Genomic DNA, 72,089 nt, shown 5'->3' with positions numbered 1-72,089 from the left:
AGATAACACGTGAACAATGCTTCCATGGTAGATGATCTTGTTTTCACGCCTTCATGGATATTCCCAATAATTAATTCTGGAGGGTGATTTTTGAGCCATCTTAAATCTGGTTGAAATGGGTGCATGGTACTGGGTGGATCCATTTGTTGTGAATTTGCAGTGTTGGTTCGAATTTCATCAATTAAATTGTCTTGAAATTGATTACCAACATCACATGCAATTTGATCATTAATTGGATCACCAACTTGTACTGCATCTCCATTCCCACGTGAGGCATCACTCCCAAAATTATTATTTAAAGAATTTCCAATTTCTTCTGGGTGAGGGATGGGATTTTCTAGAGAATTAATTTCCAACTCATCCATTCCCTGCAAAACATCATCTTCACACGTATCATTAGTATCACAAAAATCAATATGAACTTGTTACCATTTTGTGCAATTTCTTCGTCCAGAGCGCCATTTTTGATTTGTGATTTTTCATCAAATACCACGTGTATGGATTCTTCAACCACCATTGATCTTTTATTCAGAACTCTGTACGCCTTGCTGGTAGCTGAATATCCTAGAAAAATTCCTTCATCTGCACGCTCATCAAAAGCTTTTAGATGCAATTTATCATTAATATGAATAAAACATTTGCATCCAAAAATATGAAAATAACCAATATTTGGTTTTCTCCCTTTATATAGCTCATATGGCGTCTTCTTGTGCTGCTTATGGATCATGCTTCGATTTTGCGTGTAACAAGCAGTGTTGATAGCTTCCGCCCAATATCGTTTCGGGAGACCGGCAGCACTAATCATCACTCGTGCGGCTTCTTTGAGCGTCCGGTTTCTTCTTTCGGCAACACCGTTTTGTTGCGGTGTTCTTGCGGCAGATAAATGATGAGAAATTCCATGTGAATTGCAAAAAGCTTGTATAACTCCATTCACGAACTCGGTTCCGCGATCCGTTCGTATTTTTTATATTTGCAATTCTTTCTCATTTTGTAGTTGCTTCAACAGCTTCGGTAGAACTTGCTCAACTTCATTTTTCTTCTTGATAAACACGGTCCAAGTGTACCTGGAAAAATCATCAACAACAACGAGAGTATATTTCTTACCACTTACACTTATTGGATCAACAAGTCCAAATAAGTCCATATGTAGTAAGCTTAGCGGTCTTGACGTTGACTCGTGTGTCTTTGATTTGAATGATGATTTGATTTGCTTTCCGCGTTGGCATGCATCACACACTTGGTCCTTCTTGAAGATAATATTTGGCAAGCCTTCTACTAGATTCTTCTTTGCAAGCTGATTGATGGTCTTGAAGTTTAAGTGGTTGAGCTTTCTGTGTCATTCCCAATTAGCTTCATTCGAATTTCTGGCCATTAAGCACACTGAATCTTTGCTTGTGCTCCAATCCACAATATACATGTTCTTTCGCCGTTTTCCAGATAAAATAATCTCATTTGTGAGCTCATTTTTGATTAGGCAATTATCTTTAGAAAATTCTACAAGATAGCCTTTATCACAAAATTGACTAGTGCTCAACAAATTAAATTTTAATCCTTCAACGAAAGAAACATCTTCAATCTTCAAACCATTTTTCTTGATCGTGCCAACTCCTTTTGTAATTCCATAATTTTGATTTCCTCCGAATATAACTTTTGGTCCATCGATTTCTTTGAAATTAACTAGATATGATTTATTTCTAGTCATGTGGCGAGAGCAACCACTATCGATGTACCAAACATCCTGCAAAAAAGATTAATTACCTTTAGGTACCCATATTTGCTTGGGTCCTTTACTGTTAGTGATTTTTGGTAACCAAACCCACCTTGATCTTATTGAATTAAGATGAGGCGATTTGTAACCATTAGAGACACGATAATCATAACTCACTTTAGAAAATATTTTTGGCGCCGGGTTTTGAAAATTATTTTTATATTTTGGCACCTGGGAAGAGAATGGTTGCTTTGGTCTATAAAAAATATTACATCTATTGCACAACCAATCTTTTTGAGTGGGATAAAATTTCCCAACTTTATTTCTAGAAAAGCTTCCCTCTTTTCTATGAAATCTTTTTGCACTTGACTCTTTGGCATATCTTTGCTTGTAGAATTTTTGTTGCTTTGCCATAGTATAAACTTGTTTCGGCCTTTCAACATTCAACTTTGCGTTTGATTGATAGCCAAGTCCTTGTCTCATTGTGCTATTCTGACTTTTAACAAATTTTACCACTTGAACTTTATTATTTAAAGTAGTAGTAGAATTAGTCAGATTTTGAGGGGTTTGAGAACATGTGGAGTCATAACCGATTCCGGTTCTATCTCCTGATGGCTTTTGCATGCTCACCATTTTATCTATAATTTTAGACGAATTAGTGAACGTAGCAATGGTAGCTCTAAGATTATGTTCTCTAACCTCTCTTGCTTTACACTCTTCTTGAAGATGAATATTTTCATTCTCCAATTTACTCACTTCAAGTAAAGCATCTTGCAATTTTTTATTCATTTCTTCTTTTTCAAGAATTAGAATATTATTGCGCTCCTTGAGTTGAGGATGAGTGAGCATAATCTCTTGACATTCTCGCATTAGATTATCAATAGATTCACGAGAAAAATAGGAATTAACAGAATTGAAAGAATTAGAACTTACCTCTTCTTCCTCTGCTTCAAGAGCCATAAGACAATCTTCACTTGTACTCAACTCAGTTGACTTGCATATTAGCGCCGTATCATCATCCGAATATGAGCTTTCATCGCTTGATGATGAATCCTCCGAATCATCATTTTCGTTTGGTTCGTTGCTAACGAGAGCTTTTCTTTTGTCGCGCTTGAACCTTTTGCTTTCGGATTTGTTCGGTGTAGATTCAACATTTTTGCCTTGATACTTGCTAACGATCGGATACGGACAATTTATTTTAAAATGTCCGGGTTTGCGGCAATTGTAGCATAAATCCTTATTTTCTTCGACTTTTTCTTCTTGTGTTATGCGAGAGATGAATTTTCCACGAGCAGAATTTTTGTTGTCTCCTTTTCGCATAAACCTTCTAAACTTTTTGACAAAAAGAGCAAACTGTTCGTCAGTCATAAAATCAACATTATTTTCTACTGACCTGGAGGTTGACGGTTGTTCGGCCATTAGAGCAGCATTTCGAGCTTCATGAACATCATCATCTTTGGCCTTCATTTCGAACTCATATGCTTTTAGATCACTAAATAATTTGTCTGTTGACAACATTCTTAGATCTCGGTGATCGCGCATAGCCGTAACCTTCATATCCCATGCAGATGGTAAGCCTCGTAGGATTTTGAGATTAATTTCTTTTTGGCTAATATTTTTGCCAAGATCACTAATCTCTCCAAGAACTTTGATCATTCGAGCTTCCATGTCTGCAACACTTTCATTTGAGAGCATTTTGAAATCTTCAAACTTCTTCATGGCGATTGTGAGCTTATTGTCCTTTTCTTGTTCATCTCCTTCGCCAATCTTGATGAGAGTTTCCCATATTTCTTTTGCAGTAGCACACTTTTGGATCTTCGGAAATATTGTATTATCAACGGCTTTGAATAGAATATCCTTGGCAATATTGTCAAGATTATTCCGCGTTCTATCGTCCGATGTCCATTCCGGTTTTGGCTTTTGTACGTACTGTGGAGCATCCGGGGATATAACAATCGCCGTATTGATTTTTAATATTTCGATAGGGCCAGTGGAAATAACTTCCCACATTTCATCGTGTAAAGCCGATAAGTGTACCTGCATACGAACTTTCCAATCATCAAATTTATCAAGAGAGAATAATAGATTTTGAGCTAAATCTTTCTTCATCATCATCACGAGATATATGAAAGATTAATCCAATTCACACACTTTGTAGAATGGATCAGCCTAGCAGTCAAAAACAGTTAACCCAGTTGGGCAACGTGTTTTAATACCAAAGGTTGGTACAAACTGACTCAAATAGGCTACAGGCTCTGATACCAATTGTTGGTCCCAAAAGAGGTAGGGTGAAAGTCTAGAGGGGGGGGGGGGTGAATAGACTTTCAAACTTTTTCGCACAGCACAACAATTGCTAAGACAGAGATAAACCAAAACTCTTAACTAGATTGTTAGAGTATGGTGCACAGCAGAAATAAATAAACATAAAGTGTGTGTGAGATTGTGTGAGCAGTATATATTCGTGAGAGCGAATATGTAAAGAGCAGTATGTAAAGAAAGCAGTAAAGAACACAAGACAATTATAGTGGTTCGCGAGGTGGTGTAATCCTCCTACTCCACTTGCTCTTTTCTCCAAGAGCCAATTCACTATATCTACCACTCCTTGGTTCCAAGATACAATGAATTTTCGTGATCTAGTGCTTTGATCACAAAGCCCGCACTAATCACGCCCAGTGACACCACACTGCTGCTTCGGGTTTCACGTCGCCGCGCTACTATCCCAGGATTTCACGACTCCTCGTTACTTTCCCCCCGTCTTCCACACTCCGGTAGAAACGTATCCCGTGATCTGGTGCTTTGATCACCAAGCCCACACCAATCACGCCCAGTGCCTCCAACACTGCTGCTTCGGATCTCACAGCTCCGTGTGACAATCCAGGATTTCACAGCTCCGTGCTACTTTCCTCCCTTCTCTTGTTTTGCTCCAAAACAAGTGTTGTCTTGCTTCCAACTTCTGAGACTCTGTAGATGATCTTCAATGATGCGCAGGTCTCTTTGATGAAGATAAACACTCTGGAATGATTTCTCTTGACAGCTCTGAGTGTTTTCTCTCTTTGAATATATCAAGTAAAGCACTTGATATTTATGCTCTGTTTTGCTCTGTTTAAGAACTCTCAGAATATTTCTCTTTTGAAGCTCTCTGAGTTCTTTTCTCACACTTGAAGATTATAGCTCTTAGAATTTTAGCTCTCTGCTCGTATATTTTTCTCTGCTCTGTGCTTCTTCAAGTCTTCATATCTTCATCATTTTATAGCTAGTAATGAGAATCTGTCCGTTGGAAAGAGACGCTCTCATTTTTGAAATCTTGTATCTTTTGTCAGAGATCTTATCTTATCTTCTGCAAAAATGTCAGAAGGAGATAAGCTAGCCGTTTGATGGAGTTTCATCTCCATGTAAATGAGCTCCCAAACTTCATCTGATATTCCTCTGTTTTAACGTTGAGTGAAAATATCTGGGTCTCAGTTTTGGTGTAGAATGGCTTCTCTGATCAGCTCTGAAGTGGTCCTTGTATCTTTGGGATTCAAAAATAATCTTTATTTTAATCCCATACTAGTTAGACTAGTATTTTCCTTGTGAGAATATTTTTCACTGTAAGTTCTGCTTCATCTTCTTCACTCTCACGTCTGGGTGTTCTCAGACTTCAAACTGGCTTTGAACTTCCACCCAATTTGAATTTCTTCTTTGTAATTGACACCCAATTTCAATTGGCTTGTAATTGGCACCCAATTTGAATTTCTCCATTGTAATTGGCTCCCAATTGACTTTGATTTGCAATTGGCTCCCAATTGACTTTGACTTGCAATTGGCTCCCAATTGACTTTGACTTGCAATTGGCTCCCAACTGCTCCTGGTGCTTTCAATTGCTTCCCAATTTGAATTGTTGACTTTGACTTTGAAATTGGCTCCCAGACTTCTCCTGGTATTGAATTTCATCTCAATTCAATTTGATCTCCATGTCTTCTTTGAAATTGATCTCCATGTCTTCTTTGAATCGGTCCCCAACTTTGAAATTGCATCCCATACTATAACCTCAATTGGCTCCCAATTTCAATTCTACATTGGTTGGCTCCCAATTTCAATATGTCTTCTTTGAATCGGTCCCCAACTTTGAAATTGCATCCCATACTATAACCTCAATATGTCTTCTTTGAATCGGTCCCCAACTTTGAAATTGCATCCCATACTATAACCTCAATTGGCTCCCAATTTCAATTCTACATTGGCTGGCTCCCAATTTCAATTGATTTCAATTTCTCTGAAACTGGCTCCCAATTTCAATTGCATCTCAATTGCCACCCAATTTCCTCTTGTAATTGGCGCCCAAAGCTTAAACTAGCGCCCAACTCCATCAGATTAATTTAATTTGACTTCTCAAATTTTACCTTGTAAAATTGTTGATGGTGAGTTTCAAACTTGCACCATTTCGTATAATATATCAAGCATCATCCACTTCGTCCGTATAGCTTTTTGATTAAATCTCCAATCACATTTGATGTACTTCTTTCTTTCCATAGATGCTTGATCTCCAAGTCAATTTCATGCATTCTTCCAATATTAATTTTCTTCACGAAAATTCTTCTGGGATATCTTCTTTGAGTAGTAGCGACGTGAATATTGTATCATTCATCTTCTTCTTCAATTTGTCATTTTCTCTAGACAAATTCTTGATTTTTGGCTTTATATCTTCTTCTTCTATTTTCATCCATTTTCCTCTGTTTTTCTCTTTTCATAATTAAATAATTTCCCGATCACGGTCTAAGACTCTACTAGACCTAGAAATAAAATTGGGGGATCTACAAATACAAATTTGGCATATCAAAACCATTACACTTTATTCCTAACACGGTTTACTAGCATGTATCCTATGGTCACGTTTTAAGCCATCCATATCTCATCACACAGCACACTTTGATGGCGCCACAGGACCAATCGCATGCCCATACATGAGGGTCAGCGCATATAGCTCTGACACGGCCCCGCAGCACCCTGCCCCGTATCGCAACACGGAGGGGTCGATCGCAACCGACCGATGAACCGCAGCTCATCATAATGTTTGATCGCAACCAAACAGTGGACCGCAGCCCAAGAGTAGTCATCTGACCGCAGCCAGGAATATGAACCGCAGCTTATGTAAAACGTTTGATCGCAACCAAACGGTGGACCGCAGCCCGAGAGTGTACATCTGACCGCAGCCAGCTTCTGAACCGCAGCTCAGTAATAACCAATTTGATCGCAACCAAATTGGGGTATCATGCACACATAACACATAGCAAGCACATGCAACCCACATTAACACATTGGGAAGGGGAGAAAACGTATAATGAAACCTATGCGTGGTCTTCCACAAACTAGGAATAATCCTAAGGGGTTCATACTTCCTTTACCTAAGCCAACGGGATACCAATTCAACTAGCATGCGATATAAAAGACTCATTTATCCTACGAACGGTACCCGAAACATCAAACTAGACTTAGGCACGATAGACGGAGTCCGTTGGGACACCACGGGGGTCGGGGGAACATCAAACGGGGAAGCCGAAATCCCAAAGTGGGGTAAAATCCAGCGGGTAGTCGGTGGGTGAGGGGTCACCCGCCGGCGTCGTGATTCCGGGCAGCGGGTGCCCAGCGGAACACAATCAAGAACACAATTTCTCTTTAAACATCAAGAACAATCAAGAATGGCACATAATCATCAAGAAGCTAGGTTCCATCTAGAATCACACAATCATCAAGAATTCCTTTTCATCAACAAGATTATCATGATCGCTCATGGAATCATAACACCAATCGTCAAGAACAATATAACGAATCATCAATACACAAGAATATGAGGAAATCCTAAGTGGGGAATCATAGCTATGAAAATAGGTTTTGTTGAGACATGGGTTACCTCTTAGCCTTAATTAATTCCTTGGCTATGAAGGGTCTTTCTTTAAGCTTTCTTCTTTCTTGATTTCTCCTAAGGGGATTCTTGGAACTCCTTGTGTGGTGAGAGTTTATTGTGGTGTAGGATTTAGGTGCCTCCTATGATCCTATATATATATATATATATATATATATATATATATATATATATATATATATATATATATATATATATATTCCTAAGAGTCATAATTGGGGTCTAAATACTGTGGGCTTGCTAATTCCATTCCTTATAGGACTAAGGACTTGTTTTAGGGATAAGGGTCCATGGTCCATAGTGGACCATATTAATTAATTAAAGAGAATCCTAATCATAATCTGAATAGTAAAAGGCCTACTTCCTTTATTCCTAATAGATAACTAGGTCTGGGATTCCTAATTAGAATCTGAATAGTAAAAGGTTTACTTTCTTTATTCCTAATAGGCTTAAGACTCTAATTTAGGCAAGGGTCCACGGTTCATGGTGGACCTTATTAATTAATTAAAGGGAAACCTAACCGAATTAAATCATATTTAATTATTATTAACGGGATTAATTAAATAATTAATCCGGGATTGAAGGCCGTAACACGGGGTGTTACACTCTCCCCCCCTTACGAGAAGCTTCGCCCCCAAAGCTTAGAAATCATTGCTGGGGTAACGAGTCAAAAGTAGTACGGTGGTCCTATAGAGAAAGTATTCTACGGGGAAACTGTCTAATTGTATATCTATGTGTGCTGGGTTTTTGGGAACGATTAGGTTTAAAGGGCTAAGAGAGTGGGTTTCAAACCTGAGGACAAAGTGAACTTAGGAATTAGGATCAAAGTTTTCAAGGTTGCAACTTACGGTGTGAGGTTGCCACCTTGTATGGAATCGTTAAAATAGGGAATCAAGAATGTGGTTTGAAGGGTAGAAAGGGTTTTGAAATAAGGAGGGGGCCGATTTTCCAAGGGAGGGAAAGGAATTCGGCTAGGATGGGTTAAGGGTTCTCGATCTTAAGTGACTATTCTGGTTTGATGCTTTGATCACGTCGTATTGATGAACTGATGATCATTCTTCCTTGGTGTTGGCACTTGCTTGACTTTAAGATCCTTGTTAGACCTTGCTTCCTAGGCTGAAGTTTCATCCTTTTCTCCTATCTTGTGGGCATCTCCCGTGATGATTTAACACTTACTTCTTTAATGCGTCCAAGGTCTTGACCAAGTTTGGTCAACCAAGCCAATCTCTTAGGGCACACTTCCCAAATTCTTCCCAAAGTCTCTTGGGAGTCGATAAACTTTGGGTTGACTTTCTCTTCTTATTGAATTTCATCTCCTCTTTAGTGAATGAAATTCTTAGTAAGACTTCATGTCTTCCCCGAGGTTCGGCTTGTTGTGCCCTTTTGTGTTACTTTTAATGATGAAGGTGCCCTTGCATGTTCCTTTTCTTCTTGAAGCGCAGTTGGTTTCCTAATCTCGTTGCGGAATGACTCGGTGACTATACGAGTCATCTCATTTCCTTGTGGGTCCTTAATAACCCTTGAGGCCTTGGCACAAATTTGCTCTTTTACTTTTTGCCTAGCACCACGGACTACGTCATTCTTGATTTCATACAACTTGTAAGGAGCCCTCTGATTTGCTTGAATGATATCCATGGTTTGAAGGGGTCCTGGTCCATCCTTAGCATTTTGGCTTTTAAGGCCTTTGTGAGTCCCTAGCACGAGTTCCCAACTCGCCTCCTTGGTTTGCACAATCCTTCACGCCAATCATCCCTAGTCGGTTGCATTGTAGAGTCCAACTTCAACTCCACGTGTAATGCAATTGGTTGTGGTTTTCTGACGGTGTTTCACGTGTCAAGGTCTTTTACCGAGGACACCATGTTTGGGCAACCCATGGTTCTTTACCCAAGACTCGCGTTCATCAACCGAGGCACACAAGCGCGCCACGAATCAATAAAACGAGGAGTTAAGAAATCAGCACATTGTACCAGTGGGCGCGAGGTGGGCGGTTGTCCGCCTGCCAAGCTCCTGTCAGGGACCCGTCAAGGTCCCGCCAAGGTCCCGTCAAGGACCCGTTAGGGTCCCATCAAGGTCCTGTTGGGGACCCCTGGGAAGGTGACTAGGAAGAGTGAATTCCTTCGGGAAAAATCCCAAGAATGCACAAGTCCCGACAAGCCCCATGCCCATGTGCACAACAAAGAGGTTCGAATACATAGGATGACCCATCGTACAGCGTTATTGATCCTTAAGCACGAGTTCTAGATGAGTCAAGACTCTCGTATGTTCTTTCCACTCAGTAGGTTGGGTCCAATTTCCAATTAGCAACCTCGTCATCTTCACTGGGTAGTTGGTTATAAGCCGACTTTGTCTTTTCCTTGCTTGATTAATGATAAGCCTTCTTGGTTTTTCTTGGAGTTCGGCTTGTCGTTCACTCTTTATTCAATCCTTTGGTGACCAAGTGCTTGTTGATGCATTTCTCTTTCTTGGAATGCATTTGATTGACTAACCTCGACGTCGCATGGTGTTTTGGCGATTTTATGTGTCACATGCACTTCTTACGGTGCTTTAAAACCATCAAGGTCCTTGTTCCAAGGTAAGACCTTTATTGCAGGGAGGCTTTAGTTGTATGATACTTTCCATGCGTCTGTTGCCTCTTCTTACCATGTCGAGTCCTTTTCGACAATTCGCACTAAAGGTTGAGGAAGGATGTTGTTTATGCGTTACTTCATATCCTTGCATTTAATTGGCGTTTCCAGTCCCTTTTTACAGGTGGTCCCCCACTTCTGTTACTCCTTCCTTTGGGTTTATTCCTGAATTTCCCGTTGTAGAAGTTGGATTTGATAGAGGTCGGCAGCACTGGTGTAGGCTTCGTTAGGGGTTCGGGGTTTGCTTACAATTAGGGCCTTCTGGGTTTCGTAGTTTGTGGTCTGTCACAGACTTCTTTATCTTGGTTGTCTCTGTAGGATCTAATCCAGGCGCGAAACGAGCCAGCTGGAGGAATTGTTTGTGGTATTCCCTGACAATGGTCATCCCTTGTTTTTAGGTGGAGACTTTCCTCGTACATGGTTGCCCTTACGGGTGCGGGGTGGAATCGTCCCCGTAGCCGTGCCCCTAGGCATTCCAAGTTGAACCCCCGGTTGTTGCCCATAAGTGGGTTCTTCGTGGATTTATCAAAGATCAGCCTCGTGTCTTGAAGTAGAATGAGGTTATCTCTACGCTGCGTTCCTCTAGGCATTCCACTAGCCCGAGGATTTTGTTGAAGGTTCGGATCCATTCTTCTAGGAGTGTGGGATCCTTGGCTAACTTCTTGTTGGCGCCATGCTGCTGGTTTTCAGGGCCAATATTTATTGTAACGATGCGTTGATGTGTTGCACCCTTACCTTGGTGTGGTAAGCGAATGGGAGTTCTTTAAATTAGTGAGGGATAAAGTGAGGGGAGGTTATGTGATGGTAGGCAGGTTTCGCAATCTCACCGCGCGTCCTAAGATTCCTGAGTCCTATGTTCCTAAATACCTAGAGTTCAAGCCTAATTTCCTAAAGTCCGGTCTTAAGAGTCTTATCCTAGGGTCAAACTTAGGCTCTGATACCAACTGTAACACCCCGAAATTTTTAAACTTTTAAAGACTTATATAACAAAGGTATTCTCTTATTAAATCCCAAACAGAGCATTACTAAACATAAGAGTATGGGGTGCTATGCCACACCTGAGCTGGAGAACTCAGATGCACAGGCTAACTAACTAAATTCCTTAATAATGTCAATACATAAGCATGGCACACAGGCCGAAAGGAAAACTATCTACAATACGCTTCGAATCTCTAGCGCGCTCCAGTGTCTACTCATCAGTGCCTGAAAGCCAAATATATCTGTTCAGCGAGAGATGCCGGTAACCCACTCCAACGCGTTGAAATACAATACATATAGGCATATATATAGATATAAGAAACCCATTTTGAAGCATGAAGATATATCCTAAGAGACTCTAGCCTTTAAAACGGGGAATAGACTCGACAGATAGGGATAAGCACAGTCAATAGTTATATAATTCACAAGCATAGAGAGACAGACTCGACAGATAGAGATAAGCACAGCCAATAGTCATAACCAAGCATATACGGTTTACTAGCATGTATCCTATGGTCACGTTTTCATAACATTCGTAATGTCAAGCCATTCATATCTCATCACACAGCACACTTTGATGGCGCCACAGGAACAATCGCATGCCCATACATGAGGGTCAGCGCATATAGCTCTGACACGGCCCCGCAGCACCCTGCCCCGTATCGCAACACGGAGGGGTCGATCGCAACCGACCGATGAACCGCAGCTCATCATAATGTTTGATTGCAACCAAACAGTGGACCGCAGCCCAAGAGTAGTCATCTGACCGCAGCCAGGAATATGAACCGCAGCTCATGTAAAACGTTTGATCGCAACCAAACGGTGGACCGCAGCCCGAGAGTGTAAATCTGACCGCAGCTAGCTTCTGAACCGCAGCTCAGGAATAACCAATTTGATCGCAACCAAATTGGGGTATCATGCACATATAACATATAGCAAGCACATGCAACCCACATTAACACATTGGCAAGGGGAGAAAACGTATAATGAAACCTATGCGTGGTCTTCCACAAACTAGGAATAATCCTAAGGGGTTCATACTTCCTTTACCTAGGCCAACGGGATACCAATTCAACTAGCATGCGATATATAAGACTCATTTATCCTACGAACGGTACCCGAAACATCAAACTAGACTTAGGCACGATAGACGGAGTCCGTTGGGACACCACGGGGGTCGGGGGAACATCAAACGGGGAAGCCGAAATCCCAAAGTGGGGTAAAATCCAGCGGGTAGCCGGTGGGTGAGGGGTCACCCGCCGGCTGCCCGCCGGCGTCATGATTCCGGGCAGCGGGTGCCCAGCGGGCAGTCGCCTGCCCGCCGGCTGCCCGCTGCCGGCGACTTCAAAGCTGGCCGCGGGTAGGTGGTGGGTCCCCTACCCCCACTGACTCTTTCATCACAAAAACGCCCCGGGAACTTTAGTGGAACCCGGAACCATGCTTAGGCACTTTCAAACGCAGTTGATAACAACACGTAGACAATTAACGGATCAAAAGCAAGAAACATACGGCACATATCCTATCATGCTTTTCTAAACATAATTAATACCCGAACATGCGAATTCCCACCCAATACATCAAGAATAACACCATACGAATTTCACGATACGGCCTAGGGCTCTAGACACATCCAATTTAACAAGAACACAATTTCTCTTAAAACATCAAGAACAATCAAGAATGGCACATAATCATCAAGAAGCTAGGTTCCATCAAGAATCACACAATCATCAAGAATTCCTTTTCATCAACAAGATTATCAAGATCGCTCATGGAATCATAACACTAATCGTCAAGAAAAATATAACGAATCATCAATACACAAGAATATGGGGAAATCCTAAGAGGGGAATCATAGCTATGAAAATAGGTTTTGTTGAGACATGGGTTACCTCTTAGCCTTAATTAATTCCTTGGCTATGAAGGGTCTTTCTTTAAGCTTTCTTCTTTCTTGATTTCTCCTAAGGGGATTCTTGGAACTCCTTGTGTGGTGAGAGTTTATTGTGGTGTAGGATTTAGGTGCCTCCTATGATCCTATATATATATATATATATATATATATATATATATATATATATATATATATATATATATATATATATATATATATATATATATATTCCTAAGAGTCATAATTGGGGTCTAAATACTGTGGGCTTGCTAATTCCATTCCTTATAGGACTAAGGACTTGTTTTAGGGATAAGGGTCCATGGTCCATAGCGGACCATATTAATTAATTAAAGAGAATCCTAATAATAATCTGAATAGTAAAAGGCCTACTTCCTTTATTCCTAATAGATAACTAGGTCTGGGATTCCTAATTAGAATCTGAATAGTAAAAGGTTTACTTTCTTTATTCCTAATAGGCTTAAGAATCTAATTTAGGCAAGGGTCCACAGTTCATGGTGGACCTTATTAATTAATTAAAGGGAAACCTAACCGAATTAAATCATATTTAATTATTATTAACGGGATTAATTAAATAATTAATCCGGGATTGAAGGCCGTAACACGGAGTGTTACAACTGTTTTGTGAGTATCCAAGAAATACTCCCTCATCAGTCTTGGGCTCGAACTTTCCTCTTTGTTCCCGGTCAATTAGAGCATAACATTTGGTTCCAAACACGTGAAAGTACTTCCAGTTATTTGGCTTCTTTCCTTTCCATATCTCGTATTGCGTCTGAGAGGTACCGGGTCTCAGATAGACTCTATTAACTGTATGACAGGCAATCTGCACTGCTTCTGCCCAGAAACGTTGTGGCAGATGTGAGGCATGTAGCATTACTCTTGCCATTTCTTGCAAGGTTCGATTCTTCCTTTCCACAACCCCATTATGTTGTGCTGTTCGTGGAGCGGAGAATTCATGAGCTATCCCATTTTCTGAACAGAATTCTAAATATAAGGTGTTCTCAAACTCCTTTCTATGATCACTTCTCAACCTTTGGATTTTTACAATGGGCTCGTCCTTTTCTTTTTGTACTCTTATGCACCGAGTTTTGAAAGCATTAAACAACTCAGATTTTTCTCTTAGAAAATATACCCAACTGAACCGTGAGAAATCGTCCACACACACAGAGATGTATTTCTTTCCTCCAATACTTTCAATCTGAGTTGGTCCCATAAGGTCTATATGAACCATTTCTAGACATCTCTCAGTAGTAATCATCTTTACTGCTTTGTGGGGAGCCCGGATTTGTTTTCCAATAGCACATGCACCACAAACTCCTTCCTGTTGTACTTTAAGGGTTGGTATCCCTCGAACAGCATCAAGTTTGATCACTTTGTCCATATCTCTGAAATTTATGTATCCCAAACGTCGATGCCACAGTTTTGATTCATCTGCTTTTGACATAAAATAGGTAGTTTCATTTATTAAAACATAGCAATTGTCAGAAGAGTGAGTTCCTTCCATTACCACTTGATCCGCCTTATCGCGAACTCTACAGCAGTCTCGGTTGAAACACACATTCCAATTCTGATCACACAGCTGACTGATGCTAATAAGATTTGCTTTCAGACCACTGACCAAGAGAACGTCATCCAGATGTTGCAGCCCCGACACATTTAAAGTACCTTTACCAACTATCTTTCCCTTTTGTCCGTCCCCATACGTCACTGATCCACTGCTAGGTTGAATAGCCATGAGACACTTGGCATTCCCATTCATATGTCTAGAACAGCCACTGTCAAAGTACCATCTTGCTTCAGTCATAGAGGCGGTCAGTACAATTGTGGGATAGCAGATTACTTCTGATTTTCTGACCCAAACTTGCCTTGTGAAAGGAGAGATAGACTTGTTCTGATATTTTTCCTTCCTCTAATCTCTGTAGAAGAACTAGCATTCAGGTCTGGTGTGCTCTTTTTTTTAACAGTAGTGACAAATAGGTACATACTGTCTGACTTTAACATACTTAGTCTTAAACTTTGAGTGCTGAGACTGAAATTTGACTCTGCTAGGTTCAGCCTCAGTAATCAGAGTGGACATGCTTCCTTTCTGATAGAACTGAGTTGATCTTGATGATTGGCCTCGTTCATGACAGAGAACTGAACCACCACTAGATGCACATTCTTTGATAAAAACAGGAGCTGACATTAAGGACTGTCCTCGTTCAAATCCAAGTCCCTTTTTATCATTAAGATTTCGACCAGAATCTAGAATTTTGTTTAAGGTTGACATGGTATCCATCATCTTGATAGTTTTCTTCAGATCCTCCAGTTCTTTTATCAGCTTTCCCTCTCGAGATCTGATCTGAGCAATAAGGTCTTCTTTTGTAACTAAATCAGTGTTTAGTTTCTTCAGTAGTTCATCTCTGTGTTTCAGATCTTCGTTCAGATTCTTGTTGATTTTCACTAGTTGTTCCCAACTGTCAACCAATTTAGCAAATTTCATCTCTAGCTGAACATGTCTCTCTTCAAAATCATCTGATGATAAGTAGGATTCTCCATTAGTTTCATCTTCTTCTGAGTGATCCTCTGTTGCTGTGAAGAAGGCTACGAAGTTTCCAACGTTTTCATCAGACGGGTCATCTGTTGCTTCCTCTTCATCATCACTTAGGGTAGACACAGACATAGAAATGATTTTCACTAAAGACAAGGAGCATTAAAAGACTTATACCATCTTGTCAGAGAACAAGGACAAAAGCCATAATGCTTTTGGCTCCAATGGCTATACAGTACAAGTGCATTTAATGCCCAATGCCCACTGAGTAATACACACTGGTTATTAGGTTTAAAATTTTCATCTCCCTCCAACGGATGGATCTTTCCACCTATAAATACCTCTCTTCACCATTGAATAAGGTGTTGGTTAACTCACTCTCTCAATCTAAAGAAAAGCTCTTCAAAGCAGTTCCATCTTCTTAGCTTTTCATAACCAGTGTTTGTTGTGAAGTTTATCAAAGGCATATCCATCCTCATAATTCACAACCTGAAGCTGTCTTGTTCTTTTCTCAAGTGAATATCTACCAAGACATCAAGACAAGCTTCAATCTGTTGGAGAAGCATCAAATCTCTTTTCCAACATCTCAGCTCAGAAAGTAGTTGATAGAGGCGGAGTAAACTCTAGGAGTTGAAAAACTTTTCAAGTGGCTGTCCGGCTTAGTGATCAAGGAAGCCAGCTTGAAGTAATTTGTACTAAGAGTGATAGTGCAGACCCTTTCACGAGTTGTGAAAGAAGAGTGGAGTAGGCACAGTTGGCCGAACCACTATAAAAATCTCTCTGTCTCTCTCTCTCTTTACTTATCGCTTTTACTCTCGTGCTCTGCATATCATATCATATCGACCAAACGCATTATCTTTATCAACACGAAAGAGTGCAAAGAAAATTTAACTTAAAACAATATTTCCGCTGCACATACCTCCGAAAGGAGAATAATCGAAAAAGAATCGATTAGAGTCTATTCACCCCCCTCTAGACTCTCTCTGACCCTACTGGGACCAACACATTCATCCAAATCTCATTAAAAAAAAAAAAAAACAAGAAAAAAAAAAACAAACAAACAAACAAATTAAACAAACAAAATAAAAATAAAAAAGCCAAATTTCTTCTTGAAAACTGGGCATGTTTGGAGAGCAAATTTCTACATTTATAGGTATAATTTTTATCATATGAAAATAATTGAGGATATTGATTGAAGATTTATTTGTATTATTCGGTGATTTTTTTTTTATTCTGCAAAACACTGCATTATATTTGTACATCTTCATTCTAATGAGGGTTTTACAGACCATCTCCATTCTACCATGTTGACAATATTAGAAACCTAAAGAGTTTTTAGTAAGGAATTTCAGTTTCCATAAAAGTTTTATTAATTTTGTGTTAGCATATTTTGACAAAACAAATCTAGATTATTTAGAAAGTTTGCCTAAATTAAAGTTGTTTTTTTGCGTTGAGAAGTTGGCAAGATCAAAACATACCTTCCTAAATCCTTTTTGATTAGGAATAAAACCTTACTGTGATTGAATATATAACCTGAATCCTATACCTTTTAGGATTAAATTCCAAACAATACAACTATTTATGCAGATTTACATACTATTTCCTAGACAGCAACCTTTGTTCTCATCGAAATTCCAATTCATATATCTTCCTTGTCTTCACCAACATTCTTTTTGTCGCCGTATACAAACAATTTTTGTGTCTCAATGGATTCTGAATTTTATCTCAATAATGACATGCTTTCTGAGATTTTGTCTCTAACAACCTTGGAAACGCTAGATAGATGCAAGCTTGTTAGCAAGGAGATAAAAGAGTTAATTGAAGACTCGCGGTTCTTGAAAAATTACATTCGAAAGACCGAGAATATCATTGGATATTTTGTTCAAACGCTCCAATTTGGTTCGCGAGTTTCTACATTTGTGTCCATTGACCCAACCTTGAGGGTTCCAAATATATCTATGAAGTACTTCGGGGATGACCTAAGGATCTTGGCATCTTCCAACCAAGGAATTTTGTGTTGTGAAAAGTCAAGGGATTATTTTGTTTGTAAGCCAAGTACTAAACAATGTGTTGTGTTGCCTAGCCCCAAGGGACAAAGAATGCCCTTCGAACTAGTTGCTTTGATAATTCTTAAATCAAATCCCCTTCAGTACAAAATAATCAGATACCCACCCACGTGCCCGTCATTGGTAAGTTTCTTTATTTTTTACAATATTATTACAACCATAACTTAGCATTTTCGCGCGTTATATTATACTTCTTGCAATATATAATTCTAGTAATGGTAAATTAATGTTTTTATAATTTTTTAATTCTCAGGCTACTTGGAAAAAAAAGTCACAAATGTGAGATTTTCGATTCAAAAATTTGGTCATGGAGACAGTTAGAAAACCTCGTAACGGAACAATTCATGTTTTTTAACAATCAACCATCTGTTTGTATAGGAGACGAGCCTATTGGCTCATGAACCGCAACACAATTTTGGCTTTCGATTCAGCAACCGAAACTCACTCAGAATTCCAAGGACCAATAGTCGAAGACAACAGAATCTACGATCATGAAAGAATTGTTGAGTACAATGGGGAAGTTAGGATTTGTACACAAGTACAAATCAGATGAATTGTGGGTTTGGGGACTAGAAGACAGAAAAAATCACAAGTGGGAGATAAAGAGAGTTGTGGGAATCGATAGTTAGAAGAATAGGTTGGTAGGGTGTAATCTTGCAGACATGGCATTGATGATGGGGTATAGAGATCAAGTGTACGTAGAGAGTGGTTTATTTTCCCTTATAGATATTTTCCCGTTCCGGTCGAATTGGGAGCTCGTGGATCTGGAGGATGGATGCATGTTAAATTGCTTGGAAGAGATGATGACCGGTTAGCTTTATCTCATTAATGCATAATTTTCTACAGTTTGTATAGTTACATAATTCATGCTTTTGGAGGGCAAAGACACATTCCATTGCAAGATATGAGTTAATGTAATAATAAGTTAATGTATTATTAATGCATAATAAGCTCATGTAAGATATGAGTATTTTCAAAACAAAATCCCAATCAAAGTGGACCAAAAAACGACCATTCCTATCCTCTTTCTGTAGTATCAAACACGGGAGAAGCAAAAAACAAAAAATCTAGTGCTCAATTGTTGCAGTTGACAAGGCAGAGAGATAGTAATGGTGAAAGCTTGACCAGCAGATTGTATCAGTGATTTGTATTACTTGTCTAGATTAGCGTTAACATATAAATTAACCTATACAGGCATACATTTTCAAAAAAAAAAAAACCTATACAGTCATACATATAAGAGAAAAGGGTCAAATAAACCCCTGAACATTATACAAGAAGGCAATTAGACCCCTCAATTTTTAAAAGTAGCAATTAAACACATTAACTTTTAATTTTTGTGCATTTAGACCCAAAAACATGATATTTACCTGTAAATGCAGGTAATCTCTTATGTGACATCATTTGAGCTTGCCACGTATGCAAACTTTAAAAAAAAAACATTTATTAAAATTAAAAATCAAAATAAATAATAATAATAATAATAATAATAATAATAATATAATAATAATAATAATAATAATAATAATAATAATAATAATAATAATAAGTAAATTGTTGGTCCAAGTAGGGTCAAAAGAGAGTCTAGAGGGGGGTGAATAGACTCTAATCGATTTACCAAAGCGACTCCTTTCGGAGCAATGCACAGCGGAAATAGTGTTTTGTTTTAGATATTCTTTGCACACTTTCGTTATAGTGAAAACTTAGCGTTTGGTCGATATGATATGCAATGCACGAAAGTAATATAGCTGAATGTAAAGAGAAATGGAGAGAGATTTTTATAGTGGTTCAGCTGTTAACAAAGCCTACTCCACTCTTCTTTCACAACTCGTGAAAGAGTTTGCACTATCACTCCTAGTACAAACTACTTCAAGCTGGCTTCCTTGATCACCAAGTCGGGCAGCCACTTGAAAGGTTTTTCAACTCCTCGAGTTTACTCCGCCTTTATCAACTTCTTCCTAAGTTGAGTTGTTGGAAGGATAATCTGATGTTTCTCCAACGGGTTGAAGTTTGGATGGATCTTCACTTGAGAAATTACAAGACTGCTTCAAGTTGTGAAGTATGGAGATGAATATGTCTTTGAAAAACTTCACAATATCTTTGGTTATGAAAAGCTTTTAGGATATGAGACTGCTTGAAGAGCTTTTCTTTGGATAGCAAGAGTATATTAACCAGCACCTTCTTCAATGGAGAAGAGAGGTATTTATAGGTGGAAAAATTCATCCGTTGGAGGGAGATGAAAATTTCAAACCTAATAACCAGTGAATATTATCCATTGGGTATTTAATGCACTTGTACTGTATAGCCGTTAGAGCCAAAAGTATTATGGCTTTTGTCCTTGATCTCTGACAAAATGGTACAAGTCTTTTAATGCTCCTTGTCTTTTGTGAAGATCATTCCTAGGACACTTTTTGTCCGAATGATTTGCCCATCTGAATCATAGACAACATTCCCATTGCTTCACTTAATGAGTGTTGTCTTTTACAAGTCTGTCTTTGACTTGCTTGGTCGAAAGATTGACTTATATTTCATCCTTTCTTCTTAGACGAAGGTTCCTTTTGTAAAAGCAGTCTATCCGAGACTTACTTAATCATTCTTTCGTCTAGAAGCATCTTTCGATCACCTTGTTATCTTCAAGTCTTCATGTAGATATATTATGCTAGTTTCGGGCAGGATTTATACACCTCATAGGTTTGTTATACGAGACTTATCTAAGAAATAAAAAATAGGGGTCTACAATCTAAGACAGTTTGGTATCATCAAAATCTAAATACACTTGTTCCTAACATAAATAAATATTTTCTTGCCACGAATGCCCACCGCCCTGTGTCGTTCGCCGCCGCCGATTTGCTGGCCGGCAGCCAGAGAAGAAGAAGGCAGCCATGGCCATGGCTGCCTTCAACCTCTCTCTCTCTCTTTTTTTAATCTTTCCCTTCTTCGTCTCCAGATCTGGAGACGAAGAAGGAACCAAGAATATGGCAACCATGGCTGCCTTCAAGCTTCCACATCTTTAAAAAAAAAAAAAAAAAAAAATCATTCCCTTCTTCGTCTCCAGATCTGGAGACGAAGAAGGGACCCTTCTTCATCTCTAGATTTGGAGACGAAGAAGGAGGAAGAAGGCGGCCATGGAAGTTGGCCATGGCTGCCATTAACTGGGGGAAGGGTTTTTCTTTCTTTTTCTTTTGTTTTTTTTTTTAAATTTTTTTTATTTGTTTAAAAATATTAAATATTATTTTATTAATAAAAATGACACGTATGATGCCACATAAGAGGTTACCTACATTTACAAGTAAACATCCGATTTTTGGGTTTAAATGCACGAAAGTCAAAAGTTGATGTGTTTAATTGCTACTTTTAAAAGTTAAGGGGCCTAATTGACTCCTTGTAAAATGTTCATGGGTTTATTTGACCATTTTCCCTACATATAATAATAATAACAATAATAAAATAAAACAAGGGGAGTAGCCCGCTGCTCCCCTTTTGTTTTCCCACTTTCCCACATCGGTGGGAAAAGTGAGAATGGAGCCTTGAGGGCTCCTATATTGCTTGACCATTCATTGCGGGCAGCATTTTGAGGAGCCAAAAAGGCTAAGAGCCTTAAAACTCCAAAATGGCAGATTCGTCATTTACCAAACAAGGTCAGAGTCGATGTATTCTTTGACAAGTTGGCCAGGAGAATTGATATAAGCATCCTTAAACTTCATGGATTTGGCATGTTGAGCCCTTAGTTAAGATGTTCTGCATACATTAATGTGACCTGTATTACTTAGAAAACTGATATTACAAAACCTTGGTTTTAAAATCAGATATACCTAGAAACCCTTAGTCTCTTAGAACACTATAGCAAGCTGCCAAGCCCTATGCAAGCAAGTAGAAACAAGCTAATTAAGACATTAAACCAAAATGATATTATATAGCAGAAAATGTTTCCTCTTAATTGCTACCTTAAAGGGGGCAAAGAAATTATATCACACAAAGATCAGTTCTAGAAATTAATTGCTACTTTAAAGGGGGCAAACAAACTTGACACACAAAGATCAGTTCTAGAAATTAATTGTTACCTGAAATGGGGAAAACAAATTAGATCAACTGCAGAACATTTTAAAAAATTAAATTAAAACTTACAAACTGTGAAAGCGCTAGCAGAAAATGTCCCCTCACCAAGGTTGCTACATGATGAATACAACTGTAATTCATGAGGATAATGGCATGGAGGAAAGTAATTTTTTTAGTCATCATCTGACACAATATTGGTACAAGATCACCAAACTGTTTTGTGGATAGCATATACTCTAGAACCTGAATTTATGAACTCAAAACCCCAAGGGAAGAAAAAATAGCAACTTCTATTCTTTCTAGTTATAGGCTAAAAGAACCACATGGATGGATAGAAGATTTAAACAAGAAAGCATATGAAAACATAAACCAAATAAGAATACAAGAAAAATTAAAATTAGCTTAAAGATAAAAATTACATGCATACCACAAAGACCCTGTTATTTACCTTAGCTTCTCAGCATACAATTCCACAGTATTCTCCTCAAATATGAATCTCTTTTGCACAAATGATGTGAGTTCCCTACACCTTCCTTTCTCGCCTACAGCTACAGTGACAAATACAACCCAAGACATCAATACTACATAATGAATCTGCATAACCTCCCAGACTCAAACCCGTGACATGGCTCTGATACAACTTGTTAGATCAAACGCTTACCGTTACGCCAAAAGCTATAGCTTCCAGCAAAGGCGCATCCTTATATACCGCCACCACATTTTCGAAGGGCAGGGTGGTCTCCGCCCAACAAATCCCTTTTAGAAAGCTTTGAGATGTATGCACATTGGACTGTGTACCTCAATGCTCATTTAAGTATTACCACATCCACACTTTCAAATACAAATAAATGAATATCATTGGAGTGTGGCCTGATCATCAATGACATTTATGACCTTTAAAAACATCACAAGTACCAATTACACAATACAATTCAGTCCATAGGTCAAACTATTCAAAAAGAAAAATAGAAGACAGAAAATAGTTCTAAAATCTTGGCAATAGTGCAAAAACAACAGTAATCAGCATTATAAAATTTGAAACATTAAAATAGCAGGAAAACTACGACTTCTACACGTTCATGTGCGCAAATAGTTACCAATCAGACTTCATGCTCTGAATATATAGAAATTCATTTCAAACAACAAAAAAAAAAGAAATGGACGTTTAGAGAGACAAATCACCAAGAACATTCTGAGTGCGAGTGGCTCTTATGATGATCTCGGTTCTCATCGGAATGACTCTGACCTCCGATGTAACAAAAACTATGAACATAAACTCGCGAAAATTAACAATATATATTACATATCGCAAATGCTGACCTGTGCCCTAGGGTTTTCTCTTCTGAGTAGCCATATTGGGAGGAGGAAAACAACAAACTCCGACAAGATCCTACCCGCAAAATGAGCTCTACCGGGGATTGAGATTTTGGAGTTGAAACTGTTGACCTGTGTCCTAGGGTTTTCTTTGATGCCACAGCATTAGCTTCGATGCAAGTGAGAAGATCTAACTGACAACGTTCACTTAATACTGTAGACCTGCTCTTTTGTAGTTTTGTATTAAGGACTCATCTATTCAAATAATGTGTGTAGTTTTAGGCTGTGTTTGGAAACCCAAAAACTATTTCTGAAAAAATTATTTCTGAAAATTATTTTTCGAGTTTTTAGTGTTTGGCAACATTTGGAAAATTCAGTTAACGGAAAACATTTTCCGTTGACTGGGTTGGCGGAAGTCATTTTTCGCCATTGCTGTTTCATTTTTTTAAAGGTTTCTATGGTTTCTGAAAACCATAGCTATGGTTCCGGCGGAAACCAGTTCCGCCGGAAACCAAACGGATACCCGAACTTTCTTTCTTTTTTTTAGTTTCAAACATATAAAATGTATTTTTATATTCTAAATAAAATAATTAAAATATTTAATTATACAATTCTACTCATTTTCCAGAAAATGAACCAAACACACCAAAACAGTTTTCCAAATGCAACCAAACACTGGAAAAGGAAAATATTTTCCAAAAAATGACTCATTTTCCAGAAATCATTTTCCAAAAGTCATTATCCTGCTTTCCAAACGGACCCTTAATATATTATATAGTAATTAAAATTAAAATATATTTTTTTGAAAGCAAAAACGATTCATTAAGAGCTCACAAGAGCAGCAATACAAGAGGGCGGGTAAGAAAACCACGACCCTAGGACAGACGAGGAATCAGTCGCCCGTGCAAGCACATGAGCCACGTGATTCGCTGACCTCTTGACATGGTGAACCTGCACGTTCCCTATGTCACTAGCAACCTGAATACATTGCTTTACAATCGACCCTACGTATGAAAAATCAGAATGCCGGGAATTAAAAGCAGTACAGAAGATCAAACAATCAGTTTCTACTATTATGTTATTAAAACTAAAACTCCGTAGCCAGCTTAGCGCTTTTTCGACCGCATGCGCCTCTGCTAGTAAAGGGTCACGAATGCACCCTAGTCTTCCGCTTTGAGCTGCAATGAAGCGTCCTTCGTGGCTGCGAACAACTGCACCAAAGCCTCCCCCCCCCCCCCCCCCATCACCGAAGAGAGCGGCATCCACGTTGCACTTCATCCAATCGTGTGGTGGTGGTGACCAGAGGGTGGTGGATGAAGATGGTAGTACCATACTCCTAGGCGTCTTCCTTGTAGATTTCCAGAGAGTTTGTAGTGCCTGCAATTGGTTGGTTGGAGCCACTGATGATTTCGTCTCGTCTCTCTACACTTTGTCATTACAGGTGTTCCACATTATCCAGAAGATAGCTGCTAGGCGTACCGCCTGATCCACGGTTGCAGTTCCCAGAGTTGAATCCATGAAATCCAGTAGAGTCCTACCGCATAGGACGTCATCGTCCTCCCAAATCCGCATGTCCACAACACACTCGCACAGCAAATGCTCCATCGTCTCCGTCGGAAAGTCACATAACGGACAACCCCCTCCGACCCATACTCGACGTAGCTTTAAAGTTTCTTTGACTGGTAAGATGCCCCGAGCGCATCTCCACAGGAGGTTTTTCGCCTTGGGCGGCACTGGCAGACTCCATAGTCGGCTCCACGCCGTGAACCTTCCAACAGGACCGCCAGGTGCTTCTGGGTGCATGAGTAATTGATAGCCATGTCGGACCGTGTACATGCCGCGAGCATCGCCAAGCCACCGCCAGGAATTTGGAAGGGAAGGTGACAAGGGTGTGGCCATAATTCTAGGTACATCACTGTCCAAAAATAAATCACATAACACATCTTCATCCCTTTCGCCTTGCGGCGTTAACAGGCCAGCCATCGTCGCCTCCTTTAGTTGCTCGACGCAGGGCGTGTTCAGGGATGGGGAGAATGGGTCAGCTAACCACGGGCAACCCCAGATCTTGGACACTAAACCGTCACCAATCCGACGAGCAGCTCCGAACTTTAGGAGAGATTGCTCCGCCATAATGCTCCGCCACAAGTAGCTCGGATTGCCCCCAAGTTGTGCTTCCAGGAAAGTGCCGTGTGGATAATACTTCGCTTTTAGTAGTCGGCCAACCAATGAATCGGGATAGATCATTAGTCGCCAACCTTGCTTTGCCAAGAGGGCCACATTAAACTCGTGGAGTCATTTGAAACCCAGGCCGCCATGCTTCTTCGGTAAACAAAGGCGAGTCCAGCTTAACCAATGAATTCCTCTTCTACCCGATCCGCCACCTCCCCACCAGTATCGATTGAACAACTTTTCAATAGTTGAACAAACACGCTCAGGCAATAGGAAGACTGGCATGGTAAATATGGGTAGAGCCTGAGCAATGCTTTTTAGTAAAACCTTTTTTCCTGCCCTTGATAGAAGCTTCTGTTACCATCCACCGATTCTCTCCCGCACTCGTTGTTCAATGTAATGAAAAGTAGCCGACTTATTACGGCCTAACACCGAAGGTAGGCGCAAATTGCAATCCAAATCGTTGGTCGCACGGACCCCCACACACCCCACCACTAGAGCCCTTGTATTTGTGGTGGTATTTGAACTAAAAACAGCATTAGACTTCTCATAATTAATTACCTGCCCCGAGGTTGCACTGTAGGTGTCTAGACAATCTTTGATCTTTTATGCTTCGGTGTGAGTAGCTCTAAAAAAGAGCATGTTGTCGTCCGCGAAAAACAGGTGCGAAATGGATGGTGCCCCCCCTCGCGACCCTGACACCGTGGATGTCACCACGGCCCTCGGCCTGTTACAACAGAATAGATAGGCCTTCAGCACAGAGAATAAACAAGTAAGGGGACAATGGGTCCCCTTGCCGAATGCCTCGAGTGGGACAGGTCGTCTCCACGGTCTCACCGTTTACCTGGATGTGATAAATCACGGATGTAACACCCATCATAAGTAAAGTAGTCCAGTCACGATCAAAACCCAACGCCGTCAGCATGCCCTCCAAAATTCCCACTCCATCCAATCATAGGCTTTGGCCATGTCGAGTTTCAGAGCAGTCCATCCCGTCACCCCGCTAGTCTTTCTTCTCAGGTAATGGCTTACCTCCCCGGCTACGATGATGTTATCTGTCAACAATCTGTTGGGTACAAATGCGCTTTGAGAAGCCAAAACAACACTGTGGAGCACTTCTTTTAACCGGTTTGCCAACATTTTGGCGAGCACTTTGTACACTACATTGTAGAGAGCAATCGGACGAAGATCAGAAACCTTCTCGGGGATATTCTTCTTGGGGATCAGAACGATATTGGAATCGTTGAGGCCATGTGGTAGCCTTCGATTCACAATGCAATGCATAATAAACATTGACAAATCATGGCCAACAACAGGCCAAAAGTGATGATAAAAAGTAGGCGACATACCGTCAAGACCCAAGGCTTTCTCCGGGGCCATCGAGAATAATGCCAGCTTGACTTCGGCCACAGTGAACGGCAGCGCTAAGGTAGTGTTCATCTCGACCGTTACCCGACTTGTGACCCGATGAAATATATCCAAATTGATGCCCGTGGACTGGAAGATATCCCTGTAATACCGCATTAACTCAGAGTTCATCTCCGTTCCCTCTAACCAATGACCGTCATGACCATTCACCCGTAATAAAAGATTACTCCGACGACGAGCCGACGCTGCCTTGTGGAAATACTTAGTGTTGAGATATCCGTGTTGTAACTAGAGCTGCTTCGACCGTTGCTTCCAGAATAGTTCTTCTTGCTGTAGTAGTGACATCAACTCACCCTCGCCTGTTATGTAGTCGATAACATCCTGCTGATCACAGGAGTCCCTAAGGGCTTCCAGTTTCCTGCGAAGTTGTTTCACCTGGGAACCAAAACGTCTGAAATACTCCTCTCCCCAACGTCCCAAATGCCGACCACACTCATTGATGTGTTGCTGAAAGTCCATCCCAATAAACTAACTCCACACCTGATCGACCACCTTGTGACAACCCTCTTCATGCAACCAAGCAGACTCGAATCTGAATTTCCTCTTAGCAGCTCGGATAGTCCTTGATTCCAAGTTGATATAGATGGCAGTATGGTCTGAAGACAACGTCAGAAAGTTACGAACCACTGCAGCCTCATAAATGTCCAACCAACATGTAGTCGCCACAGCCCTGTCAAGCCGCTCCTCTACCCACGCTGTCGTGCCGCGTCCCCTCTCCCAGGTGAAGCGATTGCCTGACATGCCTAAGTCGAGAAGCTGACAATCAGTTAGAGCGTCATTAAAGCCTTCGATGAGTGACATAGGCTACGGGTGCGGTCCACGTTTCTCCGATAGGCAAGCAACATCGTTAAAATCGCCGATGGTTACCCAAGGAAGATCGGAATGATCCTTGAGCTCGCGGAGGAGATTCCAAGACAACTGCCTTTTTCTTTAATCCGGGTTCCCATAAAAGCAAGTGAGACGCCAATCTGGTTTTCCCGGTAAGGAGACAATAACATCAATGTGACTAGAAGAATAACTGAGCAAAGAGGCCATCGTCGAATTGAATCTCTCCAAAGAAGTGCTAAACCGCCACACATACTTGTGCGTTCTACACACAGTAAACCCTCGTAACCCAACCTTAATCTGATTCGTTCAACTTGTAACGTAGTAGCTTTCGTTTTCATGAGGAAAACGAAACTGGTTGTTGTCTGGACACTAAGCCCAGTAATTCTTGAACTGTCCGGTCACTACCCAACCCCCGGCAGTTCCATCTCAAAACACTCATTGCGTAGGGCAAGCCTGGACTACCAGACCCACCAGAGACATGTTTTTTGGGTTCTCAGCCATGATCACATCATCCACCGCACTTCCCTCCCTACGCCTCTTCAAATCACCCTGCAGACCGCTGGTCTCTTCGATAGCCACCACATTCTGAGCCGCGGTTACCGGGCTGGAAACATGCGACACTGTCACGGTTTGAGGGAGTTCCAGCAGCAGCCACTTCGCCCCGACTGGCCTGACCTGAGCCGAGCCCTTGCCCGCATCCAAGCCCCGTAGAGATATGCCTTCGGCCCGACCCCCTCATCATAAACTTTCTTGCAAAACATATCGAAGTGCCCTAACACCCCACAGTAGAAACAAAACGTACCTAGCTGTTCGTATTTGAAGCTTACCCACTGCAAAGAGTCATCCTTGCGGCAGAGTTTTATTCGTCTCTTCAGAGGCGCGTTCACATTGATCTGGACTCTGATTCTGAAGAAGCTCATCCAAGTGCCACCTAAGTTGTGAGGATTGGTCGTTATAAACGTACCAATGTAGTCCCCAATACGGGCGATGAACTCCGAGGATGCGTAAATTGTGGGGAGATCGTGAATCTGAATCCAGAAAGCCACATCATTGAGCGCCACCTCCACCGGGTTGACACCGATTGGGACCTTATCGCGGATCAGTGTATGGTTTTCGAAAGTCCAAAACCCATCATCCAACACACGCTATAGATCCTTCGGATGCGGGAATTGGAACAGAAAGAGGTTTTCAGTGATCGGGAGGACGCGCATCCCCATAACCGGGCGCCAAACATAAGCCAACACCTGTTGCATATGATCAAATTTGATCGGTCGATCCGTCAAGAATCGCCCAACTAGCTCATAATGGAAGATCTCCGTCGGGAGGTGTGGATATCCTGTGCGCCCAAGCCCCCGTTTTCTTCCTTTGTCAACGACATCACGGCACAGGCTTCCTCGATCGCACTAGTGTCCATAGCCGAAGGGGGATGATCGTACCAGTGAATGCAATGGAGAGTACGCAGAGTATGAACGAATACGAGATCGCACACCGACAGATCGTGGCGTAAACACATAATGGGTGATCGCAGATGAGATCACATGCAAAGAGGAGAATTAGGAGATCAAACGCTAATGGATCGGATTGAACAACCCATAGACCCAGTGTGTATGAATATAGTAGAAAACAAACGCCGTGGAGGAGGAAAGATCGACGTAGTGGGGCAGAAACAACCATAATGGGGTAGGGAAACCCTAGAAAGCTAGGGAGATACTCTCCAAGCACTAATCAGAGAGAGACCACATTGTGTTACGAGATATTACTTAGCCGTCTACTGATGTTCTTCGTTGTAACATAGTTAGTTAGATGGATAAGTAGTTGTATTATGTTGTCTAAAATTAAAATATATGATCATTATCTTAGTGAGTTTAGTTATTTTTTCTAGTTTTTAGAATCTTACGGATTGTATAATGAAATGTACTGTTACTAGATGAATGAGAATGGTCGTGTATCTTTCTACTCAATTTTACATTCTAGATTTTCTCTCTTTGTTTAGCTCGTATTGTGTAATGAAACTTCCACCACCACCGAAGACCAATCACACAAAAGAACATCATAATTCACAACAATATACCAATTAACATGTTATTTAACTTTTTTTAACTAAATAATGAAATTACATATTAGACATATGTAGTACAGTAAATAGTAGAAAAACAAAATTTTAAAAATAACTAATTATGACAAAAAGATGAAAATTAATGATATAATGTAATGAAATTAAAAGGAATATGACTAAATATGACAAAGTCACAATAGTTGAGACTAGGATTCGTATGAAAGTTTGGAAAATGTTTTTCGTAAATGATTTTCAAAAAATGACTTGTTTTTTGAAAAATAATTTAATTTTCTAATATGTAGTGAATGTTAAAAAATTATATTTTTCTGTTTGAAGAAGAAGAAGAAGAAGAAGAAGAAGGGAGAAGAAGGAGGAGAAGGAGAAGGAGAAGCAGGAGGAGAAGGAGAAGGAGAATTTTTTATTTTTTTTTAACCTAGCATTTTTTATAGGTTTCTACGTAACTATGATGACATGACACAGGTTATTAGTTCAACAATTATACTGTGGACCATGGTCCAAAACGACAGACATTATAGTGTATCTAAACGGAAACTGTCTCACATATTATTTTTATTATATTATCAAATGAAGCTATAATTGAATTGAAATGAAACTGTATTTGTGTTGAAATGAAATTGTTGTGTATACAAAATTAAACTGAATAACAATTTCACATATTTGAGTGTATATAGTCTAGCGAAACTATAGTTATATCAAAATGATATTGTAGTTGTGTTGAAATAAAACTGCAGTGCATATTTGATGCCTGGATCATAATGCATTGTGGACCTAATTTGCCTTATTAGGCTATCCTCATCCCACAAATTTCTCTCACTTTCTAAAATGGGTCTTACTTTCACATCATCAAATTTGTAATATTTGGTCTACATCCCTGCAATATTATCTCACTTTCTAAAATGATCCCACTTTTATATTATATTATAAATGTAATAATTAAATAATAATAATAATAGATAAAAAAATAATAATAATAATACGGCAGCTTTTGTCAGCAAAAGTTGCCGCCTTGCAACTTTGAAACAATAGCAAGCACTTTCTAAGTTAGAAAGTGCTTTCTAACTTTGAAGCCACATCCGCATAAAAAAAAATAAAAAATGTTTTCTCTCACATGCCATATCATTTGGAAAGTAGGAAAATTTTTGAGTTGAGATTAGCCTTAGTTGATGTGAGCCTTCTTTTTTAAGTAAAACCCCAAAATTTTAAGTCAACCAAATCACAACTCTTCTTTTATTGGCCTCATAAAATCAGAAAACCTGAACTGTCCATTCCTGCAACTCCAATAAGAGCATGGATTCCACATCTGTGCTCCTTCCTTTCCACACGCTCACAATCCTTCTCCTACCTGTTTTCATTCGAAGAAATCGGAGGAGAAGATGTTCTGGAGAGCGCCTAAAAAGAGCAATAATACGAAGCTTCTTCGAACTGTTCGTGTTCCCGGAGGATCCGGACGAGGGAAAAAGCGGATTTGAATGGGGTGCCTGAGAGGGGCATGGAGAATGGACTCGAAACCTTTCTGTTCGCGAATGTGTAGAGTGCAGTAACTGAAGAATGCTTATCAGATTGCCTGGTTATGTCGTCCACGTATAGCAAATCATCAATCCGTGCTGCGGTATTATTGAAAGTCAGACTCTCCAAGACTCTTGAATAGCTCTCGAGAATCGACTTCCCCACATCATGAAACATACATTGGAACAAGAACATGAATCCTTGTAGCTGAAATGAAGGTTTTGGCCAAATATATTTCATTGTCTTGCTTTTTTCTTTGAGAATGGATATAAAAATAAGAGCAGAAGTAAACCTTGTTGCACTGAATCTTGGTGGCGTCAGTCCAAGGTTGCCTGGCACTAGTACAAAAAAGCATATCCACTACAACTGTAAAAGATTTTTCGCTACACCTGTACAGGTGTAGCGAATTCCAGTGTCGCTGAAAGTCCTAGCTTTCCTCGACACCCGCAGTGTCGCTGAAAGTCCTAGCTTTCCGCGACACCCGTACAAGGTGTCGAGGAAAGCCAAGGATATTAATTTTTTTTCTTTAAATGTTGTGGGTAGATTTTATTATAATTTATATAATTAGTCACACGTGATCAAAATATCTTAATAATTTCAGTTATGAAATTGTATTGATCACTTGATATTTGTACACAAAAGAATATTAATTTACAAAGCTATTAATCCAATTTTTTTAATGCATAATAAATACACATAAAAGAAACTAGACTAATTATCACAAAATATATACAATAAAATATTCTTTGAATATGTACATATATCAATACTTTATGATAGAAGACGCCAATTTATTTACATTATAACCATATGTTAAATAAATTTACTTTCCTGTCTGTAATGATAAAACTCACTAAAAATATATTCCCATACATAATTGTCGATGGGCTAAATTATGATCATAGTTTGATATTTTTATCCTAATTAATCATATAAGCATAATCAAATTGTCTGTGGGCTAAATTTCGTTATATCATATATAATTAATCACAATCGATATGTCTATGATAGATTGTATGTGATCTCAAAAAATTTTAATTAATTAAAGATGTTGTGGCTACTCCTTAATTAATCAAAATTATATTATAACTATACTGTTATCTTGATATTTTAGGCATGCATCAACTTTAAAGCCCAAAAATAATTATGCAGCAATGTGATAAACAATTCCAAGTATACTCCCAGGAAATTTAGTTGGGACAAAGCCTCATTAAAAACCACTCCTTAGACAGGGTAATGTTTCAAGGAAACTAGTAGCACATTGGCCACTTCTCGAGAAACTTTTCCTCGGTTCATGTTTTCTCACACTAAAGACATAATTAACGAGTAATCTTTCCTAATCTTTAATAGTTCACATATGGAAAGACTTTTAATCAAGTGAACATTATATTCGTCTAAAGGTGCTTAAACATAATGCACTACCATATATAATTTCACACATAAAGTTCAAATTAACAAGGAATTATTATAATTCCTAACTTATGCAATCTCTAAAGGCATAATTAAATTCACATAACTAGAAAATATAATGTTATGCTAGTGAACAATTATGTATGAAACTTAGTAAGCTCATATCCAAATAAATTGTACACCATAAGAACAATTTAAAATGAGCTATAAAATTATTATTCAAATAACAACATAAATCCAAAACTTAAAGGATTATAACATTTGAATAATAATTTATAATAACTATATACTTTTCAATTATTGAAAAGTTTTAACTTGTAGGCCCAATACAAAAATGATTCAAGGCGTATAGTACACTTAATGAGAACTAACTTAAAATTGTAAATTCTAATCATATCAAAACCATATGATATGTTGACATTTACAAATTAAATTCTCACAAAACTAAATTGCATAATTTAAACCATAATATTATGCATTTAATTTAATTATATGCATAAATCAAACTAAAAAAAAAATGTGAATATAAAATCAAATATTCATAGTCAATCAAAGTGGGCATCACAATCCGAAAATAATAATGATAACAATGATACGACATATTGATTGCTCAGTTCAACATAGATAATCGATATTACTGTAATAATAATTATGTGACAGTAACAACTGAATAATCAATTTCCTCAATTACGTGATTTAAAATGGAAAAACAATTGCTGAAACCTCAAGCTTTTAAAACATTTACGGAAAAATTTAAAACTTAATAAATGAAAATTTGAAAATCAATAATGTTGAATAAAATATAATAACCAACATTCTTAAATTTATATAAAGGCATACTTAAAAGCGGTTCTTGATTAAAACTTTATGACCTTACTAATTACAATAACAATGACTGGGTAAATGCAAACAATTGCAACAGTCGCCAAACATCTCAATATATCATCCAATCATGCCAATTAGTCACAAAATTAATATAGCAATTCACTTTTACCATAAATAATGTACCAAAATGATAACAATATGCATTAAAACAAATTTCAGTACAAATTAGTATGACAATTTAAAATGGAAAAAGGTTTTCAAAATAATAAATCATGCTCAAATTGATCCATAATTACTCAACTACCATCAATAACAATAAAACAAATTATTATTATTAAAATAATGGTAATAACAAAATGAATAATTAAAACTTTATATAACCCAAACAAGCCCAAAAAATCAAAGCATGCCGAAATATATATATATATATATATATATATATATATATATATATATATATATATAGGGTTGCATTCACATGCAAACCCCCTTAAAATACAAACCTGTGGACAAATATGAGCCATTAGATTAGATTAGATTAATGAATTAGATTTAAGGAGTGAATAGGAAGCCAGGATCGTGATTAATGATTGTAAGGGCATATAAGACATTCAAACAATATCCTAATTACGGTAAATATATGTTTATGATTTATAACCTAAATTAAAGGAGAATAATTATATTAGGATTAAGATGCCTACAACCAAGCAAACCCCCAACAAATGAAGACAAAGAAACGCACAAAACACAATAACCCACATAAAAAAAAAAAAAAAAACAAAGACGAAACGAAGGATGTCCACGTACCTCGGCCGACACTTCCGACCAGTGGTCCTCGCCTCTTCGACGTACCCCGGACCCCACCAACGACCATCGTGGAAGTGAAGGACGAAAGAGAAATCAATGAAGTCTACGCGAATAGCAAACACAGAGCGACTGACGAACGAGGAAAGGGAGAAATGCCAACGTGCGAGTGCAAGTCGGTGAAGGAGACTATTTTAATTAGGTTACTATGAATGCAAAATACCACAAGTACCCCCTAAACATAAAAACACAGAAATCTTATCGTATAAACACCTTGGCCGAACGAAACAATCATGACCATCCAATCTCAAAATCCAACGGCCCCATCTTGTCCACAGGTTTGTATTTTAAGATGTGTTTTTACATGAATGTAATTCTATATATATATATATATATATATATATATATATATATATATAGTGAGGTTCAAGTGAGGCCAGGGTATTAGGTGAGGACTGTGGACAAATTGCATCCATTAGATCAGGCAATCTAACGGCACCCATTGCACAAGGAGAGAAAGTAAAAGCCAGTAAATAAGGCATGTAACGGAAGGAATAATTAATATAGGGGGTAAAACTGTAATTGGATAATAGGTTGTGTAATACTAGAAAAGGAAGGAGCGAAATCAGAGGCCGGGTCTGTACGAGTAGGGTTAAAACGACGAAACTGTAAGGAAGGTGTCACATTGCACAATCACATTGCGAGAGAAACGAAAGCACAGAAGCCGATTAGGTGAAGAAGTGGTTACGACTACAGAAACGACGGCTATGGCGGACGGAACACCTAGAAGAAGTAACCGGCGAGCATCAATTGAGGCACCGAGTAGACTCCGTAAGCAAAAAGTTAAATTTTTTTTGTTTATTGTTTTTTTTTTTTTAGAACGATTGGTTGAGAATTGGATTCATTGTTTATGAAATTGCATGTTTGAAGTCAGTGGTATTGTATGTGTGTGTGTGTGTGTTTTTTTTTTTCTTTTGGATAAGAAAAAGTGACCAAACTTGGGTGTTGAATTGTGGCGACTTGCTTGGACTCTATTCGAGTATCGCCGGTGGGTGAGAGCGGCAAAGTGAGGGTCGAAAAAAAGAGGTGAAGGCTAGGAAGGGATATTGGTTCTGGGTGTATTTTTTTTTTGTGTGTTTTTTATTGCTGTTTAACAGGGGGAGGTTTAGAGTGGTGCGATAAGAGCCAAATAAAAAGGCTGTTAGTATAGAACTGATGTGGAATATATGGAAGAGCTCTGTGCAGTTCTGAGATTGTGAAAAATGCATAATAAATATGAGAAGAGTAGATAGGAAATACACATTGAAAACTCAAAGGAGCAGGAACAGTTTGGAGTTTGCTTTGTTTTACCATATGATTCATTATTACCCCCTAGAAGATTTTCAGTTGATTATCTTTGGAAGCATTAGATGATGGCTTGAACTGTCCCAAGAGGACACACTTTTTCTTGGATTGGCTTCGGCACTATCATACAAAACAAACTCCATCACCATAGAATCCATAATGTGTGTGTTTGATATTTTCTTTTGTGCATTTTAGGTTGTTTATAGTGTGTATTTGTGTACCTTGTTTGTGCATTTTGTTTTTTTGTTTTTTTTTTTGTTTTTTTTTTTTGTTTTTTTTTTTTCACATATAGCAGATTATTGAGGGCATTAATGTGGGGAGGTTTTGAGAGTATATACTTTACTTTTGTAACATTGTGGGTGCATAAACAACTACATAGAATGCATTGAGTAGTAAGAGGGTACGTTGCATGATGGGGTAAATGGTTGTTGTTTCGATTTAAATCCAGCAAATGCATATGTGCATTACTATGTTCTTGATGGATGCATTTGAGTGTGCTTGTAGAGTGCAAGTAGTTGTCTAAATTGGTTATTTTGTAATGGTGCATTTGTGCTTGGAATGCATGTGCATGTATGTATGAACCTTCGGCTGTGGATGATAACCCAGGGACAAAATGTGTTTGGGTTTAGGATCTTAGTGTGCATGTGATGCAGTTGGTTTTGTGCATTTGTAGTAATATTTGCATTTTGGCAACAGTTTGGCGTGTGGGATTGTCTACGATAACCAGGTTTGAACATTGGAATCACTTAACTAACACTATTTTTTTTTATTCAAACAGAAAGACTTGTCGCTATTACCGGCGACTTTTCTAGATGATATGCTTGAAAAAGAGAAGGCGGTGACGGTGCAACTTCTAGAGTCGAAACGTATGCAGATGCGATGAAGGGATACCAAGAATAAGGTCAATTGCGGGGTATTTGCCATGAGACACATAGAGACTTTCCTAGGGGAGTGTGCTGCAAATTGAGAATGTGGGCTCCGCAAATGGGACAAAAATGCACTACACCGTTTGGTTTTGTGGACATGAACTATTTTTATTTGATTGCGGTGGTCTGAAATGATTGTCTTAAATGTGGTGGTTAGTGACACATGATCTTCACAACCGTTTTCCTTATTTTTGAAGTGTATGAATTTGGATAGTGGTAAACACATTGTTGTTATTTGTATGTATTTAACTTTCCAGCTTTAGATGGTATATTCAAGTCTTATGTATTTCACAAATAATTTCTATGTCGTGTGGAACTACTCTGCCATATCTGAGCTCATGTGCATATGGCTCCGTTCAAATTGAGATGGACTTTTCACACTGTGATTATGCATATGGGTGCATTGCGCTGTGATAAGAGCAAAAGGCATACTTTGGGACATACTTTTAAAAATCTTCTTAAGTACTATAATGTGCATTTCAAATAGAAGGAGGGATTATTGTAAAGTAGGGTAAATAACAAATAAATGGTTGCGTTTTTTTTCCGTTTTAGTGTTTGTGCATTATAGTGTTTTTTCTGGGTGTATTTTTACTATACAAATGAGCAGTCTGATGGAGAATTTATTGTTTTATATATAGTGCATTTGTGATTGGGATTTCAATGCAATTGTGTTATCTTAATGTTAAGCATTCTCAGCCAGCACGTTCGTCTCATTCTCAACCAGCACGTTCGTCTCTTTGCGTGGTTAACATCTATAGTTACATTCAAACTCAACACTATGAACTAGGGATGTAAACAAATCGAATCGAGTCAAATATCTTACTATTCAATTTGAATTCGATTATATAGATGAATATTCGCATTCATATTCGTTTAATATTGGAATCCTAAATTTGATTCGTATTCAACTTGACCAGTTTATTCTAATATATTCGATTCGACTCGAATATTCGAATTCGAAATGCCTAACTTAATTTTTTTTTTCACTCCAATAAATTAAAATAAAATGTAATAAAAATAAAAATTTAAATTTAAATAGCTTAAAATTTTATATTAATATACTAATAAAAAATCACATTAGAATAGCAACAAAATGAATTTGAATGACATTATATTCTCTAATATCGTGTCCACCAATTCCAAATGAATTTGTTGCACTGAACCCTTTTTTTTTTTTTTGCCAAAGAATTTACAAAATTATTTGATGTAAATAAAACTAGGTTCCATGGAGAAATAAGAAGTAGAAAAAGTTGACATGGTAAAGCAAAAGCCAATTTGTAGAGGTGTCTCCATAATGAGCGATTTAAATCTAAGAAACCATTGCAAGCACTTCCTCATTATTGTAGAAACTACTCAAGCACAGGCAACAAAATCTATCGATCCTTGTGATTTTACTTTCACTAATGTCAAGAAAATAAATACATTGGAATATTGGATAACTCTTGTGTTTTGGAAGAAAAAGTGCACCAAAGCATGGCTCAATCTGTTCTAGTTCGCAGAAGTGTGAGGAAAAGGAAAATCAAGTACTAGAACGATAGATGCTGCTTCTGTGTGGAGGTCTCATGACTTCCACTCCAACCAATGCAGAAAAGTTTCCCTAGGGTCACAAGTCCAAACTACTACCAGTCAAATATAATGTAAAGTTCACGGTAAATAACTAGGGAATCAAATGAAATCTTAATTGCCATATTTAAGCCAATTACAAGCATGCAGATCACCCAAAATAAAATAAACAATTAAAGGAAAAAAAAAATACAAAGACTAAAAAGCCCCCAACAAAAGTGGCGGCAATAATTAAAAAAATCCTCCCAAAAATAAACCAAAAAACAATAGCAATAGATCACATTAAAATCAAGAGTCAATATTTAACCACAAACCTCATGTAGAAACATGACCTCATTTGATCCTCTATATATATATATATATATATATATATATATATATATATATATATATATTGGCCTAGTTATAGCAAAAATGGGCCAGACCCGACCCAAAACCATATCCATCAACATCTTCATCTTTAAGCCGCCAAAAGAAACCTAATTGTAGAATGCAGAAGACTAACCTTTGCGGCGCCGACGGGAGAAGAATGGAGGAGCGAATTCGGGCGGAGACCAGTGCAACCGGACCGACACCAACTTAGCCGAACGGGGACCAACGCAGCCAGACGGGGAGTCGGCTGGGGAGAGAGTGCGCCGGAAGAGGAGCCGGTCGGAGCACTACCGCTTGCCACCCTCACCAATTGTAACTGATATATATGATTATATTTTACTTAAAAAAAAAAAAAGATTTCATTGAGGCAGAAGAATAACAAACTAACAACTAATAATTTTAAATTGATAGGTTCCCATTACATATTCAATTTTTCCATTACAAATATTTTTATTTTTATTTTTCAATAGATTCTTTCTAAATACTTTTAAAGTAAAATATAATCATATATATCAGTTACAATTGTCACAATTGCAAGCGATGGGCTGCCAGGTACAAACGATAAACTTGCATTTGAGATGATGACAACACAACTTTTTTATGCACTTCTTCGGAACAGATCTATTACAACAAGTGCAGATCAGACACCTTGGGAGATCACCTAATTGTCGCCGCCTAAACACATCGCCGATACCTTTGAACTCCATTTTTGTTCCTGCAACTGGTACTAGCTCTTCTTCTGCCTCTTCTATTAATGATAAATTGAATGAGGATTTCTCCAGGGGTTCAACACCTGAATGCATTATATTTTATCACAATTGTATGTTACAATTTACAATTAATATAAATATAATTTAATACCTTTGGCTATTCATAAATTTTGTAAATTAATTAAATGAAATAATAAACATGGTCACCTGCAGCAATAATAACCAAGAAGAAGACTAAAGCCAACATGGATGACGCTGTTGGGGGATTCATGGTTGTTTATAGAAACTAAGAGGTGAAGATGGTATTATAGTGAGAGTAGGATTTGAGAAATAATGTATTTTTGTAACGGTTTTGTAGTCAATTCATGACTTAATTCTTCAAACCTATTAATATAGTATTATATTAATACTCCATAGTAATCAATATATATTATACTAATTAATTACCATTTATTATTAATTAATTACCATTTATTATTAGGGAAAATTACTATTAATTTATATATTATTATTGTGTTAATTCCATTTTTGGTCATAGATTTATAAGTATCATTCAACTTTTAGTTATTTTTTTAGAACACACCCCTTTGGTCCTAGTATTATTGTGGGATGAGCATTTTTTTTTCATTTTTATCAAAAATTGTTTAAATTCATTTAAATACAAGGGCAATTCGGTCTTCAAATATAAATTTTTCAAAAAAAAAAGTAAAAAATAAAAATATAGTAGGTCAACCCACTTTGTTATTTAAAAAAAAAAAAGGATCAAAATGTCCTTGTATTTGATGTTATGTCAACTATTTTGTTGACGGAGTACCGGTTCTAAAAAAAAAAGCACTAAAAGTGAACTAGCATCTATAAATTTAAAAAAAAAATGGAATTAACTCTTATGTATTAAGTAGTATACACTAATAGTGACAGTTACTACTTTATATTTATATATTTCTATATTGTATAATTATATTACTGTAATACGCTTATTAAGTATTATAACTTGTATTAATATGTTACAGGTTCTATATTCTATTACTATAATACTCTTACAAATTACTATAATTTGTAATTATATTTTATAGGTCAAAAAACATGAATACAATCTTTTTAAGTTTTGAGTGCATTCTCAAGCTTATTAAATACCGCCCATAGTTCTTAATAATAATGAAAATGTCACAATGCTTTTTCCTTGTTTCCCCTATTTTCTAGTTGTTGGTGAATCTAGATCGAAGAGATTCATCACCATTATATATATATATATATATATATATATATATATATATATATATATATATATTTGGAAAGACATGCTCCCGTGTATGTATATAAAATCAAGATCAAGTGAATACAAGTCTTTCTGTATAAAATGTGGGATTGAGGATCATATGAAAACTCATCCCCACATGCATGAGAATTAAGAACTAATTCGGACCTTTGATTTTTTGTTCGTGTATGTTCATCATTTTTTAGATTTGTTGAATTATTTATTTACATATATTGCTATAATCTGTAAGTGTACATAGTCAATCACAGTATAAATTTCTGGAATATTCCAGGGTCGATCCCAGTATAAATTCCTGGAATATTCCAGGGTCGATCCCAGTATAAATTCCTGGAATATTCCAGGGTCAATCCCAGTATAAATTCCTGGAATATTCCAAGGTCGATCCCAGTATAAATTCCTGGAATATTCCAGGGTCAATCCCAGTATAAATTCCTGGAATATTCCAAGGTCGATCCCAGTATAAATTCCTGGAATATTCCAGGGTCGATCCCACAAAGAACACTATTAACTGTTATTTTGGATAATCAATTTGATAATAAGGAAAATGCAAATAAATAGAATTATTATAATTAAAAAGAATATTTATAAAATTAAAGCAAAGAAAATTCCAATTGAGTGAAGACTAGGGATTTGGGGTTCACCTATTAGATAATTAACTAACTCTCTTAAGTGTTAATTCTTATGACTATAATGATGATTGCTTCAAATATATCGTAATACTCCGTCGAGCTACTAGGTTGTATCCAATTAACTGTGCAATATCTCACCAACATTAATTGAACCCATTAAGCAACAATCAAATATCAGCACAAATACCTAAAGCTATTTTTAGTTTAGGTCAATTGTGTTTATCTTACGAGTTTTAAGTTCATAATTCACCTGTCAGTTCTTCTTATGAATCCTAATAATGAGAAATATGCAGTGGCTAGTCACACAATCCACAATCAAAATAAATAAAATAAATATAATCAAGTTCAATTATTAAATTGAAATTGGAAGAACCAAGACATGAAAAATAGTCAATTAATCTAATCTAGGCTAATCTAAATCCCTAATTAAAGTTTTAGCCAATAATCATAATTAAATGCATAAATTGTTCCAGGAATATCATTCTGAAAATTTAAACAAGAAATAAAGTAGGGAAGAAAAATAGTTCAAACTTAAAAGATGATAGCTGTGATTGAAGCCTAAGAGATGATAACTGCGATTGAAGCTAAAAAATTCCTTACAATGGAATCTCAAATTTTCCCGCCGATGATCTACGCACCGAAGACGTTGTTGCCGCTCCCAAGCTTTTATTTTCCCCCTATTCTTTTTCTTTCTGCTTTCGTCTACTGCCGTATGCACCCATAAAAGCAAAAGCCCCAAAACCTTTTAATTTCTTTCTTTTCTTTGTCTGCTGCGCAAAACCCTACAAGAAAAAGCAAAACAAAATTAAGTTAAAATAATAATAATTATAACCTAATGAGACCACTTAACTTAATAATTAAAACACTAATTTAAAATTTAAGATATAAAACTACCAAATAAATTTAATACTATAGATAAAATAAAACTTCTATTTATATTAATGAAAATGCAACATTAGCCTAATATTTATTAAAACTCATCTAAACTAGTCTAAACTAGTAACATATAACTAAATATAATATTTATAATATAATTAACCTAAAACTTAATTTATTTATACAAAATACTCACTAAAATTATTCTAAATAATGCCTAGAAATTAAGCTTATCAATATATTTATGGAATGATGAATTATACTTTTTTGTGCATTTAGAATCATGATATTATTATTTGTGGATGTTATGCATGACTTTAGGAGGTATTTTTTGGTAGGATTATATTGTTGGTATGATTGTGTATTTCCAATTCTATACGTGTGCACTTCATATTCCAACACTCTAGTATAGATCTATGTGCATCTGAGGGCTAAGGTATGCGTGTGTCCACTTCTAATTCACTGTAAACATTTAATCTAACTATGTTGGTTATAGTGTGTACTGAATCGAGCATCGTGTGTTATGTTGTTTTGCTAGTGTGCATGTCGTCATTTATGTCAAGTCATTGTCTGTTGTTCTGTCTTTAGATTCATATATGTGCACGTTTGTGCTACTGTGTGTGCACTTACGTATTGTGTGGGGTCTTAAACGTGTGCAATCGTGTTGGTTTTGTTTTCGCTCAAATTCTGAACTCATTCATTAATGTACAAAAATTTGTATATATAAGCACATGTATGTTAGACATGGCCCACATTCGTCTTTTTTATGTAGAAAAATAGGCTTAATTTTGTGTTTACATGGAAAGAAATAAATTAAAGAAGATAAAAAAGATTATATACACGGATGGACTTATTTTGTTATGTAAAAAAAAAAAGGTTTATTTTGTTTTTGACTTGTCTATTTTGATGAAAGTTTAGAATTTCGTTTGGACAGATTTGTTCCTTACGGATATTATGGGGATTTGGATGGCTAATTAGGCGCATGAATTTAGGGTGTTGACTTTTAATCATAGCCATTGATCTCTTGATTTCTACACTTTAGATTTGTTCTCATCTTCTCATGTTCTCATGTTCCCGTGTGGAAGGGTTCTCATAGGAGAATCACCCTATGTATATCACTTTGAACCTCAGGCCCTGTTAGGTAAAATAGTTAGTTTATCAACTAATTTTGGCTTATTTGACTACTATTAATTGTTTGATTTGGTTTTTATCAACTAATTTTGACTTATTTGACTACTATTAATTGTTTGATTTGGTTAAAAAAATTCAATATACGTGTTTGGTTAATTAGCTTTTTGTAACTCCAAAATGCTAAAATTTAAAAAGTTGTTCAAATCAACATTTTCAATTAGCTTTTTGATTAAAGAAATTATACCAAACAGCTATCAGCTAATAGCTAATTTACCAAACATCTTTTTTCAAAAAGCTAATGTTATCAACTAGTTATACCCAATAATGAACTCAATCAGCTACTAGCTAACAGTTATCAGCTAACAGTCATTTAACAAACAGGGCCTTAATAATTTCTTAACCTTTCGTCAAATAGTTTTCTTTACCATTTGAAACATTAATACTCAGTAATGTTGGCTCTTCCACTCTTCGACCATTGCTATCTTCTGGTCTTCAATTCTTCTACACTTCGTCTAGAACTCTTTGCGGTATGAACTCTTCGTAGTTCCTAGACTTTTCGTATGATGTCTTGGTGAGCAATTCGAATTACAATTCGTACTATACTGAAGAAATTCCTAAGTCTAAAATGAGTAAAATGAATTTGGGGCTAAATTACACTTGTTCCTAACTTAAACGTAGCACACACTAAAAATTTTTCATTAATCGCCAAAACATTACAAGTTACATTTTCATTGGCAAAAATAAACAAACTGCAATTTATTTCTTCACTTCTTTTCTTCTGGCCATCTTCGTCTTTTCTTATGCTCTTCTTAAAATTTCATTTATCTTGTTCCTTGAATCCAAGGTATCATTTTCTATGATCAAATGACGAAAGATCGCATATGTTGTCAAGTTGTTATAGTTGTAGAACGCTTCTAGGACATTTTCACCATTTAGCATTCCACTCTTCCACTAGTGGACGATGCATTCTAAAGTCGTTCTTCCATTAGTAAGAGATATGCCACTCTCTTTGACTCAGTGGAAATGGAATTCCTTGGCAGATTTTACGACTACCTTTCTCACTCATTTGAACAAAGTTGTTTGGTCCTTAGCCTTTTGCATAAAAAAGCATCAATTGATTAAGTTTTGTCTACTGGCTTAAGAGATAACTTGGGAGTGGGAACCTGCTCAACATTCACAAAGAAAAGATTGCCAAACTCATACCAGTTGGTGCTTCCCTATTTTCACTAGAGCTTGGTGAATTTTTTGAGTCAGAAGACATAATAAATCATTCTTTATCACGTTCAGTGCGTTCAAAAGTCTGATGTTGGTGACTTCTCTTGGGAAATGGGTTCACGGACCTATTAGTTTCAACATTTCGTTCATCTTCACTGTTCAGTTCTTCACCCTCTCGAATAGTAGATGAATGAGGTGAACTCTTCAGAACTTCTACATCTCTTTCTGCCTCACTACTCGGTACTTCTACTTCTCAAGTAGGTGAAGATTGAGAACTAGTTGCTTTGGCAGTCGGTTGACTCTTCGAATTGTCAACTTCCGCAACTACTCGATCTAACACTTTGTCAAACATTTGATGAACTATTTTAACATCTCGAGCTTGTAGTTCAGTCCTTGGAGTTGTGATAACCTCTCGAGGTGAACTACTCGAAATATCACTCAACAGCTGGACTCTTCGGAGTTGGACTTCTCGGTTTCTCAGTCTCAGGTATTGGACTATTCACAGTGTAACTAGGTTTAGCCTGAGGATTGGGGTCAACAAACTCAACTTCGAATCTTGAGAAAGCCTGAGCCGTCCACAATTCCTTTCTGAATTCCTTCTCACTTTGTTGAGGAACTTGGCTTTGAATTTCCTCATTTGTCAATTTTAGCATCTCTTTCAGCCACCTTTCGATGATAGACATGGCTAATCTCTTGAGCAACTGTGGCTGTTGGAATGTAATGAGTTCCTATCCATTCTAAGGAGAATGCTTCTTCAGGTTTCATCCGTTGAAGTCCTTCTTCAATAATATCAAGATTTGAAATTCTCTACAATTGTCAAGTCTTAGCACGAACCAACTCGGCGAGTAATTCTTCATCCACAAATAGAGTGTTATCCTCACCAGCAAGCTATTTTCTTGGGTCGATCCGTACGACCCAAGCCTTGTGGTTGACCGGTTCGACTGGTTGCCTTGAGGGCGGTCCGATTAGTCATCGTCCCAGCATACCATCCATCAATACTCTTGAGAGAGATATTAGCATGAATTAGGAGGTAATTTATATCGTGGACCAGGGTCCACATAATATTGCGAACCCTGAATCAAAACGACGTCGTTTTGATATTTAAGCTTTAACGGATTATGTAGTTTCCCATTTCTCATGTTCCAACACAAATTTTAATTTATTCTAAGCACAGAATTGACGAATGTCAAATATGCCTTATTCTATAGGGTGTTTGAGTGGCCTTCATTGCATTAATTGAGTCCTTTTAGGGTGAATTGAATGCTTAATTAATCTATTTTCATACAAATTGCATTTGGGGATTAACATTGGAACACTTGTGAAACATTTGAGTGGTTTGAAGGCAATTAGAGGCAAGAAAAGGAGCAAAAAAGGAAAAGCATGAAAATTGTGTTGTGTACCCCAAGATGTACGGTCGTACGGCTGCGTACGCGAGGAAAATCTGGAAAATATATGTTGTATCACGCTCGTGGCTCGGGCAACTTAAAGGGGAGTGTATTGGAGGCGTACGCTCGTACAAAATTTGTTAGGACGTATGGAATGTTCTGGCAAAGTGGTGTGTCGAATGATGTGATAAGGCTCACATTATTTCCATTCATCGTCATTGGTGAAGCGGCGAAGTAGCTTGACTCGCAAGACGATGACCACTTCCGTTCTTGGGCGCAACTTCATAAAGAATTCATGAATGAGTTCTTCCCCCTCACGAAGACCATGAAAGTGAGAAAACAACAGAGGAGGTGAGCCACCGCACTAGGATTTGAGTACCCTTTGCACTGTCTTCAAAAGACCAAATGCGAAGCAAATCCTACGATTCAAAGACCTAATTTGCATATAGAAGGCGTAATTCGCAGTGGAAGACCAACAAGACGTCGAAGAACAAATGCGAAGCAAACCCTAGATTCAGGCAGTCAAATGGAGAACAATAACTTATGTACGAAAGTAATTCGTTTATATTTGAATGCTATGTATTGGTTATCTATGTATTGAGACAGTTCGTTTATATATGTATGCTATGTATGAGTTTTGTGTATTGAAAGCAGTTAATTTACGTATGTTATCTAGGTCCATGTGCAATTGCTTTAAATAATTTGTACTTGTCGTTGGTTTTGGGGTTCTTGTTTCCATGTGCAGTTGAGAGTCCATGTGTTGTTGGGTTGTTGTTCACTTGTATGAAGTGCAGTGCATTAGATATTAGATATATTCACATAGTGTGGACCACATGCATTTTTTTTTCATTGGGGACCACAATTTTGTGCTCTTTTTGTTTGTATTGGAAAAACCAAAGGTGAGTTCTAATTTTTACCTTTTACTGTATATCTAGTGCCTTTAATGTAGTTCATTTTCACTGTCTTTAAGTTATTTTTTTTGTCCTAATGAAATAGATGGAGGAAACAATGCTTAGTTTATATTGAAGCTAAGGCATGGTGGTTGCCTTCAAGTTAAAGGAATAGGATATGTTGGAGGGGTTAGTGAAAGTTATACTTTGGACATTGATTTGTGGGTGATGATAACATTAAGGGAGACAATAGATGAATTGGGATATAACATGTTTGACAAGTTTAAGTATTTCACACCTACTAGTTTTAGGGATTTATTTGAATTAGTAAATGATAGTGACTGCTGGGCAATATGTGATGTTGGAATGTTTCCCAAATAGATTGAGGTGTGGGTTGTAGGTGGTGATGGTGAATCTGCAGGTGATGTTTGTGTTGAGGGTGAATCTGGTAGTGATTCAGAAGACTTCTTAGATGATTTTGACTACAATCATGAAAGTAGTGGAGATGATGATTTTGAGTTTGAGGCTAACGTAGATCCAAATGTGGAGTTTGAAGGGACTGTGGCTGGGATTGGGAAAGAGGCTGAGACTGGCATTGACAGTGACAGTGGGACTGGGAAAGGGGTTGATAATTTTGTGCCTAGAATAGTTGAGGAAGTTGGATTAAATATGTCTGATGGAGATAGTGGCAAAGACAGAGATGAAGAACATAGGTATAAATGGCCAGTGTTTAGGCAAGCACTGATATGAAATACCCTAAGTTTTGTCTTAGATTACCATTTGGAATAAAGGAGGAAGTTAAGGATGCAGTCCACAACTATGCATACAACAATGGCAAGGAATTGAAATTTACTAAGAATGATAAGAATATGATGTATATAAGATGTAGACAACCTGGATGTCTTTTAAGAATCAATTTATGAAATGTTAAGAATGCTATGTCTTGGAGAATTGCAACTTATCATGAAGATCATGATGGCTGTGGTGGGTGTATAGGAATAGCATGGTGAAATCTTCTAGACTTGCCAAGATATGGATGAACGAGATTGGAGGCCATATAACATGGACAAGTTCAGAGTTTAGAGATAAAGTGAACATTGATGATGGAATGAAGATAAGTAACAAGCAAGCCTATAGGACAATGAGAAGAGCAAAGGCAATTATTGAAGGAGATGCAATTGAATTTTCAAAAAAGATTTGGAACTATCATTTGGAGATTGAGAAAACTAACCCAAGGACTACATGCATTGTCAAGCTCACTGATTTGATGTATGAGGGAAAACCAAGATTCTTAGGATGTACTTTTGTTGGGAAGCTTGCAAGGAGGGATACAAGTTTTGTAGGAAAATAATTGGAATAGATGGCTTCCATCTAAAGAACAAGTATGGAGGACAACTATTAACTGCTGTGGGTATTGATGGAAATGACAGTATATTACCATTGGCTTATGCCATTGTAGAAGGGGAAACAAAAGATTCATGGACTTGGTTCTTGGATTTGCTTAAGAGTGACCTAGAAATCACAACAGAAGCAAAACAACAACTAACTTTTATCTCATGTAACTAACTTTTTTGGGTTTTTATACTGCAATTCTGGTTTTTTTTTTTATATACTGCAATTCTGTTTTTTTTCCCACTTGTTTCTAACTTGTATATATATTTCCAGACAAACAGAAATGTCTCCTGCCTGCATTTGAGGTTGTGCTACCATATGCCACACACAAATTATGTGTTAGGCATCTCCATGAGAGCATGAAGTTGGCAAGTTTTGTGGGCAAAGCAATGAATGATGCATTATGGACAGCAGCCAAGGCAACAACAGTCAACAGTTTCACTAATGCTATGGAGGAAATCAAAAAGTTAGATGTGGAGGCAGACCAATGGCTAGCAGATAAACACCCTTCACAATGGTCAAGGTCACATTTCACCACTTTTTCTGTTTGTGATGCACTTGTGAACAATATATCTGAAAGTTTCAATGTCATGATATTAGATGCAAGGGCAGAACTACGTATATGTTGTGTAGAATCTATTAGGAAGTTACTAATGAGAAAAATATTTGAAAATAAACAAAGAGCTATAAACTGGAAGGGACCATTTTGCCTTGCAATTATGAAAAAAATTGCCTTAGTTGAGAGGGCTGCTGCTAGATGTTTAGGGGCTCAAAGTGATGAAAATCTATTTGAGATAAGGTGCATGGTAGGGTTAGAGGGGTTAAAGCAACATACTGTGGATTTGTTGATGGGGAGTTGTAGTTGTAGGAGGTGGGACTTAACTGGGATACCTTGTAAACATGCTGTGTGTGCCATTTGGATGAAACATGGTAAAGGGCTTGTGCATCATTATGTACACCCATACTACTCAATACTCATTAAGCAATTACTTGAATACGTATGGAGGGAGGATAAAGCCACTAGCTGGTCCAAATGAATGGCCAAGGTTAACCAAGGAACCACCATTGCCTCCACTATACACAAGCAGGCCTGGAAGACCAAAAAAATTGAGAAGCATGGGCAGAGATGAAATAACAAAGGATGGGACACATGTGAACCCTGACTTGCTAGTAAAGCATTGCATGAAATGCAATAAGAGTGGGCATAACTCTAGAACATACCCTGAAGATCCTTCTGCAATACAAAGAAAGGTAATGATATAATTTCCTTTTAATGTATGCATATATTTATTGTATTGGAAATACATTAATCCTTTGTTTCATTGTCATGTAGCTCAATCCAAGAAAAAGGAACAGGAAGAAGAAAATTGTACCTCCTGTAGCTCCTACTGAAACAAAACAGAGTTTTGTACCTCCTGTGGCTCTTGCTGAAACATAACAATGTAACTTCAAATTTTGTGTGTGTGGTAGTTCATATGTAAAATGGTAATTTGATTTATTTTTTATTTTATCTTTTGAAAAATCTTATTCTCTAAACATATCAAATGGTTTTTACTGTGTACATTCACATATGAGTTAATTCCTTTGTTCCAAATGTCAACCCAACAGAAGATAATATGCAATTCTGGAATGAAGTAGTAAAGGTGGTAGCATTGTATGACCATGGACCTGAACTTGCTGTTACAACCCAGCCTGAAGAGATCTCAATTACACAGCCAGAGCCTGGCCTTGACAGCTCTCAGCCAGAAGGAATTGGAGCATTACCCATCCAGAATACTTGTCCTGGACCTCCTCCCAAAGGGTCAAGATTTGGATTAACATCAAGGAAGAAATTACCTATTAGAAAGGCACCTATGACAAGATCTAGGACAACACTGAAGTCAAGGTTCACCAACACCTTGGACACACCTGTGCAAATTGACTGAATGTTTAGACTACTTTTTTGACTGCTTTGTTTTGGAACACTATATGTATGCAGTGATGTTCTCACTTGTTTTTTAGACTACTTTTTGGAACTCTATATGTATGGCAGTCTTGACCTTTTTTTTTTTTGGCACAATGACATTATATCAGCCTTATAATTGGTTGGAACTCTATATGTATGCCAATCTTTGTTAACAATTTGAAATGTATGACAGTCTTTGTTATAGACAATTTGAAGTGTATGGCAGTCTTGCATTATTAGCTTAAGAAATGTATGTGTTTCTTTTGTTTTTACCTTAACTACTAATACAGACACACAAATGATAAAACATTAATCCATTGACAAGCTAAACAACAAAACATTTCCATTATCAAACCAAACAACAATTATGGAAGCATATACACATTATTCCCTATAGATACAACAATTGAAACATAACCAATTAACAGTACAATAAGGGCAACTACAACAAACACCATCATGGATCTATATTTTCTACTCCTATGATTATCCTTCATTTCACTATCTTCCCATCTTCTCAACTTGCATTTTAAATTTGCAATTTCTTCTTCATGTTTGTTAATTCTCTTCAATAGGCCCGGTATAATCCTCTTTGACCTAGGGCACATCGGGGGATCATACCAAGCCACGAATCCATCTTGAAAAAAATTGCGCAAATTAAAAAAGAAATAAGATAATGAATTTCCCAGAAGATAATACTCACTGTAAATTAAAAAAGAAATAAGTTAATGAATTTCCCAGAAGATAATACTCACTGTAATTTTTTTTTAGAAAAAATTCCAACTAACCTTGCATCCTGAACATTCCCAGTACCTCCTTCCCGGGTTCTCATTTGTCCAAGATGTTTTCAAAACCATTTCTTGACCACATAATCGAAATCCATTCCCCATATAACTTTCTCATTGTAGTCAAAGAACTGGAAGAGTTACAGCTTCCTCCTTGCATTTTCCTTCGAACAAATTTGCAGACTTTGAATTTGCTTCGACTTCGATTGCGTACTGAGATGTATGAAGTATGCTTCGTGAAACCCTACTCTCTGGAATCAAGAACTAAACAGAACAGATGGTATAAAGAATTAGATAAGTTAAATGACGCAAAGACCCCACGCTAACACGTCCATCTAACGGGAATGTTGGCGGAAGACCAAAATTGTCCTCGTCACTATAACTGTGTCCATAAATTGTCTAAATTATTTAAGAAGGACTAAAATTGTTTTTGCCACCATAAGTCTAGGACCAAAAAAGGAATTAACTCTATTCTTTTATTTGTCATATAGCAATTATTAAAAAATATATTTATTATTGTTTAAAAATTTAAACACACTAAAGAAGAAAATGGTAAAAAGTAGAAAGTATTGGTAAACTAGTCGCGGGCATGCACTTTACGCAAAATATCATGTAAAAAGTAGAAAGTGTTTGTAAAAGAGTAGCGAGCATGCACTTTGTCTGAAATGTCATGCCCAACAATCAATTAGTTTTACCTACATCATTTCAATTCTAAGGATTTGTTGACATTTATTTTCTAATTGCATTTTTAAATTGCATATTTTTTTTAATAATGTTGATATATATAAAACATTTAGCTCAAATCTTGTGATAGCTAAAAATAAATTTAATATTTTCTCTTTTATTTCCTTGAGATTCAACAAATGAAGTAAATTTACAAGTTTAATTATACATTTTTAAAAAATTTGAAGGCTTATTTAACCGTATTATTGTGTATTTTTAAACATAAAATGAATGATTGAGATGTCAAGAAAATAAAAATTACAGAGTAAAAAAAATACTGTCGTGTTATTGTTAGTGACATTGGGGACATGTCTGTTCACCATGTCAAGAGGTCAGCGAATCATGTGGCTCATGTATTAGCATGAGCAACTTGTTCTTCGTTTATTCTTGAATTGTGGTTGTCTGTGCCATCGGCCTGTATTTCTCACTTGGTTGACTATTAATGCATTTGTAATTTCCTTCCAAAAAAAAAAGAAAAAGAACAAATTGCACTTTTGGTCCTGTGAGTAGTATGGTACTGGCAATTTGAGTACGTGACTTTCAAAACTCTCAATTTAAACCTTTAACTATGCAAAAATTAGCAGATTTGGTCCTCCGGGCCAAATTGCCGGCCAATTTTGGCCGGAAAAACATAAATTGGTTCGAATTTATTTGTGTTGAGCGCAAAATCGTCATTTCACTCCCTTCTTCTTCATTCTCCCTTTCTTCTTCATTCTTCTTCTTCTTTCTTCGCTTCTGATACTGCAAATCCTCAAATTCCCCATTTCAGTTCCGTCGATCTTTTCCGGTTGCGTCTTAGGTCGCCGACTGATGGAGAAGTCAGGGTACGGCGGCGACGGCATTTATAGATCTCTAAGGCCGCCATTAGTGCTCCCTTCAGACCAAAACCTCTCAATGGTCTCATTTCTGTTCCGGAATGTCTCTCAGTACCCAGACAAGTCGGCCCTCGTCGACGCCAACTCCGGCCGGACTTTAACTTTCTCCCAATTAAAATCCCAAGTCTCAAAAGTCTCGCATGGGTTAATGCATCAACTGGGCGTACGGAACAACGACGTCGTTCTGATCTTCTCTCCCAACTCCGTTGAATTCCCCCTCTGCTTCTTCAGTATCGTAGCCATCGGCGCCGTAGCCACAACGGCCAACCCGAATGAAGAAGAAAGGGAGAATGAAGAAGAAGGGAGTGAAATGACGATTTTGCCCTCAACACAAATAAATTCGAACCAATTTATGTTTTTTCGGCCAAAATTGGCCGGCAATTTGGCCCGGAGGACCAAATTTGTCAATTTTTGCATAGTTAAAGGTTTAAATTGGGAGTTTTGAAAGTCACGTACTCAAATTGCCAGTACCATACTACTCACAGGACCAAAAGTGCAATTTGTTCAAAAAAAAATTAAAAAAGGTTTCCTAACCGGCTACGTAGAGAAGCTCAATGCCGTCGTTAATTCTGATGCCTTCAAGGGAGTTCAAGCCGAAAAAAAAAATAATAGGAAAATTTTAAGAGGGAGAAAAAAAAAATAATAGGAAAATTTTAAGGGGGAGAAAAAAAAAAGAAAAAAGAAAAAAGAAAAAAGAAAAAAGGTTTCCCAGTTCAGGCTTCACTGCTCGACGAGTTGGACACTGAAGTCATAACACGTCTCCATCTTCTACTTGTATTGCTCAGATCCAGGGACGGAGATGGCTGCCAAAAATTAGACAGACGCTCTATCACTCCATCAGTCCATCAGAACTCTTCATCGAAGATTTGCAGATTCGCGGCCCATTACTCCACGCCTCCACCGACCACCGTCGTCCGGCTATTGTCCTCCGTGGCTCCGTCCGTTCACCATTCGTCCACCGTTATAGATTTATTATAGCCTCAGGTTCGAACCGATCTTCATTATTCTTCAACTTTATTCTCTTAATTTGTTTGCCCTAATGGCTGATTCATGATGATTGATAAATCCCTAATTGGCTAATTCCCTCAATTTTAAATCTTCAACCTTTTTTTTTTTTTTTTTTTAATGTATTTTTGTATTGTATTTGTATGTATATTGTCTGTATTTATCAGGATACATAGCCTCCTGGATATGTCGCAATCTTTCCTTTAAGTTGAGAAATTGTGGGTCTGGTCTTTTTTCTTTTTTAAGATTTTGGTTTGGTGCATAACCTTGTGAGTTGTAAATGATTTCCCTTTCATCCCAATTTGATTATGTTCGTGTGTTCAAAGTTTTTGAATGATTCCGTAACCGTTGACGTATTAGTGTATTCTGTAAGACTAACTCTGTGTTAGTTCATATGTGTGATACGAATTCAATTCGAAATTAGGATTCCAAAGTATTGATCCATTTTTGCAGATTTTGATGAATTTTATTGGCAGTGTGCCAGTTTGAGTCTGTGACCCTGATGATTTTGATGAATTTTATTAATTGATTGTCATTTTGTCAACTAGTGTTAAAATTAGAGACTGTTAGTGTTTTATTTCCAGAAATTATGCTTTGCTTAAATGTTTATCAGTTTATTTGTTTGCTGGAAAATTCTATGTTTATACTTGTTTAGATTATATTTTTTTTTGGTTCAGTTATCGAAAAATTCTTATATATATATATATATAGAGGAGTGATCACATGTGGCCATGTTGTTAGGTGTGGTCATATGGTATTATGGTCAATTATAGACCATTAGATTAGATAGATCTAATGAATCATATTAATCAAGATTTTTTCAGTATTTTCGCGCACATTCTCCTACCCAGCGAACTGTAAGGGTAAACTTGTCATAAAACACCGGAATAAGGAAAATCACATTGTTGTGTGTTTTATTACACTATTGGTGCATGTTGTCAACACTGTTGGTGTATTCTGGAACTCGACCGCAATAAATGGCCACTGTAATTACCATAACACGGGAATACACCATTGGTGTGTTTCACTATGGTGTGTTTTGTTACACTATTGGTGTATGTTGTCAACACTGTTGGTGTATTCTGGAACCCGCCAGCTATAAATGGTCACTGTAATTACCATAACACCCCCACTTACTAAAACGCGCGAAAATCCTCAGAATTACCACAACCTTTAGATTAAATTGATTCAATGACACAGATACGACCACACGACCACACCTAATGACATGACCACATATGAGCGTTTTTCGATATATATATATATATATATATATATTATATATATATATATATATATATATATATATATATATATATATATATATATATATATATATATATATATATATATAGTGTTTTAACATTGTATTTGAACATTTTTGAATTCATTTTACCTTTGCTTCTTCGCCCCCACTCAAAGGAAATTCTGGCTCCGTGCTCAGATCTGTTTGTATCGCCTCCTCCTTGCAGAGCTAGAAAGTAACGTTCAAATCGCCATCAGCCATGGCGATTAGAGCTTTTCTTCTCCTCGTTCTCATTTTCTCTTCCGCCTATACTACCTTCTCTCTCTACGAAGACCAAGTCGGCCTCATGGACTGGTACTTTTACTCTATTCCTTTGTATACACAAACGTCTCTTTGCATTTGTATTTTTATGTTCTGAATTGATGATTTTTTAAAAAAATAAAAAATTGAATTGATGATGACAGGCATCAACGGTACATCGGAAAAGTGAAGCACGCAGTGTTCCACACGCAGAAGGCGGGGAGGAAGCGCGTGGTTGTCTCCACTGAAGAGAATGTCCTCGCCTCCCTCGATCTTCGCCATGGAGATATTTGTAAGTTGTTCCTTGATTCAATTGAAAGAGATCAAAATCAGTTTTGGTAAAGCTTATGATTATGGATTGTGAACCATTCATAGTTAACTCTGAGTTACTTATAGATTATTGACACTTTTTTTTTTTACCATAATCATGTAGAAAGTGTATTAGTTAATGCATTATCTCAATAATCTAATTACATACACTTTACCAAATGAACTCTTAGTAATTATTTGGTCTTCTGCTTGTAGTTCTGTAGTTGCTGAATAGCATTGATAATTCACACTGTGTAATCTAATTTTACTATCTGCAGTTTGGAGGCATGTATTGGGGCACAAAGATGTGATTGATGGAATTGATATCGCCCTAGGGAAATGTAATCCTATTATTCTCTCTCTCATTTTTGTGATTTCATTAGTTCTATGTGTTCTTTGCTATTTTTGTTTCTTACTGGTGGTGAGTGAAAATTACTTAAATTGCAGTTCTCTATTCAAGGTAGAATAACTTAGCTAATAACATGGTTGAAAAAATCGCTAGGCTCTCCTCGGGCGCCTAGGTGCCCATGTATTTTTTATTTTTTAAAAATTTGTTTAAATTTTTTTTAATTTGTAAGACTTGATAATTATAAGCTATTTAATACTTTAATAGTTAATACTAAAATATTAAATATTAACCTAAAAAAACATCTAGAGTTTGAACAATTTAGGCTTATTTCGCTCAAAACGATGTCGTTTTGAGTGAAATAACCCATTTAATAAAGAGGGGAACAATAGCTAATCGACCGACTAGGCGACCTAGTTGGTGCCTAGGAGGCGGGCCTAGGTGGCCTTGGCGGCGCTTAGGCGGCCGACCACCGATTAATGTGATAGGGTAGGTGGCTGGCCAGCGCCTAGGTGCTGCCGATTAATCGGAAAGGTGGGATTTTTGTAACACTGGCTAATAATGATGATGATTGATTGGTTTCTACAGAGATAATTGATTTTCATATAGTTTGCTTACTTTCTCATGTAGGAATGTGAAATTTATTGGGATATTAAATTTATGTTAAAACTATACTGTTTAAGTGATTGCATTCCCTTGGATATATATAGTGATAATGTACTGATTTATGTTGCATCTATTCTTTCAATGACTAATTTACTTTTCTTCCAGATGTTATTACTCTGTCATCTGGAAGCACTTTAAGAGCATGGAACCTTCCAGATGGCCAGATGGTGTGGGAGTCATTCCTTTCTGGCTCAAGTCCTTCAAGATCAATTTTATTAGTTCCTGTAAGTTCAACATTTTAATTTCTAAAACTCCTAGGGAATTATTTTCGTACTTTCAGTAAATTAATTTTGGCTGGTCAGAAATGCTTTCATATAATAATTTCTACATGATTTTCCAAGTGCTACCATTAACCCTTTTTGATTTTCTAAACATTTTGCAGTCAAATTTGAAAGTGGATAGGGACAGTTTGATCCTTATTTATAGTAGTGGGTATTTGCATGCTGTTTCAAGCACCGATGGGGAAGTTATCTGGAAGAAAGAGCTAGCAAATGAAGGGTCTGATAACTAATTTGGAGTATCAATTTACATTTGTCACCTGTTGTTTTGGCATTTTTTATCCAGTGTTCGCATTTTTTTTTTTTTTTTTTTTAAATTTTGCAGCCTTGACATTCAACATATAGTTCATCCTGACGGCACTGATGATGTATATGCTGTAGGACTCACTAGTTCATCCCAGTTTGTAGCATATAAAATAAATGCTAGGAAGGGTGAACTGCTAAAGCATGAGAGCATGGTATTTCCTGGCGGATTTTCTGGTGACATATCACTAGTGACAAGTGAGAAAGTGGTGGCACTGGATTCCACTGGGTCAATCCTAGTATCTATAATTTTCAAGGATGGACTAATTAACTTCCAACAGGTGCATATAGCAGATCTTGTTCAGGATTTTACTGGAGCAGCTGTGCTCTTACCTTCTAAGCTTACAGGGATGGTTGCTATACATATAAACAAATTCGTATTATTTCTTAGAGTTACATATGAAGGGAAACTGGAGGTAGTTGATAAAGTTGCTTATGGTGCTGTTATCAGTGAATCTTTGTCGCTTTCTGAAGGTCACCAAGCTTTTGGGCTTATCAAGCATGGTGTTGGTAAGATTCATCTCTCTGTAAAATCAATCAATGACTGGGGTAGCAATTTACTTGAGGAAAGCTCTGCAATAGACAGTCAAAAGGGGCTTGTTCATAAGGTTTTCATCAACAACTATATCAGGACAGACAGATCTTATGGATTTAGAGCCCTGATTGTCTTAGAAGATCATTCCCTATTGTTACTACAACAAGGTGAGATTGTTTGGAGCAGAGAAGATGGACTTGCCTCTATTGTAGATGTAACAACATCAGAATTACCTGTAGAAAAGGATGGTGTATCTGTTTCCAAAGTGGAGCAGAACCTTTTTGAATGGCTTAAGGTATGTTGCTTTGTATAACTATCTTAAAAAACTTTTGACATGTGGTTCTAAGTGCTTGTTTAGCCCATCTTGCTTTGGGGCTTATTATCTCCAAAAATTAGAAGCTGCACCAAATTCTGTAAGTATAAAATGGCTTTGAAGGATAGATTATAGGAAAAAAATCAATTTCTCAAGAAGCATTTAGTTGGATCAAACAATCGTAACATGCACCAAGTTGTTAATGAACATTTGCCAGGGTTGTTGGTTTTATATACACCATTTCCTTCCATGTATTATCTTCAATCTTTTTGCATTATTATCTACTTTGCTTCTGTTAGGGTATTTCCTTTAAGTCTGTCAACTCACACTTTTTTGTAATTATTTTCTTCAGTTATTCTGTGGTCATAAACCGTGGTTTTCAATGAGTTAGCATGTGCATTGGGCATTGGGCTCTGTTGTCAATATTCCAATGTCATCTTTGTTTCTGGCAAATATGTATTTTATTCTCTGATGAAAGAAAGAGAACACGGATAGTTAGAGTAGTAGTTATAACTGTGAAGTTGCTATAAATCTAATTTTAGTTGATGATTTGTTTCCTATTATTTTTCAACTGTGGCAAGATCTAATTGTATCTATCTTCTTCTTGCTGGAAGGGACATTTGCTAAAGCTAAAAGGAACCCTGATGCTTGCTACCCCTGATGATGTGGCAGCTATACAACAAATGAGGTTAAAAAGCTCTGGGAAAAGCAAGATGACCCGTGATCATAATGGATTTAGGAAACTACTCATAGTACTTAGTCGGTCGGGGAAACTTTATGCACTTCACACTGGAGATGGGAGGATAGTATGGTCTTTCCTAGTGAATGCTCTTCGAAAATCAGAGACTTGTGAAAACCCAAATGGGCTTAAGATATATCAGTGGCAGGTCCCTCATCATCATGCCATGGATGAGAATCCATCGGTTCTTGTAGTTGGCAAATGTGGATTAAATTCAGATGCTCCAAGTGTTCTGTCCTTTGTTGATTCATACACTGGGAAGGAACTCAAAATTTTGAAACCTGTTCATTCCATTGCACAGGTTATTCCTCTCCCATATACTGATTCCACTGAGCAACGATTACATCTATTGATAGATACTGATGGTCATGGGCACTTATATCCCAGAACTCCTGAGGCTCTTGGAATATTCAAACGTGAATTGGGAAACATATATTGGTACTCAGTAGATGCCAATAACATCTTAAGGGGGCATGCAGTGAAGGAGAATTACTTTAAGGATGTGGGTGATGACTACTATTTTGCCACCAAGTATGTATGGTCGGTTGTATTCCCTTCAGAATCAGAACAGATCATTGCAACTGCTACAAGAAAACTGAATGAGGTAATTATTTCTCTTTATTGCATGCTGTTTTGAATTAATAACTGGTTCTCAAAATTATCTCCAGGAAATCCATCATCTTTTGCTTCCTCCTTTAGTTTAATACCATTAAATTCTTAGATGCCTTTTTAGACATTCTTCATTAAAAGAAATTGATTTTTTGCCTACATTTCTGCTTTGGCCTTCCTTTTCATTGTAATCTATGTCGTGTTATGAAACTCTCAGTAGTTATGGGTATGGTACATCTTTGGTTGACAACCTTGAACTGGAACTTGTCCAAGATGGCTCCATGTTATCCACTATCATTACTTTTTTCTGTTGAGAAAGGGTGGAAGCATGTCAATTGTTGTGTGGAAAGCTCCAGTTGGTACTGCAATTTAATGTAGTTTACTTAATTTAGTGCTTACCTTTGCACTAGAGGTTTAGTTAACATCTTATTGAACTGTGATGAAGGGTGACAGTCTCAATGGTATTACTGCCGAAATTTCTTCCACCTACTGTCATCTAGGTTATGTTGCCACTATTTGTGGATTATAACTTAACGCTTTGCTGTTTCATTCTTTCCAGGTGGTTCATACTCAAGCAAAGGTAACCACAGATCGGGATGTGATGTATAAATACATATCTAAGAATATGCTTTTTGTGGCTACTGTTGCACCTAAAGCAGCTGGTGATATTGGTTCAGTAATCCCAGATGAGTCATGGCTAATTGTTTATCTAATTGATACTGTAACTGGTCGCATTCTTCACCGCATGACTCATCAAGGCTCGCAGGGACCTGTCCATGCAGTAAGTTTGCCTTACTTTGGTGCTAATAATAAACAACCCTCACCCATAACCAAGCTCTGCTGCCAAAAAAAAAAAAAATCACTATGCCAAAAGTGAATGGATTGAACTTAAGCCATTTCTTCTTGCCAATTGTGTCATTATAAAATAAAATTAAAAAAAACATTTTTATCCGTCTTATTTCAGTCATCTTCCTCTTCCATACCTTCTGTGGTGAACTAAATTTGAACATGCAATTTTCTGTTTGAAGGTGCTTAGTGAGAATTGGGTTGTCTACCACTACTTCAATCTAAGGGCACACAGATATGAAATGTCTGTCATTGAGATCTATGATCAGTCTCGAGCGGTGCATCTCATAACTGGATCTTATTCTTTGTATTCTTTTGGGTGTATTCATGGTTGCTTCCTATCTAAACTTTGAAAATTCTGCAGGATAACAAAGATCTCTTGAAACTTGTTCTTGGAAAGCATAATCTTACTAAACCAGTTTCATCTTACTTGCGTCCTGAAGTTTTGGCAAAGTCACAGTCTTACTTTTTTGCACATTCTGTGAAAACAATAGCAGTAACATCAACAGCCAAAGGCATAACTTCCAAGCAGCTCCTTATTGGCACAATTGGTGATCAGGTTGGATTTGCTCTCAGTTTTCTACACACTTCTTGTTTGCACTTTTGCTCTTTTGTTGTTTGATACTCTTTCTTCATTGCAGTATACCTTCTTCCTATTTGAATGCTTTACATTATATGTATATATGTATTAAACATTGTATAGGTTTTGGCACTAGACAAGCGATTTTTAGATCCTCGGCGAACTGTGAATCCAACTCAAGCTGAGAAAGAGGATGGAATAATACCTCTTACTGATTCTTTACCTATAATCCCACAGGTGGAATTTTCTACCCTTCTATTTTATTAAATTTATTATCGATAGAAGTGAGTTTGAATGCTTGTTTAACCACCAATTTGTAATGTGGATTTATAAGAAACCCATTTATGTTTGATTGTATAACCGTGGTCTTTTTAAACATGCTTTTTGAAAAGAGAGGAGATAACTAGCTATGATGTAGGTATGTGGACAGAGTCTGTTGGTTATATGAATGAAGATATATATATATATATATATATATATATATATAGATTTTGGTTCAATTGAGAACAGTGTTTCCCGTGCGGTCGGTGCGGTTTACACCATTAGGTATGCATAAATACACCACACAGTGTTCGAAAATGCACCAGAATGAAATGTCACAAAATGCACCACACACCAAAAGAATGCACCACACATAATGGTGTATTTTCTAACACTGTGTGGTGCATTTATGCATACCTAATGGTGTAAACCGCACCGACCGCACGGGAAGCTCTGTTCTCACAGGAACCTGACCCTATATATATATATATATATATATATATATATATATATATATATATATATATATATGAAGACAAGTGTTGTAATCTTCTTACTGAATTGAGGTTAATTTTGCAGTCTTATGTGACTCATGCTGTAAAAGCAGAAGGCCTTAGGGGCATAGTAACTGTTCCGGCAAAGCTGGAGTCCACCACCCTCGTCTTTGCTTATGGAGTGGATCTCTTTTTCACCCAGCTTGCTCCTTCAAAGACCTATGATTCTCTAACGGACGACTTCAGTTATGCTCTGCTTCTCCTTACTATTGTTGCACTTGTAGTGGCTATTTTCATAACATGGATTTGGTCAGAGCAGAAAGAGCTGCAGGAGAAGTGGAGATGAGTTGAATCAGGTGAGGTGACAATCCTCCTGTATTTTACCTAATCTGTTTTGTCCCTTCCATACACATTGCCCTCCTGTGGAAGAACTAGACGAGCTGTAGTTTTCTTTATTTTAAGTCTGGTCAGTTTACTACCCAAATAGTAGTAGCTTTAGGTGATTTTATTTGGAAGGGGAAGAGAAACAGGTTTCTGAACATGAACACGGCCGGTTGTCAGCAAGTAGCAAATGTTTCTGACGAGCACTTTTGGTTGACATTGAAATTATATTTAATACAATCTGAAGAACCAGCAAAATGTGCTGTACTGTGTTGTGCGTTTTTGGAATGTTCTTAGCACTTAAAGATTGTGTTTCCACAGAATGTTGCATTCTTTGCAGTATATTTTGCTTGTGTTGTACTTTGCTTTGGCAGTTTTTGAGAGAGAATGATGCGAATCTCCTATTTCCATTCAAATGTTGTAACCAGGTGTTTTACTATGCCATGCTAATCACATCCCAAAGAATTTGTTGAAATCTCCGTATTTGAATCTCTTGTTGAAGAAATTGCATAAAGTTACCGGTTTATTGGTTATTATGAATTGATACATCTCACTCTGCAAATATGCTTTTAAATCGTCTACTGAAGACGAAGCAGACATGTTTTTGCTTCGTCTCCTAGAGACAAAGCCTTTGTTTTGGCTATTTGATATGAACTAATGACAGAGGAACTCAAAGAGATGAAGTAGCCATTAGAGGTTCTAAAGCTTTTCAGTTGAGCTTTTGCAATTTTAACTTTTGTTTTTAAATTTATTTAATTTACAAGTAAAAGTTGTAAAAGAGATACCACTTAAGCTAGATGACCGGCTATTAACTTGGGAAAACAGCTATTCGATGCAATTGCATGCTTTTTGTTTGTTTGATGGTTGAATTACACTTTTTTTTTAGTTTAATTATCTGTTTATGTAATTGAATAACATATTTGATCCTTGTTCATATATTTATTATTGTTGAATCGAAATACCTATGGTCCAAGATTTGCTTTGCCACATGTCTGGTCAAGATTCAACCGTTATATCGTGCACCAGGGCGCATATATATATCATTGTGTGCCACGCCCCCCCCAAAACGATGTCGTTTTGTTAATAAATAAAATACACATAATTTCACATAAACTCATAACACAATACACATAAATTTTTAATTGAATACACATAATGAGTTTGGTTAACATAATACACATAAACTCTTAACTGAATACACATAAACTCATAACATAATACACATAAAATTTTAACTGAATACACATAATGAGGTTTGATTTGTTTGAATGGACGGAGTGATATCAATATGACATCAGCATGAAACGCGCGTGTTTTGTACTTGAACGCACATTGCTATGTGCACCGTGGTGCACGATATAAATTGCCGTCAAGATTTTTTTTTTTTTTTTTCCATTTCTCTCTACCTACCTTGTTGAAACCTAATTAATGATTAATCATCCCCACATCTTAATATCCTTGTCGCTTATAATTTATATCAATGTTTTACGCGTGTAATGCATGAAAAAAATTAAGTTATCATTAATTTAAATAAAAATTTTAAAAAAAATTAAAAGATATTAAACTGTACAAGATAATAATATAGTTGGACTTTTTATATATTTAGTCAGGTATGCCATTTCATAGCGCACAAAATTAAAAATAAATTTTGCATGATTAATATAGTCTCTAGTCATGCACATATTTAGATAAATTTAATTATAAATAAAATTTACATAATCAAATTGATTTATTCTTAACTATATTTAATATATATTATAACTCCTACAATACAAATAATAATTAAGAAAATTATATTTAGAAATCAAAAGATGTAAGTTATAAATTTTGTATGAGTTGATTTACACCCTAATTGGATGTGTTTCTTATATATGATTTTTACGAACAAAACACCTATTAATCAAATATATAATATGAGTTAAATTGTAGCGCATATTTACAATTTCATTACTTGATGAACAAAAATCACAACTTTTTATTAAGTTAAAAAGCATATTTTGTAATACCCTTAAAAAATGTGATTGAGTAGATAGAACATTATCATAGTATTTGATGATCACGAGTTCAATTCTTACTAATATCTTTATGATCAAATTGTCACACATAATCTATCTACCTGGGCTTACCCAACACACCCTAGTTAAAATTACACTTCTACCTTATTTATTCCTTGGCAAGGATGAGTTAGAAAATGAGATAGAGATCGCCTAATAAGCCAAAAAGGGGTTGCAAATTAAAACTAGTGGGCAACAAATGGAGTGTGTGATTCAGAGCAGAGATAAGAATTTCAGGTTGGTGATCCATCAATCATTCAATTGTGGTAATGGCGTTAGATTGTCATTTAATTATACAAACTATGAATCTAGTTTAACCTCGTAAATGCCTTTTCGACATACTTTTTAAACAATATAAGATGACAATGTTGTCACTACCTACTACGGAGTATTATTTATTTATCCTTCACTTTGAGAATAACATTTTGAAATATTATATTAAGCTATGATATTTTGAAATATTATATGTTTTATATTTCTAATCTTTTAAAATTCTTTTAGTGATAATAAATCTATACATTGCGCTTCAATTCGATCAAATATTTACATTATATTTTAGTTTGATAAAATTATTCACGTTTCATTATAACTCTGTTAGTCGCTTGATAAAACTAATTAAGGTGAATTGGTTAAAGCAAATATTGTGATTTTAATATTTGACTCAAATTTTCATACACTGCAAGTAAAAAAGTTTAGTAAATAAATTAATGCACAAAAAAATTATCAATAGATAAGGTTATCATGATCTTTTTTTTTTTTTTTTTTTCTCTAAATAAAAACATAATAAGTGTGAATGAAGATTATACTCTTCATCTACGTTCGTTTTTTTCGTTAAGTTATATATATATATATATATATATACACACACACACACACACACGCACACACACACACTATGCTATAAAAGTTGTACTTTACAATATTTTGGACAAACATACCCCTACCATTAAACTTTCGTTATCTTTTCCACGTACTATTGTTACCATGCACATGCATCCACCATATATTTTATTATCTTCTTCAATAATAATAATAATAATAATAATAATAATAATAATAATAATAATAATAATATATACACATTATATAATGGAGTTATATGTTAATTATTACCTACAATATAAATATCAAATTTATAAAAATGTTTTACAGTATTATTATTATTATTATTATTATTTACAAAAATTTAAATATCTAAAATCTAAATAAATTTAAAATTTTAATATAAAATATTAATATTAGTCACCTATTTTTTGCACATCGCACATAAAAAATACCAGTTATAATTATAAATCTACAAATTGTTTTACATAAAAATTTCAATCTAATATTACATTAATTAAGCCCAAAGAATTCTATCAACATTCATTAAATGAGTCTACCCAAAGTATGTAAAATTGTTATACCATAAACCTGGTTTCACCTTGCATTGTGGACCTTAGTCCAAAACGACATTTAGATTATGTATAGTTAACATATTATGTATCTTCAATTAATAAATTATGTACCTATCAGTTATCACAATTAACAAATTATGTACATGTAATTAATAAATTATGTAAATATTACAATTAACGTATTATTTACTTACAATTGACATATTATGTACATTCAGTTTATTTACAACTACATAATCCGTTAATTGAAAGTACATAATACATTTTTTGCACGTACATAATCTGAATGTCATTTTAGACCAAGGTCCACAATGGAAGATAGACTCTAAACCATGGGTACAATTTACCAAGATTCCAAGAATATAGGCAAATTATTTTGTGAGTTTGTGAAGTGTGAACCATGATTCACATTGTAAGGTGAACCACTGATAAATGTTTGTTTTTAGCATATTGGAACTTTATTTTTAGTATAATATATATATATATATATATATATATATATATATATATATATATATATATATATATATATATATATATGTGTGTGTGTGTGTGTGTGTGTGTGTGGGGGGGGGGGGGGGGGGGGGGTGTTCATAATATATACAATGTGGATCATGGTTCATGATATGATGATTGAAATATATATATATAACAACAATGTGTGCTCGTAGAATAAATAATTTATAGAAAGGGACTTGAATTTGAAATATCAATGCAAATAAGAGATTCTAAATATCAATTCAGGGATATAAATGTTGACACTTCAACAAGTAATCTTATCACGCATTTTGCCATTTCAATTTTCAATGTAGTTTATTTGAGGTTTAATTTATTCGTGAAAAAAGTTTAAATATATGTGTTGTGATTAATATATCTAAACTTTTAAAATTTAAAATTAATATCAAATATTTTATTTTGTAAGAATTATATTAAAAAATTAGTATATCAATTGTACTTAATATAGCTACACCACAGATACTACAATGTAATAGAGTCGATAATACTAAATAAAAAAGATATAGCTACACATGATATAACTAGTTCTGATGAAACTAATTGACTCGGGGTATGAGACTTTCGGTACGAGCTCAAAAATTCATGACATTGGCTTCTTACGACGAGGCAAGGCATTAGGCATGAGGTCGGAAAAGCATGCATGACCTTGACTTCACAGAGTGAGGCTAGTCCTTCGAGGAGCTCGACCACAAACCATGGAAAGGTGAGCTCCTCACTATAGAAACATGAGCTTTGTGGGGTGAGCTAGGACCTCTCTCATCTCTCGGGGGATTGAGGTTGGCCAGTATATGAGGTTGAGTTCCCCTATAATTATGATGTTGGCCACTTGAGGCAAGACGAGCCTTCAATGCGATCTAACGAGGTCAGCCCTTCGAAGTGAGTGGCATCCTTGGGTGTGGGCTCGACCGTTCAGGAGCATGTAGGTCCCTTGAGGTAAACTCGGCAACCCATGAGCATGACTTCTCGAAACAAATAAAAATCCTTCACTATGAGCTGGACAAGTCACGAGCCCGAATTCCCAAAATGAGGTGTGGTATCTGGCACGGGCTCAACAAATCATGAACTCAACTTCGCAAGGCAAGGAAGGTTCTTCAAACGAGCTTGGCTTCTTGGAGGACGAGCTCTCCCGCGTGAGCTCGGAAATAATGAGCATGTACACCCGGGACAAGATGAGTCCCTCAACGCGTGCTCGGCAAAAGAGGGGTTTGATCAAGTTGAGGTCGGCCGCAAACCAAAGTAGGGCGAGTTTGGACCCTTTCCCCCTCTCATGGAATTGAGGTCAACACTTGGGGTCACACTAGGCGAATTGACCTCCACATTGGCTCGGGCTCCTTGTGCCAGTCGAGCCCGGGCTCGGGCTCTCGCCTCTGGCGCTACACTCGACTCATGTGTAGCCTCGCATGACAACTCGAAGAGTGGGGGACTGATGATGGAGATATTGGAAATGATCCAATAATAGGGACTTGAGGTTCGGGAGCCTATTCCCTGGGCCTCAAAAGATGGCTCAAGTGGCCCAGAAAGAGTCTAGAACCAGGAGTCCGTTGTCGGGCCTGGGGGATGTCCATTGACTTAGTTTTGCGGCCCACTGCATGGGCCTTGATCTAGTCTTGTGATCCACCATGAATTACTAACTAGATTAGTTAGTATTTCTTCCTTTATAAATAACTTATGTCTTAGTTATTACAAACCATGTTGTATTCCAACATGTTCCTTTCTTACAATCTACTTGTAATAATACCCTAACATCAATTAAGGAAATATTATTGCAATCATATTGTATTTATCGTTTTATCACTTTATATTTCATGCGAGCTTGTTGATTCGTATAATTGCATACTCCAAGTCAATTAGTTCCATCAGGTTACTGGACTAATAAGTATTATGATGATAAAGTGTTGATAATACTCAATACAACTTAAGTAATATGCATGTGTACACACACATAACATATCAATGGTTATTGCACTAGGTACACTTCAAAACACTTCTAGGCTTGTGGAACAACGGCTCCATTGTTCTTGATATAAACCCAAAAACGTTTTACATTCACATTTGATTGTACTTGATGCAATAAATCCAGTAACGAAATTATGCTCTACCTACTCAATCACTCTTTAGTAACACAATGCAACTGTATTTTTATATAGTAAAATATTTGCTTTTTTAATTATTAGAATTTTTTATATTGCCACTATTTAAATTTAGGTAAATTAATTACTTGATTTGAATAATTCATATTATTTTTTATTTTTTACACTAGCAATTGTTATCACATAATTTATCATTTATTATAAAGGTTAAAGTAGAAAGAAAATATGGGCAACCCCGTCTAATTTACTCACCACAAAGTTACAAATTCAATTTTTAATAGGAGTAACTTATTTGCTTTCTTAGTTTGAACTGGTAAGCTATGACCAACAATTATATTGTGGACCACAGTCCACAAAGCTTTATGGACCATGGCCCAAAATGACAGACACTATAGTGTATCTAAAGTGACACGGTCTCACTTATTATTTTTATTATATTATCAAATGAAACTGCAATCGAATTGAAATGAAACTGTAGTTGTGTTGAAATGAAACTGCAATGTATACAAAATGAAACTGAATAACAATTTCACATATTTGAGTGTATATTGTCCAGCGAAACTATAGTTATATCAAAATGATACTGAAATTGTATTGAAATGAAACTGATGCCTGGATCATAATGCATTGTAGACTACGGTCCACTGTATAATTTGCCAAGCTATAGCCACCATGACCTATTTTACCTCCTTGTTATCCTTTGTTAGTTAGGATCACAAGATGTGATTTTCTCAATGCACACTTTCTACTAATAGCTAATAATTTTTCTCTCATTCTTTTATAAAAGAAAAAAGTAGAGAGAAAATATAAAGTATAGAGTGAAACACAATGATGATGCATATAGACATATAGTAGCAGCATGTAGTAGTATAGTATAGGTGTAATTATAATGAAGTGATGGAGTGGGAGAATGGTTAGATGGAGAATGAGTTGAGAAAATGTGTTGTGGAAACAAAGACGTAACGTTTCCAGCAAATTAAATCACCCATGCCATGCCATGCTGCCCTCTCTCTCTCTCTCTATTATATATATATATATATATATATATACCTTAAAAATCTAAAACTAGGATGCTATCTCCTGGGGTCCACAAACAAACACACCCGCCCCTGTCAATGTCTTCGCATGCGTTGTCTCTTTCAGTTCGAGACCTGCGATTTTAAGTATGTATGTCTCTTTAATTTTTTTTACTATAATCATTAATCAAATCCCACATATTATACCTTCAAAAAAAAAAAATCCCACATATTATTATTATTATTATTATTATTATTATTATTATTATTATTATTATTATTTAGTATTGTTCCAGGCCGACAATTTTAATTTTAATTCTAGCTATAGTTAGTAATGTGTTTATATATGTCTCTACAGGCAGGGTCGGTTTTTATATTTTTGTGGCCCCGTTTTGGTAAATAAATGAGACCCTACCAAAACTACAATCTTTAAAATCAATATCATATTTTTTAATAATAATAAAATAATAATAATAATAATAATAATAATAATAATAATAATAATAATAATAATAAGGTGATAAAATGTTGTTGTGCGCAAAGAAAAAAATAAAAAATATATTATAAAATAAATTACAATAATAATAATAATAGTGTGCGCAAACTCGCAATGCAAAATGATTAAAAAAGAAGAAAAAAACATATTATGGAATAATAATTTAAAAAGGGAGATGTTCAAAGTTGGAGCAACACTCAAGCGTAAAAAATAAATATTGGACCTAAGTTTCGAACATCTGACCTCCAAGTTAAAATATAATAAGCACAAATTCCTACCATTTCACCATGGAACCTTTTAAGTTTAATTGAAAACTTTTTGTTTTTATTTCTAATCTAGCTAGGTAAAAATTAAATATTGGACTTAAGTTTCGAACCTCTGACATCCAATTTAAAATACAATAAATACATATTTCTACCATTCCTCTATGAAAACTATTAAATATAATTGAAAACTTGTAGTTTTTATTTCTAAACTAGTTAGGTGAAAATTAAATATTGGGACCTCTAAAATTTGAGGGCCCTCTAAAACTTGGGGGCCCTGTGCGGTAGCCCAGTTTGCACAGCTTAAAATCCGGTCCTGTCTACAGGATCAAAATTTTTAATTTATTTACGAAAAAATATGTAACTAATGAAAATTGTATGTAGTTAATTTACCAACTGATTTTAGTAAGTAAATTGATTAAATTTGTAAATATTTACGGGGCGTTTAGTTGGAAGGAAGGAATTAAGGGGGAAAGGAATTGTAATTCGGTGGGAAAAGAATAAGGTGGGAATAAAGTAAGAATTACAATTACATTGTTTGGTAGGGAGGAATAATGAAAATGGGAGAAGTGATATAAAGACTAAAATACCCTTTGTGTAATAATATTAATAATAACATTCAAGGACAAATATGACTTTTCCTTCCCTTTCCCTTTGGATGAATTCATTGAATTGCAATTCATAGGGGGGGACCTATGAATTGCAATTCAATGATTTGATGGAATTGCAATTCCCTCCAACCAAACAATGTAGTTTATCATTTCATTGAATTGTGCTTTCTGATTTTGTTGCAGATAGACATATATAATAATTAAGTATGTGTTATCTAAGTGTTTATATTAACTTTTTATTGTTTTTTTTTTTTTTTTTTTTGAAAACAACTTTTTATTGTCAATTATTTGCATTAGTTATTACAATTTTCAATTAATTTAATTGATTGTATTAGTTATTTATACAAATATATTTGATAAAATTAATTGTCAATTATCAATTGTTAATTTTTAGAATGTATATATACACCAACATAAAAAGTTTTGGTTGCTATCCTTCGTTGGAGTTTCGATTTATTTGCATGTCAGAGGTGTGAAAATTATATTCTTGATGTTTCTTCCGTATTCATTGTTGGGATTTTGAGAGAAGCTAAGAGGTTGAGAATGGTCATGGAAACAACTTTGTTGATGCTATGTGAAGCTGACTTGTTGGTTATTTAGCAAGTTTTCCCCTCTATTAGGAACCCAAAAAAAAAAAAAAAAAAGAAATAAGAAAAAAAGAAGGAAGCTTTGGTTGTTCTCTTCGGGTACGTGGATATTGATAGAATAATGGGATAGCCACCCGAAGAATCGGAATCACCCGAAGAATTGAAGACCAATGGTCACGTAACGGAAGCATTTACTCCAACACCGGTTTATTCAAGACAGAACAATATAATTATGGTGAATACTGTAGACTCGACTCTTCATTACTGTGGGACCGTTAAGCAGAAGAACGTTGTAGACACAAATATAAATATGAGACTCTTCGTTAAGCAGGATACGCGGAATATTTATACTGAAACTTTAAGCAATATAACTTGTTTACTTTTCTAATATTATCCGGTAGCATATTTACCGTCAGAGATAATGCAATGCCATTGAGAAGGTTGTGGAGAAGGGGAGTATTCAATGAAGGTTTGATTGCTACTTGTGGTGGTAGTGTAGTTGTTGTTGGCAAGAATAACCTAGAAAATCATTTGGGTGGGGTAAAGTTTAAATGACGTTAAAAATGTCAATGACAAATTTTCAAATACCCACAATAAGGTTCAAATACAAAATACAATATAAATTACAATAGTGTTGTGAATAAATATATGTGGACATTACTATATATAAGTATTATACTATTATAATACCTCTTCATCCTTTGTAATATTGTAGTTATATCTATATTTTGAGCATATGTATATATATATATATATATATATATATATATATATATATATATATATATATATATATATATATATTATACTGAAAGATGATTAATTAAAGATTGATATTCTCCTTGTATTCTGGTCTATTTATCTAGTTTCACATCACGTTATCAGCATGATTGCTTTGTATATCTTTCGTGAACAAAGGTTCTTGTGGTCGAATATTTTGTAATGACAAAATAAATTTTGTATATCTTCCGTGAACAAAGGTTCCTTGTTTTGGTCAGTCAGTTCCTATTGTCCAGGTTCCTTTCCCAAGATCTTCCCAAAAGGGAAAAGAAAAAATGTCTATTCCATGTTCTCTTGACTCTGTTATAGGGAAGAGAAAGCTAGATGATTCTGATGAGTTGTTATTCTGTCTGAGTTTAAGCACCGAAAAAGGGATATGTCTTCTACTTCTGTTCGTCTAACCAAGTTTAGGACTGGTGCATCACCTCCTACTATACCTCCTTTAATTTCACCTACCTCTATCCCTGCTCTAGTTGTTGTTCCTAAGCCCTCAAAAGCCAAAGCCTTTAGGCTTATTATGCGAAATGCCAATCTCATGGAGACTTGGAAGCAAATTCATTCTAAGCATGGTATGTTGCTTGAGAATGATATTGATGAGGATAATCTAGTTGGTCACTGCAATGTGGTGTCTTTGCTTCGGGATCAAAATCTCCTCAAGGCTGTCAGGGATGTTGGATCCTATTCAGAGTTGGCTAATTCTAGAATTTTATGTGAATCTCTCTACAGACACTGTCATAGAGTCCTCACCTCATTTCCATCAGGTTTTTGTCTGAAATAAATGGTATCATTTTAGCCCTTCCATTATCAAATCGTATTTCAACAGGACTGCACTTGAAGAACCATTTGAACCTGCTCTGTACTTGCTGGCTTCATCTCTGACTCATTCTCATCTTCCTA

At 36.5% G+C, this 72,089-nt stretch overlaps 1 protein-coding gene and 3 long non-coding RNA genes across 8 annotated transcripts; 1 reads left to right on the top strand and 3 right to left on the bottom strand.

The window, feature by feature from the left end:
• Nucleotides 1-21,200: 21,200 nt before the first annotated feature.
• Nucleotides 21,201-23,316, bottom strand: LOC109168958. Of its 2 annotated transcripts, none has more exons than XR_002052143.1 (3): nucleotides 23,094-23,316; nucleotides 22,222-22,321; nucleotides 21,201-21,575 (listed from the first exon to the last, which is right to left on the bottom strand). It is a non-coding gene; the product is annotated as an uncharacterized LOC109168958 (long non-coding RNA). The 2 variants fall into 2 exon arrangements; XR_002052144.1 differs by having other exon boundaries at nucleotides 21,201-21,474.
• Nucleotides 23,317-37,315: 13,999 nt separating this feature from the next.
• LOC109169017 lies at nucleotides 37,316-56,331 on the bottom strand. The gene is made up of 3 exons (XR_002052161.1): nucleotides 56,318-56,331; nucleotides 37,773-37,777; nucleotides 37,316-37,390 (listed from the first exon to the last, which is right to left on the bottom strand). It is a non-coding gene; the product is annotated as an uncharacterized LOC109169017 (long non-coding RNA).
• On the bottom strand, nucleotides 38,716-39,345 carry LOC109169016. The gene is made up of 2 exons (XR_002052160.1): nucleotides 39,257-39,345; nucleotides 38,716-39,132 (listed from the first exon to the last, which is right to left on the bottom strand). It is a non-coding gene; the product is annotated as an uncharacterized LOC109169016 (long non-coding RNA).
• Nucleotides 52,827-61,821, top strand: LOC109169015 (ER membrane protein complex subunit 1-like). 4 transcript variants are annotated; one of them, XM_019317910.1, is made up of 13 exons: nucleotides 52,827-52,956; nucleotides 54,621-54,776; nucleotides 54,887-55,014; nucleotides 55,310-55,372; nucleotides 56,149-56,267; nucleotides 56,426-56,541; nucleotides 56,647-57,454; nucleotides 58,087-58,815; nucleotides 59,380-59,601; nucleotides 59,849-59,944; nucleotides 60,031-60,225; nucleotides 60,370-60,483; nucleotides 61,087-61,347. In XM_019317910.1, the coding sequence occupies exons 2-13, from the start codon at nucleotides 54,682-54,684 to the stop codon at nucleotides 61,345-61,347; spliced, it is 2,946 nt and encodes a 981-aa protein (XP_019173455.1). In that variant the 5' UTR covers nucleotides 52,827-52,956; nucleotides 54,621-54,681. The 4 variants fall into 4 exon arrangements, with proteins under 4 accessions (XP_019173455.1, XP_019173454.1, XP_019173453.1 ...); XM_019317909.1 differs by having other exon boundaries at nucleotides 52,827-53,155; nucleotides 54,649-54,776; XM_019317908.1 differs by having other exon boundaries at nucleotides 52,827-53,155; nucleotides 54,599-54,776.
• Nucleotides 61,822-72,089: the final 10,268 nt, after the last annotated feature.

This window comes from Ipomoea nil, unplaced genomic scaffold (assembly GCF_001879475.1).
Source record: "Ipomoea nil cultivar Tokyo-kokei standard unplaced genomic scaffold, Asagao_1.1 scaffold3238, whole genome shotgun sequence".
Taxonomy (NCBI): domain Eukaryota; kingdom Viridiplantae; phylum Streptophyta; class Magnoliopsida; order Solanales; family Convolvulaceae; genus Ipomoea; species Ipomoea nil.
This window is presented reverse-complemented; position numbering and strand designations above follow the sequence as displayed.

What these genes read in the sequence shown, in the direction of transcription:
- LOC109169015 (XM_019317911.1), top strand. Translation starts at nt 54,682, where the DNA reads ATGGCGATTAGAGCTTTTCTTCTCCTCGTTCTCATTTTCTCTTCCGCC. An exon ending in CAAGTCGGCCTCATGGACTG is followed by an intron (nt 54,777 to 54,886) that starts GTACTTTTACTC and finishes TGATGATGACAG; the next exon opens with GCATCAACGGTACATCGGAA. An exon ending in GATCAATTTTATTAGTTCCT is followed by an intron (nt 56,268 to 56,425) that starts GTAAGTTCAACA and finishes AACATTTTGCAG; the next exon opens with TCAAATTTGAAAGTGGATAG.